Below are 72089 nucleotides of genomic sequence, written 5' to 3' on the forward strand. Positions count from 1 at the left end.
GGTAAAACTGACCGCAGAGCCTGCTGGTTTTGCCTTCTTCAGCGGGGATTGCCCAGGATGAGAGCGTTACAGCAAGAGTCTCTTTCCTCAAGCCAATCCTAAGGCAGGAGCCAAACACTTCCCCCTCCTCCAGCTGCTAAGCACAGAATAAACTTTTAGCCTAGCCCCTCCTTTATTGGAAGGGGAATAGGGTAATATGCTGTAATTGGTTTTCCATGTTTGCCAAGAGTCTGTTTCCTCTTATCATCCACAATATTTAACATAAGTCTTGTAATAGTTCCAAAAATAATAAAATCTGTCCCAAGAATAAAAATGATAGATCCACAACATGCTGCTTTTTTGTCATGGTCTTGGTTTTGTAACATTCTGTTAGTAGTTTTTATTGCCTAATGTTGTGGTTTCTTTCATAGGCAGCAGACCCAGTGAAGACATTTCATCAGCTACTTACACAGCAGCAGCCTGGATTATTTACAAACGGAGATTTCAGTGCTGTATTAAAATAAATCACCACAGCGTACTGCTGAAGTTACGCTGCAGTAATGCGGCTGAAGGAAGCCCAGAGATTTGAGAGGGAGGCAGATTAAGTATATACAAATCATAAGGCTGAGAGCAGGAAACAAATTTATCAAGATATCCAAATTAAACCTGTTAGGCTTCCTCCTTCGCCCCCATCTCCTCCCATACAATAGTGGAAGAGGAATAGGCAAATGATATCCCCCCACACATGCAAATCAGCACATGCGGTGTGTGCAAGGAGAAGCAGAACCCATGCAATACTTCCCTCGGGATTTTACATCACATGGCAAGGCAGCACAGCCTTCTCTCCCCCCTGCCCACCCCTTCTATGCCCAAAGCAAATGTCCCACACCGGGCAGACCCCCCCCCTAAAGGTAGGTGTAACGGGTGTGGAGCTGTGAAGATGGAGAGCAGCACTTTGCTCGCCAGATTCAGGTCGATCAAAGAATGCCAGAACGGGCAAGGCAAAAAGGAGGCAATGCACAAGAGAAACTTCATTTGGGGGGGGAAGCACTCCACCCTAACGCAACAAACCCAAGACAGACAGACGTAGGACGACCAATGGTCCATCAAAAGGATCTGCCACCTCAGGCACAAACCAGTGCTTACAAAAGCAAAACCCCACTGGTAACAACTTTGGGGTGCTCTCATTTAGAATGATTACCTAAAAAAAATCCTTCAATGCAACAAGTTGTCTTCTGGTATTTCTGGGGTTTTTTTAATGCACTTTTTTCCCCACTCAGAATCAGTTTAACTATAACTGTAAGAGCTTTTCCTTTCTTCCCCAGCACAGATTCAGCCCACTAACGCTCCCAGGTAAACTCCTAGGGCAGAAATAAATTCCCCAGCAGAAATGTCTGACATTTAGCCTGAAACTAATCTGTGCCCTTCGAACCCCACTGATACAGCAACACAGCAGCTGAAGGCTCTTCAGGTCACCACCACAGTGAACTACGCAGCACAAGCAGCGTAACTCGGCAGGAGAGAGACGTCTCCGGAGCAGGGAACGGAGCGGAGCGCTCGCTGCCTGCTTAGGGCTCCACACCAGCTTCTCTCTACTTGGGCTTATCAGCGCTTCAGCATTTACCTTAAGTCACTGCTGAGCCTGATCTCACCACAAGACTTCATCAGAATGATTGATGTTAACAGGAAACACAGGTATAAGACTGAGGGGGGTGGGGTGTAATCTTTATCTTAAACACTGCCAAAATTCCCAGAGCTTCTCATTTCGAGTAGGGAGAAGTCTTAAAATCCCGCTCCGAGGATTTGTCACTCCAAACACTCTCTTTTGCAAGTTAACTACCATGTGCTAAGCCACCACCACAGGGAAACTGCACCCCGGTGTGATTTTTCGGTATCGGTAAGGAACGTTACGTTACTTGTAACAGCTGTTCAAGTTGTGAAAATGCAACCAATAAAAGCAGCTGGAATTCACTACGAAAGCTAGGTGAGTTATCAGTCATTCCTGTACAAGTCAGACTGAAACCTGCCAGAGAATAACCTTGTAAAGCACACGCTCTGCAAGTGAGCCCCGCTGCTCGGCTCACCGCTGTACAGCTTTTACATTCTAACAGGATAAAATCGGGCCAGGGGCTGCCCAACAAAGCCACACAGATCTCTGACTGGCAGCAAAAGGATCACAATACGCACAGCACTTGTGACAAACAGCCAGGCAGAGCACGAGGAGACCTCAGTTTTGCTCCAGCTCCTCTTCTGAAGTACCAGGCTCTTAACGCAGGGCACAGTGTACAACTGGTACGTACGCTGGGACCAACCAGGAGGATTAAAAAAAGCAGCCCCAAAATCTCCCGATCAGTACACACAAGAGTGTAAGTCGCAGCACATTTCCCCCTGCCTCTCACCCCCCTAAAAAACCCACTGGTTCCTTTTTGTTGGAGTAGCCCGGAATTCCTGGTCAATTCTATGCTATACATCTCCCCAACTTTCAGAAACTGAGCAGCCATCAGAAACTTCAGCTTTTTTAGGCATTACCACTTGGAACAGCAGGCATTTCTGGTTTTCTTAGTATAAGGTACAACACCTATTCCTCTGCTCCCTTAGCAATGTTTATGGATAAGAGAAATCTACTCCTATTTTTGGCTACCTGAAGCTGCTATAGAAGTTCATCCTTTTTCTCCCATCTCATCTCAAGGAATGGAGCTCTGCAGCACTGCCAGTTCCAAAAAATCCTCAAGCAAGTACTCCTGTTCACTCATTCTCTCCTGCGAGCTCCTAGTTAGGACACATCAGTTTTCCCTCAGCATCAACACAACTCAGTCCATGGGTTTAACTGTCAGGCAGCACAGTTTTCAAACTTCAACTGCAGCAGAAAGTGTGCTTTATAAATATATATTATGTAATAAACAGCAACAACAAGTATGTATGTGGAGTACAAATTTAAATGGTTGAAAATAGTTATAAGCAGTGCAATATAACGAACCTGAATGCATACAGCAGATTTGACACCAATAACTTACATAAATCCTCATCAGTTCTCCCTTCCCCAGACACAAACAAAAAGTTCCACATGATTTTTAAGCTTTATTTAATCTCAGAACGACTGCTGTGTTACACCTGTCAGGCTGAAGTGTGATCACTTCCGATGTTCTGACAGTAAGAACAGATGACATGAGGATCTGTGTCCCCCAGTACTGTGTTGCAGTCAGTGTTGGTCCAGTAAGACAAAAGTTTTGCAGTCACCCCCCCCCTTTTTTTTTTTAATAGATACATGGAGCATGGCCTAGCATTAGTGTTAGCCTTTTCTCTGGCAATTTATATCAATAGGATGAGGTGGAAAATCAGTTGTTTCCTCATTTGTAGAAGTGACATGAATATTCTATACTTTAACAAATGAACACTTAAACACAGGATTTTGTTTTGCACTGTTGCAATCCTTTCACTTGAGGCAAAACCATTTCCCCCCGACCACCACAGTAATAAGTACCAAAGCATCTCTACTTTTGATTTTCATCAAGATTTCCAAACTGGCAGATTTTATTTTCACACCCTCTTCACAATAGACAAGATGCTTACCATATATTTAGGATTACAAGTTGTCACTAAAAGAAAACTTTACACAACCACTGTACATTTAGGTTGAAAAAACTGTCCTTGCATGAAAAATATACCTAGAAATTAAGTGGTAAACAAGAAAAAGAAAGAAAACATTAAGAAGAGATCAATGTTTTTATAATGTGCCATTTGAAATTTTTCAACTCCTCCTCTCCTTTCCATTCATACTCTGTTTTTACCTATAGTACTCGTTAAGGCAAACAGCTAATCCATTTCTGAAGAGGTGCTGTGGAAATTGTGGACAAACAGCAAACATTTGGCATTAAAATAGATAGCACGTATGTAGCCTCTAGTAATATACATTAAGCATTTCTCTTGGACTCCAGGATAATGACAGGGGAGGATGAACATGCTAACAATGTCAAAAAGGCTTAAAATTTAGCGTCCAAGCAGTTTCTATCAATGCTTCTGTAGTTTTCAAGCTCTAAGTAGTATAGAATTTATGCAAATGCATTAAAGAATTCTAGCTTGGCAAGTACACCCAAGCAGGTTATTAAACTATATATACAGAAAGTGATAAATACAGAATTAAAAGAGTCCTTCTGCTTCTCTTTATAGCCTTGAAAATTGACAAAAAACTTGAGGACAGCTCTACAATATTAAACATTAGGTAACCGCAGGAGCTGGGAAACCTAACTACACAAACTGATTAAAATACTCAGATGACTTTGTAGTGTTTAATACAATTCAGTTCGTAGTCAAGGGCACAAGACAACATTTAACAAAAATAATCACATCAATTGACCTAGAAATCAAATGTAAATAGATACGAATACAATCTCCAAAATCTGTCTTTAAGTGAACATTAACCATTTATTCAAAGTTATACAAGAATTTGAAGGATAAAGTCTTCTTCTGCAACAGGAAACCAACTTACAAGTTTCATGTCTCAGTTGAATTGAAGTGGAGGCGAGCGGGGCGGGGGGGGCGGGGGGCAGGGAAGGGTGAACAAACAAGTTAGGAGGCCCCATCCAGGCAGCTAGAAAGTAAAAACAGGCTCAACAGCAGCCTCCTCCAGCTTGTTGTCCTCCCTGATTGCCTGCATGCGTTGCGTTAGAGGCAGCATGTTGAGGGCCAATTTTTATGCCATTTGCCTGAAATGAAGTTTAATACACAGTGTGATTATTTTACAGCACTAATACACTTGAAAAACATTTTTTGTTTGTTTTTCAAACATAAAAATAAGCATATTCTCCTAAAATATGCAATAAATACAGCAAAATTTATATATGCTTTTAACAACATGCCTTTGGCAATTAACTATAACTTAAAGTAAAATGTTTCCCTTATTTAAATTTTTTCTCTACATTAAGCTGTGTCCCTTACACTCCTAACAAAAACACAGAGAGAGAACTGTATTTGAATACTACTCAGCACACGGCTTTAAAAACACACAGCGTTTGCTAGGAACGCATAACCTCTCCCCTCTCACCAAAATCCCCAGTAGTTTAATAGTTTAATATAAAACTTTTCCTCTCTAGACAGCATTTCTTTCTGTGTTGAATCAGCTGTAGAGGCTAAGGGCATACGAGTGTTCTGTGTCATCAATAATTTCTGTGATCCCGAAAGACGTGGCGACTTGCCAAGAACCCACACACAGCGCAACTCTTTCATTCATCAAAATCACACTTATATCTTAACCCTCACTCCCTCAAGTGGATTTTACCTAAAAATACAGCACTTTGAGAAAAGTAATACAGTAGCTTCAGAAATTAAGCTCTTAAGGAAACTTTGCGTCACAGTAAATCTCAGATTTATAGCGCTTGGCAGTTGTTCTGCAACAGTAGTAGCCTTGGGGTTTCTGGCACTAGCTCAGTATTGACAGCAGCTGATGTGGTTTCTTTTCGCTCTTTGACTCCTCTTTAATAAAAAGCATGCCCTATGGCTCATTGGTTTTGCCCCCTCTGGGCTGATAGCAACTTCTTGAGGAATCGAGGAGCCAGACTTGGCATAAAGCCAAATAAATAGCACGGACTGTTGGCTCCTGACAGCATATTGCAATCAAAGCTCCATAAGGCACAGTAAAGCAGTCAGCTACTATATGAAGCCCGACAGATACAACGAGCGTGCTTTCTCACTCACTCTGATTACTGCCCAATTTATGTTGCACTATAATGAGTGTATTTTCTTTGGGAAAAACTTTGAAGAAAAATTTTAAGTTTTTCATCACTAAACTGAACTTAAAAGCGTATCACTGGAATGCCCATACATACACATACATGTATTTTCTAGCCAGAATTCCTGTCTTTGAAGGACTACTGTTCAAGTCTTGTTTAGCTACAAGTTACCCAATGTAAATCCTTCACATACTACCAAAGTTTCTCATTATTTCCTCTCCAGACTCATAGAAGCATTATTTTTAACAGTCTAAATTTTCTCATGTTGAAGTATATTAAGCAGAAAGAGGTGAAACCATTTGAGTCCTGTCAATTCTCTCAGTTCTCTTTAAGCAATTCTGCAAGGACTGTAACGCTGAAGAGAAGCGTCAGACTGACAGTCCCAGACAGAGAACGCACCTCTTCACACAGAACAGAGGGTGGTGGTGCAGATTTTCACATGTGGTTTCACTCAGCAATGATATTCAAGGACATGCAGGATTAAAAACAAACCCAAAACAAAAAACCCCCACAAAACCCACCAACCTCGGGCACCAGAAAGGACCAACCACTTTCCACTGTCAGTTTGGACACTACGTGGTGTGACTTACACAGAGCTTATACAACACCAACATTTCTATGCAAAACTAATATTTCTATTTACTACCACTGAAACCGAAGCTGCTTTTTGTGGCCATGAACCTCTCTCCTCAGTGCTCAAGATTTTCAAGAGCACAATAATTTCAAAATTCAGGAGATGCTATAAATCTTTCTAGGCTCTTGCATTACTGAAGTGCTCCCTGCTCCACTTCCCCTCCAAGCAAGCAGAGAAGTCAGGCCCCGGTAATCTGTAATTTCAGTAATGTGCATAGGCAAAATGGCTAATCTTTTATTCCCTACAGCACCCAGCCACCTAAACCAGCAACATTTCAAAAGTCTTTTATGTAACTCTCAAAGCAATCCCTCCCCTACACTGGACAGCTCATGGAGTGCATCTGGCATATCAACATGGTCCCCCATTTACATAGTGGAAAATTATCTTTGAAAACAGATGACACCATATGGAGAAGTGGATGAAAGTGGATTTTCTTCTCTTTTGGGGATTTATATTATTTTGTGATGCTTCATGGATGGATAGGGTCACTTATTTTAATCCATTTTTATCACAATGGCAGACAATTCTACATCCAAATGGAACAGACAAATATTTTACTGTCCAGGCTTCTAGGGAAGGTGAATTTTGAACATGAACAAAACAACAAAAAAAATTCAGAGTACTAAAAGTTACCTCGTTATTAATGTCAAAAACTCCTTCCTGGATTTTCTCATAGATCTCCTTTGCAGTGTTAATAAATGCCTAAAAGAGAGTGGGGGAGGGGGGAAAGAAAAGAAAAACAAAACACAATGAATGCAATATCCACTGGTGTAAGATGCACTAATGGGGGTCAAAACCCATGTGCAACACTTTTCTTCCTGACCTCAGCAGGAACAGGTATGACAACAGCATCCTAACACCTACACTAAGTCGCAATGGATCACACGCTGTTTACAAAAACAGTGGCATTTTCACAGCATCTGTATTCTACAATCTGTTGTCCTGTAATTACAGGGAAAAAGTGGTTTTTAAGATATATAAATTACTTTTAAATTATTTATTTCTGACCCTTATGGATAGATTGTGTGGCAGATGGTTTCCCCTACCCTTAATATCTTTGTAATAGGCCACTCTAGATTAGAGTGCTTAGCAACATAAAACCACAGGGTACTTACAATGATGATGTAAGGATGCTGGTCTGCTGGATGAAACCTTATGCTATCACTTAATATTCACCTAATTTTAAGAACGCATTCTCTTTAATTAATCTTGCACACGACAGGCAATAGACATCGTAAGAGTAGAAAAGAGAGGCCCCAGGTTCTATTACGATTTCTGATAATCTATTGTTTTAATTCAGAGAAGACTGACATTCTGTTCTGAAAAAGTGAACAATATGGATGTTTTTGAAGTTTACAATCAGTGATTCCATTTTTCATCTCTCATTTAACTTTATAGGTCAAGTAATGCCTAAAATAATGCATAATTTAAGAGGTGATTAACAGCTGCTAATAATCCCAATCAATATCAAACATACAGTCCTTTTTATTTTAAGATACCAACACCATGCAATCATGCAAGATACGCTATCTTCTGCTCAAGCCTATTACAGCAAACACAGATCTAATTCAAATATAAAAAAGTAAACAGGGTTCACGGAGAGGAACAAATCATACCTTTCCTCATTTCTACACTGGAAGCATTTGACTGCTGAACTTGCCACCAGAGCTTTGTTTCCTAATTAACAGGACTGATATGTTTTCACCTTTAAAGGCCTTACAGCTCCCCAGAGTAATCAATCTACTGCAGCTCAATTACTGCACCAAGCACACACCACAGCCAGTGAAGGAGACTTGAACGACTGCGGCAGGAGCGGAAAGATATGAATATGCATAAACTCTAAGTGGGTGATCGAATCATCACAGAGGGTCATGAGAATTTGCAGCAAAATAATGAGAAGAATTAATCATTGCAGATTCACAAGGCACTTAGGAAGTGAGTTCGTTTTTCAAACACGCGTTAGATTTGAGGAGAAAAATTGGCTTTCAGCCAGCCACGAATTGATTCAAATTCTTCACAAATTGAAGTTTTCAACATAAGGAAAAAAAAGTCAAACTTATCTCAGTTTCTGATAACACACTAATTACTATAACAGCCTCATACATGGGCCTATTAAAACTCTAAGTCAAAAACTTTGGAAATCCACACAGCTGGACTCTGTGAGGATACTTGATTCTCTTTCAGCAGGACATTAAACAGAACTTGGAAGTCTTAAAAATGTGTTATGATAACTTCATGTAAACAAGCACTTAACAATTGGCACATCCAACAATTCTAAAAGATGTTGGCTAAGTACTCCTAGGCTCTTAGAATTAAGTTCATGGGAATCACGTTAGATCTATAAAAAATACTTTACACCAAGAAAGCCAGACTTTTAACAGACCACAAACTCCAGCCTAGCAGAACTGAGTACAGAATACTTTCTGGATGCTACACTCAGGAACACATCACCACAGGAATGCATCTATCCTCACAAAAAAACCCCTAAAATGCACTTGAGAGTAGTGTGATTTTAACAACATTCCCCCTGCACACGTATACTGTAATGAAGCAAAAAAGCACACTGAGTTCAGTACAACCTATTTTAATAATTAAACATACTGCCAAAGAAACTGGTGATTTGAAAAATCCAAATACTCCACTGACCTCAGTCCTATCATTTCAGTTGTCCTGAAAAGACATCATCTGATAACCACATTTCAGTCAGTGATTCTCATGCATCACACATTAGTATTAAAACAGTGTGTGCTGTTACTCTACGTGGCAAGATGCCAGGCTGCACTGGGGTCACATATAAATAATTCCTATTTGAAGACAATGGTTTCACAAGAATATAATAAATCTACCTCATGTTTTCTACAGTTGGTATGAATTCTGAAAAATTACTACTAATCAGCCATGAAGAGAGACTTGCATCCCTCGAGACTTCCATTTGTTTCTTGCATCCACATATATTAAGTTAGCTTAAGCTTCAAGGCACAAGTGGAGTCAAAACAGCCAACCAAGAACTTCACTGAAAACAGCAGTCCACTTGCCTTAAGAATATTATATCAGATTTTGGCATCGCATGCTCCTGCCCCAATTAGAAAGGACAAGAAGGTGAACTCAGTATAATTGACTTCTGCTAAAAATCTCTTTTAATACTGCATGTTCTAACTCTTATCTGGAACATGCAGTATACTATAAACTCTCAATTATTTATGGGCAGTTTATCCTATTTGCAGATTAACTGAGCTATGGATGCAGGGAGACAGAGCTGTTTCCCCTCAAATCCAGTTTGGATTTATTAGACCATGTGCAGGGGACTGCAAGAACACAGCTGTAGCACTTCACACGCCAACTTGGATCCAGGTGCAGTTTAGCCACTTCCACACAACACAAGACCTCGACCAGCAAGCCCACATGGACTCGGCTGGCTGGCTACCAAGCCTACTGCAGTTGCACTGTATGTTCCCAAAATGCTGCTGTTAAAGCACTACAGAGATACTCGAGCAACACTAACCCAAGTCAGCTCATGGACAGGTTTGTTTTCACCACCCCAGGAGAGGCAGTACCAGATTCAGTCTGGATTTACACTGAAAGATGGCAAGATCCTAATACACAGTACTTCCATTACTCTTAAAACAGAGACACTTTTGCAAAAATCACATGCCAGATTTTAAAACACAAAAATTCTAGACTTCTTGTCAAAAATTGAAGAAAACAATGTAACTTCAGGAAAATATCTACATTACGTGTTTAGCTCTTGGTTCTAATCTTTCTATATCACACATTACTGATGCTTTTATGTATGAGACTACTGCATGTATCTGTACACAGCATTAAAAAAGGTTGTATACAAGTTATTCTGTGATTTGCTTTAACGCAACATATTTTTCAATTGTGTTCACATTATAACAAGGTTCTCAAATAACAGTAATACCCTGCAAAGGAAAGTTACATTACTGTACAAGCATCATAATAAGTCTTATTTGTCATCTACCTATTTTGTCACCTACTGCAAAGCTAATGAAGGAGGGTTTTAAGTCACAACATACCAGTATAATAACATCGCTTATTTGTGTAAGGAGTTTCCTGGGTCATATTGCTACATGATAATCAAGAATTCAAGTCTTATGCTCACTACAAAAAAAAACCCCACACACCCAAGAAACAAACCACCCCAAAAAAACCCCAAACCACCCAAACGCAAAACCCCAACTGTAATTAAGACAAATTAATCCTAAACCCACTGAACATACAATTAAACTTCAACATCCATTTTACCACACGAGGTAAACAAGCAATATAGATTTACTACCCTTGAGACAAAACGAGGAACAGCGACTTCTGTAAGTGGTAATACCAACGCAAGTAGTAAGGGAGCAAGTTCCCAATACCTCTGCCTTAAGGAAGCTGCAGGCAGGAGCATCAATGAGCTAGGGGCGCCAGAATGCGGGTCACAGCGCACCTGCATTCCATTTCCACTTGGCAGACGTCAGCATCGACACTTCTCTCTCTCAGAACGCTAACGCCACGACAACATTCGCGGCCTTCGCCACGAGCTGATCGGGACAGGAGAGGAACCCTGGCAGGGACTCCCTCGCCGAAGCCCGGCCCTCGCAAGCGGCCTCCGCGTCAGTGGGAGCCGCGCGGCGCTGCGCCGCCAGCTCGCGTCACATGCTGCCCCCTGGTGGCAGCACGCGAGCCGCGACGTCACTATCCCCGGCTGCTGCTCCCAAAAGTCCACAGCGTGACCCTCTCGCCTCTGTGGTCAGCCAGCACCGGGCATTTCCTCCTCCCTCGGGGCAGTAGGAGCCAAGGTAGCTACACCAGGACAGAGGAACGTGTCCGTGCGGAGTAACAACGCGGACACCAACGGGTGGGTTCACCCCGCGAGCACTCCCCATCCATCCCCGTGCCTCCGTGGTGCTGGGAGGTCACTCACTGCAGTGGGATCCCATCGCTCTGAGTGGCTGTTTTACACACAGCACGACAGCACTTTCTGTAACCGAATGATCTTTCACAAAGAAGCCTAGGGCACCGAGGGGCTGCGGAGGGGTTAACTCTATAGCGCTTCCCTGCTGCTCGATCACGAACCTACACCCCAAAAAGCACCCCACGGTTATTTCTGCAGTGAAGGTGCACAGGCATAAGGCAGAAGTTGATACCAATTTCTTTATGTGTACCCATTAAAGTGTAATCTAACAAGTTTATTGGGAAGATGCACATTACTAGAGCCTGAAGCATCTCAAAGTCCTGCAGCTGCTGTTGAACAAGGGACAGAGCACCTGGAGGGGGAAGATCAAAACCCCCAGAACTAAGAACCAGTCTCTCCAGCACAATCCATAGCTCAGGCAGGCAGCCTCTAAGTCAGTTCAGATTGGAAGCTGCTAAGAATCCCATCTTTCCATAAGATTTCCGTATTTACCCTTCAGAATATTACAAAGGCCACCTTCCTTCCCTTATCTGTGATCCAGTAGTTCTACTGTTGAAGCTACAGGGGGAGTTTTGAATATTCATTAACCATTTAAGCAGAAAGCATTGAAGAAGCTGTCTGAAGAGAAAGTCAAGTTACAGTAGAAACAAACCCACTGAGTGACATCCAGCTGTGTGTCGCAGAAGTGCTCCACTGCTCACACAAAACTGTTAGTCTATTCAGATTTAATCCTAAATAATGAATCGATTATTGCATTATTTTCATGTGCAGATAACTTGCAATAGCAAAGACGATACTCTTAAGAGCTTGGCATAGGGCTATATAATCACCTCCATATAGGAAACGACATACTAAAACCAAGTCCCTCACCAGGAGTCAGTGATAGACTAGTACAACTCAAGTGAGATCTGCTTCTGAAAAATAATGGTGTCTGGTACTGGTTTGGCCAGTATCCAGAAGACACTTTAGCTTAAGGTTGATCACATTAATCATTACTAAAACTAGCAGAAGTGCAACAAGAACACACAAAGTTATTCCAGCTTCCCAAATGCAGCTTTACTTCCTGAGAATCAGTGCATGTAAACAAACGGTATTCCAGGGACACAAAGGTAAGTACCATGTGCTGTAGGAGACCACATGGTGACACTGAGTCTGTGCAGGTGTTTCTATTCTGCCTCTGCAAGTGTTAGACACTGCCCAAGCAAGCTCTGAACTGCACGTTTCAGGTAAGGCTACAATCAACAGCCATGTCCTGTTGTTGAACTGCCAACAAAAAACTTAAGTGTTAGTGTGTCTTACAAATGTGAGAAAAAAATTCTTAGGCATTATGTGTAGTTTTAATGCCTGGTCAGAAATCAACTAACGTGCTGATTAAAGCAAATACAAAAGTGTCTGGGCTTTGGACCTCAGCCTTACTGTGCATACAAGTGAAAAGCCTACCCATAGGCATCACAGTATTCTCCTACGAAAATAAAAAAACCCATAAACAACATTGAATTCTGCAAGCAGTACTTCAGAGCCTACATCCTCCATCTACAATTTAAGAAAGCAGAAGAGATACTAAGATAGAAGATTCTAAAAAGTTAACACTAGATTTCTTTCACTGTGAATTAAAAACAAGTTGAAAGTTTCAGGTCAAAGTTTAGCTATGCATTCTACTGGGAGAAAGCCAACGGCCATGCTCAAAGCAAGCACGTTACTGACCATCTCCAAAATGTAATCATGATTATTTTCTGAAGAAAAAAATACACTAATGGTACAGCTTAGAAATCACTGAGAGAGAGAGCACAAACATTCAGTTTGATATCTGGCTACCCTGACAGCTTTAGACAGAGGCTAAAAGGAAATCAACAACAAAACCAACCCTGTTCAAATAAATATATCACTGAGGAGACTAGCATGACTTGCCTTACACTGCAGTCAAATTTTAACTGTGCTTAATGTCCTCCACTCAATTATCCTGTCCTTCCAACAATTCTCACCCTTTCCATATTAAACATCATGATTTAACTCAGTGGCCATGCTGAATTCTTAGAAGCTTCAACTGAAACGATGAAGGAAGAGCCTACATCTACTTCCCACTCCAACTACCAATTACCTATTGTGTGACCAGGGTATCAGTGTCCCCCAACAGCCTCACGTGAGACAGCTAACAGGCTATTCTCCACTGCTGGAGAATATTTTTAAACTGTCTTGATATTCAAACACTGAACAAATCAATGTACTGCTACAGCTAGAGACTAGGGCATTACACAGTGGTGGACATCAAGCTTAAGCAAGGGAAATAGCTGAAATAACATTACAACAGAAACCAATTTGTTCATATAAAGAAACTGCTAAAGGCTCCACCACTAGCTTGCAAACTTCTACAACAGACATTTATGACACAAGAATCAACATCAAACTGATCAAAACAAAGTCTAGAGGCTTGCCTTGCCACTTTTGATGGAGAAATGTATATTTTGAACTAGAGAGATGGAAAAAATCCATTAGGAAAAAGTCTCTGGCTGTTTAACTGTTTGTGATAAAACACAGGAGACACACCCACGTGCTGCTGTGTTTCAGTACCACATCCCCATGAAACGCAAGCAAAGCAGTGAGTACACTGACCAGCACTGACTGGGACCACAAGACTTCTATGGCTGTCTGCTTGTGCTTCACGATGATCTGTCTGTTCACTTCTGTAACACCACCAGCTTGCTAAGCCACGCTGCCCCCTCTGAATTCCCCAGTGACAAGGGCTTAAGGTGTTCAGCATGCAAGAGCCCTACAGTTACTAGCCCTCTTGCTGTAGGGCCAGGTTTTAGTCTGGACACAGACTAAAGTTCAGAGATGTATGCTAGATCTTGAACCAGGTGCTGTAGGAATGCTTGTGATAAGCAGCCTAAGCTTCTCAAGGTAACAGGACAGCCTTCAGAGTCTACACAAGGCAATGTCCCTACCAAAGTAGATGTTCAGAAAATGTGGAATATGGTTAGATAACCCATTGTGTGGGACAGAGCGATACAGTAACCTGTGTAGTTAACAGTGTCTCATTAATTATTAAAATGGATAGAAGGCACTCCGAGAGTTTCTTTACACCTCTAGGACACACGCTGAACAGTGGTTATAGACTTACTGCTGTCAACCAAAAGATATACAAGAATTAATCCATCCTCTATAAACTAGACTTAGAAATGCAGTGGAAGCAGTGCACAAAAAAAAAGAGAGACTGCTATAAAACCTTGGTTTTTTTTATAAAACAGTCATTTAATTCAGAACACTTCTGAAATTAATTTTTTCCATGAAAAACTACATCAGTAGGTTTGGAACTGCCCAAGAATTTTCCCTTAACACTTCAGAAACTACTGATTCAAGTAGCCATGCTAAAAAACTAAAGAAGCTTATTTTATTTTCTATTCTGAAAGCTTTCTTATTCTACTAAAAAAAATGCATTAACGCATTTTTCTTATACTAAATACATAAAATTATGGCAATAGGTATTTTGAGCAGCCATCTATGTTCATAATGAGACAGTGCTTCCACATATTAAGGTAGGCTACAGAGGACTACAGGACTCAAGTGATTTAAGGAAAGGCTTCTGTGAAGAACCCAAGAAGATTATTTGTAAGCCTTTAACAGTCTTCATTCTTCTGTCATGAGTACTTTTGCCTCAGATTCAGAAAGCAAAGTTTGAGAGCCAACTCTAACAAGGAAAAATATTTACTCTACAAAACATGTCTGGATAGGAAAAATTGGTACTCTTCCTAACTGCATTTTGGACAGACACCTCAAAGTTGGATCTATTTCTCCCACCTGAGTGGAAGAACATTTTAGGCCCTGTTAGTGGATACTGTGTAGCTGCTTTGTCACTTTTCCTGGTGACCACACTTATATTACTTCCTACCATAACCCAGCAATACACTTTCATTAACACTTTGTTTTGTATAGCAACCGCTAAGCAACATAACGCTGGCACAAACGCAGCAGGCCAAGGCTTTGTTAGCAGACTACACGATGCCACTATGGTCAACTCCCTCCAACAAGACAGCAGTTGTTATCTCACAATGTTCTAGCCTGTAGTATCAAGGCCAGGCTGCATGGGGCTTTGAGCAACCTGATCTAGTGGGAGGTGTCCATGTCCATAGTAGGGGGGTTGGAACAAGTTGATCTCTAAGGTCCCTTCCAATCCAAACCCTTATGATCTATGCGTTTCTGTATGTTCACGTGTACGCACCTTACAATAATAGCATCTTTCTCCAAAGCACTCTTTTTGAGGAATATTCCTACTGATGGGTAAAAAGGACACAAGACTGATCACAAAACTAATCAATCTTAGATGTTAGGTTTATTATTCTATAAGACTTTGCTAAATGAACAGAAGAGCACAGAGGCCTAATAGCTGCACACAGTTAAATATTTCTGAAGCTGGATTCATGTAAACTTTTGTTTCTTTGCTGCTAGCTCATTAGAATCTGTACGATTTTGCTCTGGAACTATATTCTTCTCTCAAGTAAAGTTACCTGCTCTTTCAACCCTAGTGATGCTGTATCCTGTACAGGCATGTTTGATTTCTACAGGTGTCTTGGCACTGGGTAACTACATAACCCATACATAATATACTATAGTCAGCAGTGATTTATCAGCATGAATTAAAGATGCCACTCAGTACTTAAGGGGCAATTCCTTCCCCCAAAAGTCCCATAAGCTTTTTTCCCCCCCTCTCATCTCCCAGTGACCTACAGACAATTAGAGACCACCCCTTTGACCCCAGTAGTTCTAACTAAAAATTCTAGTACTTTGGAAATGACAAGTGCTTTAAGACTCAAATTAAATGCATAAAAGAAATACTCTGACAGTTTATCTGAAACCCAAGCATAAGAAAGTGTCTGCTTCAAAACTTCTCAAGTAAATGTGTTTGAAACATCTGATATAATAACCCAGATGTAATTTCAGATACTTACAGTGTCCAGCTTTTTAGATCAAATCTATTTCCATCAATGCAAAACACATTCTAAGTCCATACTCCTTCTAGTAAAAGAACTTTACTTCTTAGTCCTCAGTCTCCCTAATAAGTTAGTAAAAACGTTCTTCACTGCTAGGAGGTAGGATAACATTTGTGGATACAGAGCCACAGATTTAATCTCCTTAAAATTTCATCGAAGTTTATCTGAATTACCTCAAACATCACTTTTCCCCATTAGGTTTCAACATCCTCAGGCAGACATAAGACTATCCGATCTTTCCAGGTCTGAAACCAAGTATTGAAGTCTTGCTAGATTTGCCTCCATTTTGCACACTTGTTGACTACTCAAATCACAGAATGTCAGGGTTGTAAGGGACATCGAAAGATCATCTAGTCCAACCCCTCCACCAGAGCAGGATCCCCTAGATTATGTCTTCTTCTAATACACCCCAGGATGCCATTGGCCACGAGGGCACATTGCTGGCTCATTGTCATCCTGCTGTCCACCAGGACCCCAGGTCCCTTTCCCCCATGCTGCTCTTAAATAGATCTGTTCCCAATCTATACTGGTACCTGGGGTTGTTCTTCCCCAGATGCAAGACTTTACACTTGCCCTTGTTTTATTTCATTAAATTTCTCCCTGCTCAACTCTCCAGCCTGTCCAGATCTCACTGGATGGCAGCACAGCCCTCTGGTGTGTCAGCCACTCCTCCCGGCTTTGTCACATCAGCAAACTTGCTGATGGTGCACTCAGTTCCCTTATCCAGGTCACTGATGAATATACTCAGTAGTACTGGCCCCAGTACCAAACCCTGAGGGACTCCACTAGATACGCTCCAGCTGGACTCTGTCTCACCGACCACAGCTTTCTGACTTCTTTCCTTCAGCCAGAATCCACCTCACTACTTGACCTTCCAGACCACATTTCCTCAGTTTAGCCATGAGGATGCTGTGGGAGGCAGTGTTGAATGCTTTACTGAAATCAAGGTAAACCACATCCACTGACCCATCATCATCTATCCAACTGGTTACGTCCTCATAAAAGGCTATTAGGTTGGTGTTGCCCATTCCCACAATTTATTTTCTTGTTCCCTTCTACTGTTTTGATACTGCACAGTCCAGAATCAGCATTAAAACAAAAAATGCACTCGCTTGTCCACAAAGCGCTATCTTTTACCTGCTACTTCTTTTTACTGACTCAAAGACTAACATTTTTGTCCTTCAGCAGGAACTATTCTAGATCATGCCACCTCTCTTAGAATTGACTGAGACTACCATTTAAGGAAAGGATTCATCACTAAAATCACTTAGGAACAGCACTGTTTTAACACTGTGTCACTGTAGGGGTACTGAATGCACCCTCAGCAAGTTGGCTGCTAACACCAGGCTGTGTGGTGCCAGCAATGCCAGAGGAAAGGGATGCCATCCAGAGAGACCTTGACAGGCTTGAGAAATGGAAACATGTGAACCTCGGGAGGTTTGGCAAAGCCAAGTGCAAAGTCCTGCACATGGGCACATTGTGCAATCCCAAGCACAGCTACAGGCTGGGCAGAGAATGGATTGAGAACAGCCCTGAGCAGAAGGACTTAGAAGTTTTGATTGCAGTAAAGCTCAAGATGAGCTGGCAATGTGTGCCTGTGGTCTAGAAAGCCAACCAGATTCTGGGCTGCTTCAAAAACCGTGATCAGCAGGCTGAGGGAGGTGATTCTCTCCCTCTACTTCTGAGACCCCATCTGGAGTACTGCATCCAGCTCTGGGCTCCCCAGTACAATAAAGACGTGGACCTACTGGAGTGAGTCCAGAAGAGGGACACAGAGATGATCAGAGGGCCGGAGCACCTCTCCTATGAAGACAGACAGAGTTTGCCTTGTTCAGCCTGGAGAAGAGAAGGCTCTGGGGAGGCCTTATAGTGGCTTGTCAGTACCTGAGGGTACCTACAGAAAGATGGAGGGGCTGTTTACAAAGGCATGTACAGACAGTATAAGTGGGAATAGTTTTAAGTTGAAAGAGGGTAGATTCAGACTAGATGTAAGAGGAAAAATTATTCGCTCTGAGGGTGGTGAGGCCCTGGCACAGGCTGCCCAGAGACCCTGTGGCTGACCCCTCCCTGGCAGTGTTCAAGGCCACATTAGATGGGGCTTTGGGCAACATGGTCTAATGGGGGGTGTCCCTGCCCATGGCAGGGGGGTTGGAACTAGATGGTTTTTAAGGCCCCTTCCAATCCAAACCAGACTGGGGTTCTACCAGAAAGGATTATGTCCTAGAGCTTTTCCACTAGAACCAGAAAGTTAGTACAGGCATGTAATCACTCACTTGTATCATCAGGAAATGAGAATTCTATTTGAACTTTTTTGGCAGATAACTTTATGATTATTTTCCTCCTGATAATGTTGGGTACCAGACAACTCATTCATTAGCACAATTTTGATAGAGAGAGATGCTCATGTTAGAATTAGGTAGTAACAAACCAGAATAAAGTCAGTGAAAGCTGTTTGTTACTCTATAAACATGTTAAAATATACTAAATGTTTCAAAACTAGAAGGCTTTACCACTAAGAGAATATTTTATGCCTTCATCAGCTGTCCACCATTTTGCATTTAGGACAGTTTTGGAAAAGAGTAAGGGCAGGTTATGCAGTATGAGAAGCCAGCCTATCTCATGCCATTATAACGAAGGTTACCAAGAGGATGTATGAGCTGAGTCTGGACCTGAAAGACCCATGAAGCAATCTTTCTGCTTCCCACAGCACTTATCTCAGCTGAAGCTCTATGTCCACCACTGTACTGTGTTTGGCTGGCTAGGATAGAGTTAGTTTTCTTTACAGCAGCAGATATGATGCTGTGTTTTGGATCTAGGACTAAACCAGCATTGATAACATGCCAATGTTTTGGCTGCTGCTACTGTCAAGGTTTTCAGTTTGTTGCTCTGCCTCCTGCAGTGATTAGTCTTGCAGTATGCAAAAACTGGGTGGGGTGGTGACAGAGCCCGAACACCTGACCAGAACTGGTTTAAGGGGTTATTTCATACTATATGACAAGTTCAACAACAAAAACCAAAGGGTGCTCTTTCCAAAGTAGCTGTTGCTCAGAGACTGGCTAGGAATCAATACCATTAGTGGGAAGTTGTGAGTGACTGCCTTTCCACCACCCTTCTCCACAACTCTTTCCTTCATTTATTGAACTCTTTACCTCAACCCTTGTGTTTTTCTTGCTTTGGCTCCTCTTGTTCTCTCCCCCATCCCACTGGACAGGGGGAGCAAGCAAGCAACTGGATGGGCATTTAGTTGCTGGCTGAGTTCAAACTACCACAGTGATTCTTCAAGAAAGGTGTACAGTAAAAATCAAGCTGAGTTATGGAGAACTCACAGATATTCACAAAGACAAAATACAAGCAAAACTTCAAAAGACCTACATTCTCTAAAGTAGCAAACACTGAAAAACTTCATCACAGAATCATAGGGGTTGGAAGGGACCTCCAGAGATCATCAAGTCTCACCCCCCTGCCAGAGCAGCTCCCTAGCTCATTTTGCACAGATAGGCATCCAGACAGGTCTTGAATATCTCCAGAGATGGAGACTTCACAACCTCCCTGGCCAGCCTGTCCCAGGGCTCTGTCACCCTCACTGTGAAAAAGTTCTTCCCCATGTTGGTGTGGAACTTCCTGTGCTCCAACTTGCAGCCATTGCCCCTTGTTCTGTCCCCACAGACCACTGAAAAGGGGCTGGCCCTTTCCCCGTGTCCAACACTTCAGATATTTATAAACAGTAACAAGATCCTCTCTGAGTCTTCTCAAGGCTGAATGGCCTCAGTTCTTTTCAGCCTATTCTCATAGGGAAACCCACAGCAGACTACAGCAACCAAGATAATGACCTCATTCAACAGCTCTGTAGAGGACAGAAAAAGAAACTACGCATGAAGTGTAGGAAAGAAGATTCCTGCTGGGTAGTGGAGAGCAAAGATGATGACAATGCAAATACCTAAAAAGATTTTTCTGAAAGGTTTGTGAAATATCAAAATATTAGAGGTCTTCAGAACAGGTTAAACTGACATCTGCCAAGGATACCAATAGCTTTGGCTTGCTTTGGAGTAGTAAATCTATTCTAGCCTTACTTTTTAAATTTCAGTGCAGACAGAAGCGTCCATTTCTCTGATCAAATGTTTGAAAAAACAACCCATACAACAAGTATATTTATTCCTAGAGTTTCAACAATATAATTAGTGCTATTCAATCAGATACAAAGTAGACATTGTCTTACTTATAAATTAAACAGTAATTAAATTTAAGGAATCCAAAACCTGTAAGAACAGCATCTGCTCAAAGAACAAAGTATATTTCAGAGCAACTCTTTTAGTAAAATATCAATGTTCAAAGTTACCTCCTCCACATTGGAAGCTGTTTTGGCAGATGTCTCCATAAAGATAAGTCCGTGCTCTCGTGCAAATGCTTCACCTTCCTCTTTCTTGACTTCTCGTCTAGATTCTAAATCACTAGGGTGGAAAAACACAGTTAGTTACATGGTGTTACCTGTCCATGTAAAACTTAGTCTTCAGAGATATGCTTTTAAGCCAAGAGCCCCCATCAGAACTTATGTACATAGGAAAATCTATTAAAGACTTCGCATAATGTAGAATTATTTATGGAAGAAGAATATACTGCATCTACAGTGTATGAAGTAGCCACAGATACCACACTTGCTTGAACTACGGATGCTGGCTGACACAGACACCTCATGAGATGCATTTCAACAGGTTATGTATATATTTATCTAGCTATTCCCCGCAAGCTAGCTTTAGATATTGCCACTTTATGTAAATATCACTCTTTTCTAGTTTAATGCTATCTACCAGTCCTCATCGTAAAGCCAAACTGGTAAGTTTTATAAACATCTTCCTACTAATATAAAAAACTACTTTTCATTTTTATTCTATTCAGTAACAAGACATCATATAGTCAATTTCTGTTCTGATGAAAAGACTTAAAAGCAGAAATAAATTATTTTGACCTATATTATCTGTTCTTTCCCAACAAGCTAGTATTTCAGTTTTGAAACTCCAAGCAACGGCCCTCTAACAGCAGAAGAATTTGAAGTGATTGTTACACAGTTTGTTTCCTGCTTCCCAGGTAGTTTAGATCGAAGTTAAATATTATACAAAAGAACAGAAAATTTATAAGTAATGCAGATATTTATAAGTAATGCAGATATTTTAAGTATTTCACTCTTAGTTTTAAAGTTTCTTTATGAACAAGAAGCACACAGTTTCTGTCCTTTCTTGCATGTGCATCTTGAAAAGTAACAATGCCACATTTAAAGAAAATGTCATTTAAGTTGTGTATGTAAAAATATCTTCTCAAACACATTTCTTAAACTAAAGAGCATGCAAATACAGGTTTAATTTGCAGCCAGAATACCAGCAAAAAGTATTATACTGGGCTTCAGCATTGCCACCCTTGTAACCATACATATATTAAAAACAAAACTGTACTGTGGCATCTATTTCGCATCAAAGCGGGTAACTCAGATGAGTTATGGAGTCAAAACAATCCAGCACATCATTTAAACACGGAGAATTTAAGATAAGCATACAAGAAACATCTTCTCAAAACAATTTTAAAGCTGATGTTCATTATATGTAAGCACTACCAGTATCTCTGTCTCAGGCTTAAGGTATCTTAGCAATGTCTTCACCCTCATGGCCCTGAAGTAGCTATCTGACATTGTATTTCTGAACTTGAGCAATGTTTATATTTGCTACTAGCACGCTACTCTCCGGTATCTTGATTCATTACAATGTTGCTTCTATGACAGAACAGAAATAAGTAACTCTTTCTGACTTGAAGTAGTGCAGCTGTATTGAAAACTACAGCCACAACACAGTCAAAACTCACTGCTGACATCTAAACATATTCTTAAAGGGCTTTAACTACTTCTACTAACCACAGTTGTCTTCCTCTCTCTATTCCAACAATTCGAAGCATTTGGTCTTACTACACCAATATAGCTATGTTCTGTTCTGGAAAGAAGATTAAGTACAGTATGTGTCATGTTTTAGTGCTAGCATTTGTAATGTTTTTAAAAAAATCAGCTATTATATTTCAGATTAAATTCTCAGTTTTCAAATCCAGCAGTAAGTCAGTACTACAAATGTAGATCAAGTGCACTTTTGGACTTAAGAACAATATTTATTCCTTGAAAAAAAAATTACACTAGTACACATGTTCTTCCTTCCATCCATCCTCAGCAGTATGCCCCACCATAAGAACTCCTGTAACACACTTTCAGGATAACGAAGTCTAATTGAAAGAGTTTTCTTCTGTCCTCCTCTTTGAGGGTTAAAAATAATCCCCTTTAAAAAAGCTTCTTAAAGAACTTTTACTTTATGTGGCACCTTAATCTGTAACTAAAGATACATAAGTATATTTACTGTTTGAATAAAACCTAGTTGTTACTGGGAATTACTGTGCTGGGTGCAAGTAGCTACAATCACGTGATATAGTCTGCATCAGCAGAATGCAAGATGCAAAAGTATAGTTTAACAGCTAAGAGTAATCAGGAGTCGTTACAGATGTCAGCTAAGTATGCAAACTTATGTAATACTTATCTCAAGTAAACAGTATGCTTTACTGTTTCTCTCAGTGCCGTATTTTTTTACTCACATAAGCATACAAACAGTTGGTCAGGGACATCATAGGCTTACCAAAGCTTCATTTATTACGGGAGATTACATTTTTATATTAATTTGCAAGGACTATGCTTATCACATTCTTCAATTAAAGAAAATGCTAGCAGTTTTCCAGATTAGGGATAAAAATGTGGACAAGCTTCACAATTACTTAATCCTTAATGTATTTTTTTTCAGGGTGAGGGGAAGGTGGGAGGGAGGGAAAAAAAAATTTCACTTTTTTTTTTAAAGAGGACAGAGCCACGAAAACAGAACTTTACTACTGAGAAACCAACCTTATGGTGTCTAAGAAATTACCACAAGGGTGTCCGTTAAACATAAGTGTACACATAATTTGACCTGGCATCTTTCCCTTCAAGAATTGCTGAGGCATACAGACAAGTTAAGTGAAAAGCCCATAACTAATGGGTTACTAAACTCTGAGATGATACTTTTGATATTTGGAAGAACCCCTACTCAAATGAAGTATCTAGACAGGATGCTACAAGTCCCCTGGATCAAGAACTGGAAAAATTACAGATAAATTGAACATACTCACTGATGCGCTTAATATAAAGACCTTCAATACACATGAAGGTCTCAGCATCAAGGAGGAACCATTTTGGAGCTTTGGACAATCTAGCTGATGAGAAGACCATGTAAATAAGCCTTTAAAAACTGGATAAAACCCTTCCAAAACTTTTAGTTGTATTTTTAATCACCCAGTGTCTAAAAGCAGCCTGAATTCATCAAGAAATGGTGAAAAAGCATTCTCTGCCCCCAATACTAGCTAAGACATAGAGAATATGAAACATAATCATTGAGGTACACACATTTATATTTGAGAAAAGTTCTTGAAGTATGTAGTACAGGCTTTTTCAAGTGACATCTCTGCTGCAATTCTTAGTCAAAAAACTAAAGCATTTTAGAACACTTAGAATTAGGAGTCACATTCGCTTTAGAAGGGAAAGATCTAGGTGCTTCTAAATGGTAACTCCTGATGTAAAAAAACAGTAACAAGGCAATTCACACAACCCATGGCTTCATGCATTCACTGTCAATCCTTTTAAAACAGATTTACTTTAAAAAAGTACTCAGAACATAAGGTAGCTGGACCCATATGTGATACACACTTTACTAGGTAATCAGAAAAACTAGTATTTTAGATTCAGTTGCTGGACATGGTTCCACGGTGAAAGTAATTTAAAGTTAATATACTGCCTACAAATAAGACAACACAAAAGCTGAAATTCCAGAGAAGTCATAAATCTTTACCACTTACAAAATCCTAACAGGTTAAATTTTACCTTTTATTTCCAATAAGCATTATAACCATGTTGGAGTTGGAATGCTGACGAGCATCTTCTAACCAAGTTGTCAAGTGGTTGAAAGTGTCCCTCCTAAGTATGCAAAAGAATGAAAATTAAAAGCATTATTTCAAGAAATCTTTCTCTTCTGTTTGTCAGCTTCTCTACTTGAGTAACTGACTCATTTATTAGTACACAAGCTCCAGGGATAAAAGCTAGTAATCCCTTTGTGAGAGGGAGAATAGGCAAACAAAAATTTAGTAAACAAGGAGCATTAATGAACTCTGCCTAAAACCTAATTGGAAACATGTCTGATAAAGAGTGAAGAGGATTCTTGTACTGGCAAGAATCTGTAGTTTTATATACAATAAAAGTCCGTTCAGTAGACTAAAGTCCCTAACAGCCTCAACAAACACCACCACAAATGATTACATACTCACACAGTAATATCTGTTCTACTGATGGCAGCAACTGGTTGAAAAATTTTGGTGAGTTTATAAACTGAATAATGAATTTAGCCAAGCCTTTTTAAACTAAGGTACACAAGCATGGCAGATTTTACAGAATGTGTGCACTAACTATGAAATCACACGCTTATAAAGCGTGTTTGAGATTTCACAAGTGTAAACCCACCTATTTGTGAATCAAATTTGCTGGAAATCCAATGGAAAGAGCAAATTGCTTCCTGGTATTTTAAAATAAAAAGGGCTCAAAAGGAAAAAATGTCTAGAAAGTCTCTAGTAAATATTACTGCTGAATACAACAACAAGATCCAAGATCCATAAACGGAGCCACACGTCCTAGTAGATTTTGTAGCCTCAACACTTTCATAATCCAGCCACAGCACCCAAAGTTTTGCAGGTAAGTTGTATAAGGATTTTATTCCATACAGCACAAAAACCTTACTCACTCCTTAGTACCCACTTAAAAAAAAAAAAAAAAAAAAAAAATCACACCAAGACCTGTATTTTCCCAACCTTATCAACACAGCAATGGTGGAAATTTCCCTGTGTTTTTATATAACTGAACTTTGCTGTGTTACTATTTCACTCTTTTGCAGAATGAAAGTTCAGTAAAAGTCTGCTATAATTAAAGAAAAAAAAATAGCTCATGGTAATAAACACACTAGAAATAAACTGAAATATTTTAAGGTCTCTCAAAAGAAAGGTAACCTAGAAATTCATGACCACATAGTTTAAAAAAAATATTTTGCTTTATTCTTCCTGAGACTCTATGTATACTTATTCCTCAACTATATAAAGTTGGAAGTATATGTGTTGATCTTGATTCTGTGCACTTAAGGAAAGCAGGCAAAACATCAGATTACAAATAACTATACAAAAAGCCAAACTAAAGTAGACATTTTAACACAACTATACACCATAGTACAATTCTACAAAGACATATAATTTTAATCCAGTTATACCTCCTTGGTATTCTCACCTTGTAATGTCATACACTAGTAAAGCCCCTGCTGCCCCTCTGTAGTATGACCTTGTAATGGAACGGAAGGACTCCTGTCCTGCCTGTAGAAGACAAAGTTTCGTTATTTCCTCTCTCAAATTTATTTTTTGGTGCTGAAAACCAGACTTAGAAACACAGAATTCTACTTTTGAGAGGATGGGGAAAAGGAAGAGTACGGAGGGGAAATCTGACAGGGGACAATTAGGGACAAAGTCTCTAACACATATAAGGAGAAGACACCAACTACAGCACAGTGCTGTTTAAAAAAATCGGAACAAGACCTCTAAACCTTTTTTGGCAATCCCTGACAACCCAATTTACTGAATGGCTTCACAATACATGAATCATTATTAGAGCACAGAATGGACTCCTAGCAACTAAGCTCTGAAGACAAATTTGAAAGGAAGCAAATAACCCAGAGCTTCACATTTGAATTCAATAACCCGCTCCCTGGGGCAGCTGTTGACACTAGAATAAATAAAGCCCATTGTAAATAAATGATGAATGACATCTTTACGCCCACCATCTGCTGGTGTAAAGGTTGTTGGAAGGCCAAGGATGCAGATTTTATCCGTTATATCATAAACTGCAGCCAGCTTTCAACAGTCTTCAGATGGAATTCTTTCAGTAATCATTTTATGATGAAAAAAACAGAAAATGGTTCTGAATTCAATTTTATACAATTCTGCTCCACAGTTAATCAATTTCCTCTGCACTTGATAAATAATGCTTGTCAAACAGCTACAGGATGCAAGAGTCATCTTCATATGCACTGGTGAAAAACTTCAGAGATCCTACATAAATTAGTTAGTTCCCACAGAAAAGTATTCTGTAAAAATCTCATCACTTAAAGGAACATGCTCAGAGGAACACAGGCCTGAAAAATAAATATTAATAGATGCAGACCTTGAACACTACTGAAAAACATGAGCATGGAGGGCTATCTAGCACCTGACAGTTGTTAGAAGAAACACTTAGAATATTTAGTAATAACAGAAGCTGTAGCATAATTAAAACACAGACCACAATTAATTAATGCTGAAACCCCCCTGTATGCATTAAGATAGTTATCTGCAAAACTAAAGGAAATTACCCTGATTTAAAACCATGAAAAGCAAGAATGAAATTTTATCAAAATACAAGCCACCCTTCAGTCCTATTTACAAAACTAGTGTACAGAGAACTTTTTCTTCTCACAGTTTCTGTATTTTCTTAATAAAAAAGTCCTGAATTCAAGACGCTGATCTAGATTCTGCTTTTGAACACCACCAGTGGCACAAGTTTCGACATGTTCAGCTTTCAGAAAGTGTCCTTATCTGCCCAAATAATCCGTTACTTCAGTTTAAGAAACCCCTTTATCTTAGCTGTTCCAGTGGAAAAGACCACACATCTAATAGTTTCAACATGATCTGAATACACTAGCATGTGCACTTGGCTCAGAGTCCAAGTGCATCTTTATGTAAACTAAGGTAACAGAATACAGACAATCTGCTAGAATGCACCAAAGAATAGTAAAACCCCCCAAGTTTTAAGATCTACAGCTTTTCCTCGGTGTGGTGACTAGCTCAAGGGTACCTGCAGAAAACATTTTCCTTCTATCTAGACAACAGACAAGTTATTGTTAACAGTGTACTCAATGCATTGCCTAGAAATCATACATGAAGTAGACTTAGCCTAACACATTAAGATTGCTTGCTTCACCTTCCTAAATTCACCTTGTCCAACCCCTCAGCTCAAGCAGGGCCACCCAGAGCAAGTTGTTCAGGTCTGCATCCAGTAGACATTTAAACATCTCCAAGGATGAGACTACACAAGCCCCTGGGCAACCTGTGACAGCAGCCACTAAATGAATGTTACACAGGGCCGTATTACATCCCAAGACCATGCTACAGCTGGCACAGGCAACACAAACCTTTGCTCCAAGGCAACCCTTTGCTATACCCACTTTCAGAGTTCTACTGCAATGGAAATGGGAAGCTGGAAGATCTTTTTTTGGTAACACATAGACCACGACAGCTATTTCACACATAGAAATGCTAACACAGACAAGGCTGCCTACAGGAACCAATAAATACACACTGAAGGTGCATCCTTTCTCTTCAGAGATAAAGGTCCAACACGGTAGTTTACTAATCATGGAAAAATGTGGGTGTCTGATAAACAAGTGGTATTTTAACTGCTAAGTAACATTCTTTTGGGCTTTAAACTTTTACAATTCCTATGATACTGCTTAACAAAAACAAATTTTCTGACATGAGACACATCATCATAGTTCTAGGAGTTACAAGTCTTCAAGATAGTACAAAAATCTTCACCCCCAAATGAACTGTAGAACTGCATGAACATATACCCCACACGCCTCTCTAAATACATCTCAGTACAGAGACCAAAACACAATTTCAAAACAATGATGTAAGAAGAACATGCAACATTATCAATCACCTTAAGTCACAGAGATAGACAGAGATTTAGGGCCTTCACTCAAGTTTTCAGGAACATTTAAGCTATGGTGTGACCACTGACAGCGTCTGGCATGTTTGAGAAAAAAAGGCTCCAAGTGTTACTATTCCTACAAGAAATTTCCATGTCATTTCCAAATGTGTGGTGCAGTCATGTAAGTGTCAGCCACAAAACGCGCTGGAAAGTCTCTGCTATCAAAAAGGGTTCACTGCAAGCTCTTTAAAGGCCCATTTTTTTCAACTATAAACTAAGGAAGAGGAAAAAACCCCACCGTGATGCAGTACAGAAAGTAGTTAGGCAATGAAATAGGATCCACAACAGCCCATCTCCCTAGAAAACAATCCATTAATTTTACTGAATTCTCCTTCCTTAATGTTGCAGAATTTGGAAAGTTTCAAGGACAAAGTTAACTCAAGTATATCTCAGCAGGCCTTCAATGTCCAAGCTAGCCAACAGTTTTTATTAGGAGGAAACCTGACTTACACATCTACATAAACTACATGCACCATAGCTAGTAGCTCGACTCCTTCACTTTAAAAAGGTGCATACAAATGTGGTATATTCAAACCCAGTGACAGAACACTGCATTCACATTGGGAATTATTACTCATTTAAGCTTGCTTACATTTTAGTAAGCTGTATAGAAAACTAAGGTGACATCTAACAACCAACCAACTCACACAAGTGTCACACTACCTACGACAACTGCCAGTTGGGAACTACTCCACAAAGTTGATCCCTGGAACTAAGTGTTCCAGAGAGGGGAGCACTACATACATACCTTTGAATACAGTTTTGGAAGTTATAAATAAATTAACAACCTTTTAGTCACAGGGTAACTTGTTTATATGAATGCATTAATCTTTCTTGCAACCATGTGTCTACTCCAGAATAAAAAGAATTTTGAGTTCATGTACTAGCATGCAGTACAATGAAGAGACACAGAAGTAGTATAAAAAGAAAAATTTAAAAAAATTAAAACCTGTTGCCTTCCAGTAAAGACTTTGCTGAATAAGAACAGAACTAAAGATGCCTATGCAGAAAAATCTGTAACAATTTTAAAAAGTGCCAGAATTTAAGTGGAGGATTCAGCCAAGTTACACGTTGCTTCAGAATAACCCTGCCAACATCCTAATAAGACCTGAAATGGCAAAAGGACTAGAGATCCCCCAGGGTGAAACTGTACATATGCCTAAATACAGATCATCTGTACACATGGCTTCTGATGTTGTTGACTGCATGCAATTTCGACGATCAAAGCAATTCCCACCACAGAGAAACAGAAGGCTTTACCCCTCCATCATTAGTAGCACGCTTATGTCTTATTTCAGTTCATAAATACATTTGAAACCTTTAGGTTTTAAGTAACTATGCTCATTAAAATGGGAGTTCCACTATGGACAAAAGAAAATGATTCACCCTCCATTCCTCTAAGGCCTTATCCTAAGCAAAAGTGTGCTCTATTACTGTAGAAAGCCACAAAAACTGGCATAAAATAATCTATAATCAGCAGGAAAATAAGATAATAGTAAAGATAAACACATTTCAGCACAGCAGTTTGTGAACACTAAGCTAGGTGTACCAAGTTACCTTCACTTCCCAAAGTGCCATCACAGGTCTGAACAATAAATAGCTACCAGAACTGAATGATGGTCCTATTACACAAACCACAACAGGATTAACTATTAAATGGACAGATTTTCCCCCTCCAGCCCCCAATCAATGAATCCAGAGATAAGGTAATGATCCAAAACAGCAGCAGTCACAGCTGATGATTAAACTAGTTTCAGGAACCAAAATATATCCTCTGCAAGTTCTTTTACTTTGTAATAGTGAAAGAAAGGGCCATGGGCACCAAGTCATCATGACTTGAGCCATCATGACTTGAGCTCACCAACTGCCCATGAACATAAAAATATGCTCTGACTACCAAAGCAAATGGAAAACATCATGAAGTAGACAATTAGTAAAGAGCTCCTGGGTGTGAGGGCTACATCTTAGAGATTCTCAATATCACTAAGATGAAATGAACGTTCACTTAATGAATTAAGGGAACTTTATTTCGGTCTACAAGATCCAAAGCATTTGCAAATACATGAAAAATAACTGAATTTCCAAGTAGGATTAGTATATTAAGAATATTTGAAAGTGGATAGAGAAGTCACACCATGGTTATAGGGAAAATCATTATGGCTTTCAACAATTACAGCTTTCATCTTGCACAAATGTGCTTCTTGTTTCAAGTTCTAATAGAAAACACTGTCAATTTAATTTAAAAGGTCACTTGTATTGAGACCAAGGAATTGTTATTTGAAACTAACTTACAAAAACCCCAAATTATTTCAGAAATTTAGGATTAGTCTAAGACTAATCTAGGGAAGACTATAATGATTTTAGAAATATAAGTATGAAAATAAACTTTCTTAATCACATATGTCCATGAAATGAAGCAGAAATAGTTAATATTATATTTAAATAATTTGTATCAATTGAATTTAGAGAACATAAGCAGTACTACTTAGTATCATCACTGATGTCTCCCCCTGAAGTGTCTAAGAGACCTTAAAATTCCCTCTTACAACTATAGCTTATTTTTGTTCATCAACAAAGCCTTGTTAGTAACAGTCAATACAATACACAACATTCCACCCCCCCCAGCCACAAAATGAAGGCTACTGACTCAGCTGGTAACAAGCCAAGTATCTCTCCATAACAATGAAATTTTTCTTAGAAGCAATTATAATACTTTTCAAGTGTTACATGCCCACAAGACAACGTTCTCCACATGTCTTGTTTAAGCTCACGAAGTTTGATACCTCGCACAAAAATCATTTTGATTCTTACCAGCTTCTGTAGTCCACTTCTAGTTCCCTAAAAGTTATTTTTGCAACCAACACTAGCTCACAGAGATCACACTTCCAGAAAAAAAAAAAAAGAGTAGCTTCACTTCTAAAGAAGGCAATCACCAACTAACTGGTTTTAACAAAAACAATTCTCGGTCTAACTACTGAAAACCATTACTAAGATTAAAGACCAAGGAAAGGAAATAATCTAAAGACAGACAAAGCAAACGAAGAATCTGGCAGATACCTGCACTCCCCCTGACTGACCTAAATACATCAGGAAAGGGAAAGTGAAACCCAAGGACTCACAACCTAAAAACCTGGGCATGCTACAGCACACAGAATGTTAGGGGTAGGAATGGACCTTGAATTATAGAATCTTTAAGGCTGGAAAAAACTGACCACATCATCCAATCCAGCCATTTGTCCCACACCACCACATCATTTGAACAGTCCTGAGTGCCACATCTACATGTGTTTTGAACACCTCCAGGGATGGTGACTCCACCACCTCTGTGGGCTACCTGTTCTAATGCCTGACCACTCTTTCAGTGAAGATTTTTTTCCTAATATCCAATATAGAATCATTAAGCAGCAAGCTTAAACAAGCAAACAGAGCAACAAGCTTGTGGAGCCCAGCCCCACAGTGGGGAGATCAGGAGCAGCCTGTAGCCAGGAGAGAACAGGACACACTTATTTGCTGGTGTAGACATACAATCAGAAGTAGAACCGACAGCAACACTTAATAATAAGCATGCAAGAACCACACTGAGTATCTTTCATGGAATGTGGGGTTTGGTTTTTTTTGTTGTTTTTTTTTTTAGGGGTTCTTTTTGTGTATGTTTAAGCAGTCTGGGGTTTTTTGTTTTGGTTGTTTTTTCTTATTCCACTCAGCCTGGTTTTACTAGACTACCAGCTTACAGGAGCAAATACTGGGCTACAATTTCTAAAGGGCATATTTGCATTCCTTGAGCATCTTTCAGTTTGGCCTCATCCAAAAGGAATTCAGTTTGCCTACTCCCACATGAAAACCAGGCTGCAGTAAGCAAAGCTAACTTCTGTAACACACTTCCAATACAAACTATGGTGCTGACAAAAAAATTGTTTTTCTTGAGTTAAGATACAAGAAAAGCACACAAATGGACCTCTCAGACACGCAACAATGTCAGCTCCAGCTGGCCCTGTAATCTCCTGCAGTCACATGCTACATCTTGCATACATTCCTGTTAAGATGTATCTTCCCTGGGCAGTGAGCGGCAGAAGACAACACAAACTGAGCACCCCTGCACTGAAATACCTAGTCAGAAAAATTTGAATTAAAGTGTGATTCTCTTAAAGCAAGTCCTTTTTCATTGTTAACCAGTCAAAACAAATTTTATCAAGTTCCCCGCTTCCTACATCCCTGCTCAGTGATGGACTACAAGCAGGTATCTAAGGCTAGCACTAAATCAAGGGAGTGCCAGTGCTGTAAGTCGGTACACACCAACTAAGCCATTAACTTTTCACCTGTTTCCTTTACACCAAGGGCAAAACAAACTTTCTCTTATCAAATAGAAGTTGTTACAGCTTAATAAATATGGAGATAGCAGAACTTACTGGTTGTTACTGATGGTAACAGAAAAGAAATTCAGGAAGTTCTCAGTCCAGCTACACAATACAGACATGGTAACCTTGGTCATTATGTGACCTTATCTTTGTGTACCTTAACACTCCTAAGTAAAACATCACAACAATTACATCATCATATTTCTTATCTTGCTATTCCTTCATCACCTTCGCACCCAAGATCAGAATGGAGACAGAGGAATTTAGATACACTTACAAGCCAAGACTAGATTGAACATATACAGGAATAACCTGTGTTTTAAAAAATCAGATTTAAGATTTAAAAAATTTAACTACAGCAAATATACTAAGTCATTCATTGCTCAACTTACAAATTATTAATTACAACACTAAAATTTTAGTGCATGAGAACTTTCAACCAATATTTTAAATTTATGTAAGAAATACTTGCCAGAGAAAATCCCTGCCCAAAAAGGGTTCCTAAATTTTAACTAAAATATAATCAAAAGCAAATCCGTTTATCAGATACTTTGCAAGCATCCAAGAGAGGAAACAGATTGCAAAGAGCCACTGAGTCAGATGCAGTAAGAACAAAGCAATCTACACAAAAAATCATTGCAGTTTACTTAGATTCAAGCATCAGATAATGGCACATTAACAAAATCAATTCAGAAGCCAAAGACAGACAGTGGCTGCATTGGTAGTAAAATCTGTAATTTTGTCCCAATTTTAAGAAACAAGGACCAACGTTCTCATGTAGTCACACTACATACTAAAAGCCTGCTTCTGAAGCTGTTCATACGGAGATTTGCTTGTCAACCGAACTTAAAAATCATTAGCCACCTTGGCAATCGGCAATCCACAGTTATTACAGTAAAAATCACCCAGGCCAGGAAAAGCCCAAAGCACAATCTGAACACATTCTTCCACACCTTTCCTCCACAGAGAACTTAAAGGAAGAACAGGTGTTAGATGCCATTTCAAGTGATGAATCTGTAAAATGACTATGGTACTCAGACCTTAGGAATTTCCCTAAAATACTGCATTTGTTTACGTTGTATGTAGGCATTCATGTATGAATATACCTGCCTTCATTGATCTGCTGTATGAAACACAGCACATACATGAGGCTATGTCTCACCTGTCAGTTCCTAAAGGTATCCTAAAATGCTATTGGAAAAGGAAATAGACACCCCTGGCTTAGGGAACACTTAAGCACATGTGAAAGACACAGCTATTAGTACAAGCATCTTAAGGCTATTGCATCACAAGTGCAGGCATTGAGGCTGACTGCTCTATGCTAAAGTAACTAACAAAAACCCCCAGCTGAATTCGCTAACGTATGTTCTTAACCTGAACCTGCCCGAAAAAGTCAGTGTCTTTTTTGGTAGGCTATTACAACTCCCTTTCCGATTACTGAACTTCAGTTCTTAAGATTTCTTCTGTGAAACAGTGAGCCATCTCTTTTACATTGGAAGTGTACACATTTCCTCTAGGAAATTCTTGATTAACAAGTTAGTAGACACATGACAGTTTCCAAACCGGCTGTTACATTAGCCAGACCCTGCATGACACGAAGAAAGATTAGCATAACCTAGAGTTCTCAGTAATATAGAAAACTTTCACCAAAAAGTGAGACAGCACAAATTCCAGTCTTACAAATCTAACAACCCAACACTTGAAGTTACAGTGCAAAGAGCAGAAAATTACACTGTTTTAAGAAAATTTCCTCTTATGATGGAATGTATTATTAAAATGCTAATCTTAAGAGGAACCAAAGAGCTGCAAGACAAAGTCTGACATGGGTATTGCTGATAGAGAGCTTAATCAGAATAAAGGGAAAGCCAGTGGAGACAGATGTTTAAATAATGTCTATGATTTATTACTTACCGTATCCCATATCTGAAGTTTTATCTGTTTCCCATCAATAGTTATCATTCGAGCCCCGAATTCTACACCTGAATAGATTTTACAAAAGATTACGTTATTAGCAGAGATCAGAAATAAGAACGTCAAGTACTGTGCGAGCAAAAGCCTAAGTTTAAAGTTAACTCAACATTGCATTTGTAAGAAAACCTCTTTCACAGTCTGCTTTTGCTTAATTTTCCAGATGCTGGAAAGATCTGGAAAGTTTTCTAGAAGAAAGGAAACTTACTTTCCAAGAACTTTTAAAATGCACTAATTAGAGCAAGTGTCAAGGAGGTATTTCCCACAAAGATTTCCAAACGATTTAGTATCTCTAGATCAGAGGGAGAAAAACGTGTCCATTTGAATGCAAACAGGAAATGGAAGAGTCACAGTTATTTCAACACTCTACTAACAGTAGACAGTTTAGAAGAAGTTAAACCTACAACTTCTTAATCAATAAAATTTTCTATTAAGCAAACATACAGATGTCATCTTCAACAAGATAAATTTTATTATTATATTCATTAACACTCATCCGCCCTCATAAAAAAGTCTTTCCAAAATTCTAGCTAGACATCAAATTTCGTAACTGAGGGGAAAAAAATTAATGCTTCAAATAAAGGGATTTTTTTCAACTGGAAAATGTAGCCTTTTTACCATCATTTAAAGCTATTTTTATATCATTAACAGAAAATTAAGCCTCAATTTATGCTATTAGTACAGTAATTAAATTCTGACAAATGCCTAGAAGACAGTGGGCATATTTAAAGGCTATCAAGTTTCCATTAATCTATGCTTCACATGTCAATTATTTCAGAAAAGAATTAATCTCACAGCTAAACTTGGTCGCTGTCTAGATTTAGGCTGAAGTCTTCCAATTAAGCAGACATGAATTGAAGTCTTCCAAACGTCTTCTAAAGCTTGTAGTTTTGGGGAACAGCACTGCTTTCAACAGAACTACTTCTGGAGAAGGGGGCAGGGAGGAACCATTCCCACCACCACCCTCCCTCCCCAGGATATCGCAGCCAAGTAAAAGCCGTGGGCCTTAGAACACTGTATTCTCTTTAGCATCCAAATAGCTGGCAATAACTGTATGGAAACAAGGAAGCTGATGAATGACAAAACGCCCTCTGAAGCTGACTGCAAAGCCAGGGAAAGGTCTTTGGACTACAAGTGTCAACAATGTAGGTACTACTTGATCTCAAAACGCAGATATAAAGCTGCTGATTTAAATCCAACAATCATTTGAATGATTACTTCATACACACAAACCCCGGGGAAGAATTAGAGGAGTATTTAAACTGTTCCATCAAAACATCCACCCAGAGAAGATTCTGAATTTGAAACAACACACAGAGTTTGCTGGTGAATTTGTTTCCTTAACGAAGGAACAGAAGGTGTTCGGGTTTACAGTAAGGGCATGTCCCAGGGGCAATGGGTAAACCAAACAGAATGTTTACAGCTGCTTTTGTTAACCATATCTACTTACAAACCTTCTGGGGCTGAGTTTTTTGTCTGGCTTATTTTGGGGGAAGGATTTTGTGTGTGTTTTTTTGCTGCTGAGTTTGTGGGTTTTTTAATCTCAACTGCATCTGCAGCTTCTCCCTCACCCCTTAATTTCTTCTAATGTCAGACACCTAAATTCCAAATGAAAAATAAATTGAGATAGATGTTGCATTGTAAGTTCTTTTAGAATACAATTATGCACAATTCTGAATGTAGCTCAGAATCAGAAAAATACCTGTTTCTAGCCCCCAATATTGTTTTAATCTCAAATTTCTTATTTTTTAGAGATAACATTTTAGGCCAGCGATACCAAAATTTGGGGCTGAATTTTGCACAGCTCTAGACCAAATGTCTTTCTTCCTCATGTCCAATTTCAGCCTCCCTTCTGTCTCCTGAGATGCTCACAGCAGGAATAGAATCTGCAGTCCCATAGGCTAAAATCATTGTATTATATTGAAAAAAGTTTGGCTACAAACACAAGCCTTTCTATTCAACCTTCAGGTTCTCAGTTTTATCACTATCAGTTGAAAGTGCATTAGATAACATCATCCTATCCCATCTCACCCTGCACAGGCACAATTTTGACCCCATGTTCTTTATGTATTTCTCTGTTTCAGTACCAGGGAGAAACATCTTCTCCTGGTCAAAGGGGACACACGCCCCCTGTTAGTTAAAAGGAAGGATGCCAGTTCCAGCCTATGTCCCTTCTTCCCTTTCCAAGCACCTGCCCATGCTCCATTCCCACATCCCTCATAGTGCTACTGTCTAGGTTCACATCCTCATCCCACTAGCTTCAGTTTCTACTCCCAGATTTCAGCTAGCTGTATGCCAGACAAAGAACTGGCACTACAACCACCCTGCTGTGGTAAAGCTGCTTCCCACAGCCTATCAGTGTGCTGATGTGACAGGGCTGCCAAAGGCATAAGTGATATATAAGGTGTCAAATATCTGGCAGGCCTAAAGAAGAAAAGATGACAATAACTCATGCCTCCCTGAAGAACTCAGTCTCTTTATTCAGCCAGCCTACCTGCTGCCAAGAACTCAGAAATATTTGAAAACTGATGTTACCATAAGAATTTGAATTATATTAGACAGCCACACAGTGGGAAGACTGTCAAAACAGAAAGGGAAGCCATAACCAAACCACCTGAAACATTTTGTTAGATAAAAAATATTTATTTATGGTTTCAAGCATCTATTTCAGCACTCCCAAACACAGGAAGTCTATCTATTCCAGGGCACAAACTAAAAATAGAGACTATGGACACATTTTATGCAAGGCTCATCATGATTAGAACTGATAGGTTCCTTGAAATAACACCAAGAAGTTCAAAGGTTTGGCAACCTTATCAGAGGCCAGCATCTGTAACCCTTAAGGTTGAAACTGATCTTAAGAAGATGCTTGCCTACAGGAGAATTTATTCCCACACTATTGCTCATATTTTGTGAGGAAAGATAAGCAACAGTTTGTGTTGTTTCTTGTAGTTAGATAAGAGGCAATGCATTCTGTCAACATGCATTCATTTCCCCTAGCATCAATATCAAATCATACCCAACACAAACGGTCCAGATTAAATTGAGGGGTCAGGAAGAAAAATCCTTGTCCCTTTAAACAGTGAATACCTTCACACTTCAATCCTTTTCTATCCAGAAGTTAGGGTAATATTCTGTTCCTTAACAAAAAATCTGCCATTTGCAGCACCACCAACGCATGTCAAGCTTGGCCAATTCTGCTTCCATGCCCAGCTTTTAGCTTTTCTGAAGAGACAGTCGACATACTATAGCTATGTTTTGGTTTTAGTTCAGAAATAAGGAAAAAAAAAAAAAAGGCATCTTTACTTAACAGGTATTCACCAGCTAAAGACTCACTACTACTTTAATACAACTCAAATCCTTCATTATTGCAGCACAACAAATTCATAAATGCATGCTGAGGTATCCTAGTTACTTAACCATTACTGCTGTGGGGGACAAAACAGGACCTACCAATAGTGAGATCGTGGACTGGTTGAAACCGCTTGTCTGTAAACTGTAACAATAAACATGATTTCCCAACACCTGAAAAAAAAAAAAAAAGAAGTTTTAAGAAAATTAAAATATATCTGGTAAGAATCAATATAAGTTAAGGGAATATCATACACTGTTTAAAATTAATTCCTAGAACTTAAGATACATTTCACCTACATTCAAGTGTACACAACTTTTTTGTATCATAACAGCTTTCAAAGTTCCAGAAACATAAGTCAAAGCAGTTATTTTAAACAATTGAACCAAAATTCTTCTTTTGAAAAAGGAGCTCTGACTTTACTTTGACTTTAAAATTAAATAGAAAAGTAATTCCTAACAGACCTTCAAAGTATCATTTCGCATCCTCTCTCCACAGTTCCTTGCAGGTCTTGCTGCTCTTCACACCCCTATGTCTGCTTCCCACTGACATAAGGTTGTGTCCCCACGGCTCTCTCACCTACCTCCTAACTTACCAGCTGAGGTAACACAAGTACCTATATGGCTGCTTACAACCACTACATGCTACTGCACAGTGGTTCCTGGTAGACCAAAAACCAGTCAAAGCAAAACTGATAACAACTAAGCTCAACTTACAGCAATCAGACACACAAACATTGTCCCCCTCAGATATCCTGATTTCTGACCCAAATCCATTAACTACATCACATTACATGCACACTGGTCAGCAAATGGACAATTTCTTCCGTATGTGAAAGCACAGGAAAGTACAAGTTAAAGTTAACAGTAGTCAAACTATGAAGGTTTGTAAACATGCTTTTTACAGTTAATTTTTCCTTGTTCTTTTACTTGAAGGGGGTCTTGTTCTGCTCCAATTTCTTATTTAAAGCCTTTTAAAACTTGACAGTCATGCATTTGGTTTACATACATTTAAACTCTGAACTGTATCACGTAACAGACAGTACTGTAACATCCAAGTTCCTGATGTACTTTGCCTTATCTGTACAGCAAGATAAGGCTGTTTCAGCCACCTGCTAGAGGTCAGCAACAGCTGATCGTAAGTGACATAACTGGTAAAGAAAGACAGCAAACAGAGGGATAAGGAAAAGAACCATACTGTAAGTCACAGAAGTTTGCATATACTGGCATTCTTTCCCCTACTAAATTCAGCGTTTAATATGTTTTCATGAGGAAACCAAGCCTAAACAATTGTAATCACTGTCCACCTGTCATTTTGGTCTTACAAAGCTAAAACGAATGTCCAGTTTCAATCAAATCAAAGATTAATAGAAGAGCTGCATTTACTTTTGTCACAATTCTTTTTGTGACAAATTGACGACACACTGAGAGTAACATCAAAAGCGATGTAGCAATTCCAGCAGCCTATGCCAATGTTGGTGCTGCTATCCCTACTCCCCTTCCCTACAGACCGTTCATGCCCTTTTCTCCACATTGCTCCAGAACTCATTTAAGCCATTTCAGTTGTCTGCTGGGTAAGCACGCTAACCTGACAAGACAAGTGACAAAGCAAAGAGAAAGGGCTTAATGCAGGGTCCAAGAATCATGAGAGTTAGTTCAAATGAGGGGAGAAATGCAGCAGCCAGCAGATCAACAGCTTAGAGTGGCACGAATCTACAGCCCAAGGCAAAGTTTGCAGCATTGACCTTAACAGAGCTGTTTCTGTAGCTCTTCCAGCTTATGATAGCAAGCTGTCAGAACACAAGCAGCTTGGAAGCAGGTATGGATTTTATCCAACAAATAGCTCTGGAATCCTGAAGCTGTAGGGACAGAGAACACAAATCTCTACGGAATGTTAGAATGTCAAAAATTCTTCTACTCGCAGAATGCTGTTTGCTTACAGAGGTAACTTTTATACCACCAATGAAACACAGGTACCCCATCACAGAACATAATCACTATCCCACTTACAAAAACCAACCTATAAATCACACCAGAAATAGAACAGCTTTTTCCATTAACCTTATGAAGATATTTTAATATCATTTGATAAAATAGAACCACAAAACTATCCAATATTTCTGCAGGAATCTTCTTAAAAATAAAAATCAAAGCAACACTTGATTAGGTGTCCCAGCACTAAGTCTTAAGTGGCAACATGATATTTTTTTCTTGCATGGCTGGTGACCAACTTGTTGGTTCAAAACATACAAACACAAGCATCAGGACAGCAAACATGACAGACAAGCACAGCCCTTGTGATGCAAGCAGTCTCAAACTGGCACATGGTGACTGCAGCTCTAGTTACTCATACGTAGAGGCCTTTCAGGAGCAGATCGATGGGTTCACACACAGAAGAAATACCTAATTTCTGTGAAGTGTTATCCCTGCTACTTCACATCCTTCTGAGAAGAAAAAAAAAAAAAAAAAGTCTAGAAGTTCCTAAGTTTCGTGTTGCTGATGGAACAAGAGGTTCAAAAATTCACAAATAAAGCTGTATTGCCTGTTAAGTTTAGGTTATCATCTGGTGGCCCATTCTCTTCCAGAGCCTAAGCAGACTGTGCTGCTACTCAGAGACACAGCCAAGAACCTGTATCAGGACCAGGAGGTGTACATGAACTTCCAAGCAGTTCACCACCCTGTAACAAATAGATGATGCAAAGATCAGTTAACAGTTAAATGGCAGCTAATTCCATGGCATACAAACGGCTTTGAATAACTACACATGTTAATTCTAAGAGTAAATTGGCTGTTTACCACCTATCTTGTTCGCTGCACATCTTACAACTGAAGCAGACACTTTGGGAAAAGTAGTTGAATGTCTTATGATAGTCAATTGCAGAACACAGAAGGGACAGATTCAGTTATTTATTAACTCATTCTCCATTTTACTGCCACAATTACTTTAATATAACTTCAAATAAACCACCCCCAGAGGAAAAATCTTAGTATCTTAAAACAAGAAATGAGCAGAGCTTGGATACACTTCAACATACACAGTAAACAAAAGCTCTTGCTTCGGAACAAATTAAAACAATGGATTATGTGCTCAGAGGGGAGCAACATGCTTCTTTGCAAGTGCCTGTTCCAGGATCCCTTCATCACTCCTTAGTACCCAAACAGTACTACAGTGGTTGTATCTTCTGGCTCTGAATTCCACACTATCGGCCTAAGCTGGTTCTTGAAATTCCTCTACCTCCCTTAAGAGTGTCCCCTTCATCTAGGTGCTACTCTGCAGTCAATTTCCGTTGGCAAAGGGTTCCCAGAACTTTGCTATTGTCTACCTCAGCACAGCCATGCTCCAACACCTCCCATATTAACAAGACTGGTGTTCATTTCACTGCTCAGCAAGCCAGAACAGCTAAATGGTAAAGCTAACCTGTCCCTTCTCACTCATGAGGTTATGCAGTGGGCTAATCAAGGAACAGATCCAGCATAAAACCAGTCACCCAAAACACTAGTACGTGCATGAGACTAGGGCTACCCCATACATAAGCAGTGGAAAGGGTTCTTTTCAGCACCGGCTACACTCACGGCAATTAAAAAAAGCAGCTATGAAACCACAGCACAGGTACAGATACAGTTGAGCCAGTTAAATGGCTTTTGGAAAGACAGCTGACTTGTTTCTTTCTCCCATTCCAGCTCCTATGTCTCCCTGTGAATAGCATGTATTGGGTCTGGGTGAGGTGGAGTTAGTTTTCCCTGTAGCAGCCCTCACAGTGCTGTGCTGTGCACTGGTAGCTAGCAAGGTGTTCATAACAGACCATTGTTTTGGCTGGGCACATACTAAGGCTGTTTCTCCAACATTCCCCCTCATCGGTAGACTGGGGGTGGGCAAGATCTTGGGAGTGGACACAACCAGAATAGCTGACCCCAGCTGACCACAGGGACATCCCATACCATATGGTCTGCTCGGCAATAAAATCTAAGAGAAAGGAGGAGGAAAGGGGGACATTCATTATTTACAACACTCCCCAGGAAGTGGCCGGACATCACCTGCTGATGGGAAGTAGACAATAAATATTTTGGTTTTCCTTTACTTTCATGCACGGCCTTTTGCTTTTATCTTGACCCACAACGAGGTTCAGTTGGGTGGGGATTTTTTCTACCCCCATCTTATTTTTCTCCCTTCCCTGTCCTACTGAAGAGGGGCATGATAGAGCAGATTGGTGGGCACCTGGCATCCAGCCAAGGTTAAACCACAATATAGGGCAAGGAAAGCTCAGCTGCCAAGTCAGAGGTGCACTACTGTCAACCTGAGGAGAACTTCCAGGCTATTCTTACCACTAAACAAAAGTCATCTGTCAGATTAAAGACAGAAGTATCCACAACAACTTAAACTAGCCTAACCAACTGCTGCACTGCTGTTCCTTCCAATGATGTCTGTCTTACGAAGCTGATCTGGTTCAAAACGAAAAATACCTCAAAAGAAGAGGAGGGTGGTAAAGAACTTCCTCGCTTATTCACATAAGCATTACTATAGCCCAAGTAAGGTGACAGAAGAAAAACTGTAGTAGTCATCATCCCAACCTGGGTATCAAAACTGACTCCTGAAGACAAATGCCTTCAGTTAACCTGCTAGCTGACTCTGATGCGTACTTACTCCTCGCATACGGTTCTACCTCCTTACTCAAAATGACTTTTCTGTCCTGATAATTGTTTAGTCTTGAAAATCATCTTTGTGCTGAAACAGCTCTTTGAAGGATCAGACAAGCACTGATGCCAACAGCTATGAACTTGATGGCTGAGACAAGCAGCAGTAACCAAGTCCACCCATTTTGGCAGCAGATAAACATTGGATTAACTCAGCCATCTCGCAGAACTAGATTTTTCTTGTTTTTTCACAAGGCAAGGTGATACATCAGCTCAGCACCCACAGAAATGAAGACCTACCCCGCTTTGACATCCTCTTACAATCCTCTTACAGTCCTGTTAACTCCCTTGAAAGTACTCCAGACCTTGGAAACCATTTCCCTAGACTATTTCAGTAGATTCAGCCACTAAGTAAGGAGTTAACCCAAAAAGTAGCTATTTTTCTACTGTTTGATTAAGCTCATAGTAAAATACTTAAGTTGCCACAAGGTAAGGGGAGCAAGACTTCCTCCTTTCATATGTAATCAACTATGTCAGCTTGGGTGCCCATGAAACCAAAGCATCCATACAAACTGAGCTGAAAAAAGCTTCCTGCTTCACTTATCTCCCTTTAGAAAACAAAAATAAAACTTTAAATAGGCTAAGGACAGCCTCAAACAATGGAAAAATCTCAAATAACATAGACTTTAAAAACCAACTCAGATTTAAAGCAGGTAATGAAATGGTACAAGTGTCACAAGATATGTGCCTCTAACATGGCTTACAAGCTACTTCTTATTTTTTTTCCCCCTCTGGCAGTCTGCACAGCTTCCAGATGTTCCATAAACCCATTTCTTATCACAGGCCACAGCTCATTCCCACTGTTGTTTCCTTTCCAACCACCTCATCTTTATGCAAGTCAGCATCACCCTTTCACAGGCCTAATCACAATGAGACATTAACCTGAAGATTTTTCTTAACCTCTTTTCAGACACATTAGTCAAAACTCTGTCATCAAATGGGAAAATCTTATTTAGATAGGACAAACTACAAAATTCCCAACTACCAGTTATGGAGCAAATGGACTTTACATGCCAATTATAGCATAGACAAGAGAAGAAAAACAACCTCCCAAATCCTTCATCATGGCCACATAAGTCTGGGAAAAACAATGTCATAAAAATGGACTTTTCATAGAATCATAGAATGGACTGGGTTGGAAGGGACCCCAAGGATCATAGAGTTCCAACCTCCTGCCACAGGCAGGGCCAACAACCTCCAGGCCTGGATCTACACAAGGCTGACCAGGGCCACATCCAACCTGGCCTTGAATACTTCCAGGGATGGGGCATCCACCACCTCTCTGGGCAGCCTGTTCCAGCACCTCACCACTCTCGCTGTAAAAAACTTCCCCCCAATATCTAATCTAAACCTTCCCTCCTTTAGCTTTAATCCATTCCCCCTTGTCCTGCCATTGTCTATCCTTTTAAAAAGTTGATTCCCCTCCTGTTTGTATGCTCTCTTCAGGTACTGGAAGGCTGCAGTGAGGTCCCCCCGCAGCCTTCTCTTCTCCAGGCTGAAGAAGCGCAGCTCCCTCAGCCTCTCTTCGTAGGGCAGGTGCTCCAGCCCTCTGATCATCTTTGTGGCCTCCTCTGAACCCTCTCCAACAGTTCCACGTCTGTCTTGTATTGAGGGCCCCAGATTTAACTGTTATAAAGTTGATTCAGTTTCAATGCTTAAATAAACTTTGCTGCAAATTATTTATAACAGCAAATCTGAAGCCAAAGATTCAAGTTTTACTTTCTGTATAAAAATTGCAGACCTAAAAGCTGAACAGCTCCGTTCAGTTTAATCACATTTCATTAGTGTGGTACTATCCAACTGCTAAATCTGTAAGTTCTAAAAAAATTTTTAAACTTCCAAACAAAATTAAACTACATGAGACTGTAGAAAACCTTTTCATGACCCAGATCATCACAGAAGACTTAAAAAACCTGCCATCCAACCATAAATAAATGGTTTTAGTCAAGACTGGGTATGTGCTGGGGTATTTTTGTGGGTTTTTTTTTGGGGGGGGGGGGGGGGTGGGGGGGTGGGTATCTTGTAAGTGGCTAATTAAAGGTTAGAATTAGTACAAGAGCACATAATCAATCTCATGAAACTATTTGCATAGGCATCTACTTACAGTTTGTTTTTTCTAATGAACTACTCCAAAGAGGTTAAGGTGTAAAAACACCTAATATATGCTTATAAGGGATCAAAGTATCACCAAAAGGGTCTCAAAGCAGGATGTAAGTATTACAGATCAGTACTCTGATTTTCAGCATGAACAAGTTCTCGAGCTATGATGGGGTGTTACAACCAGCTCTAGTGGGATGAAGACATGTTAAGAATATTGTTATATACTTGCAGAAAATAAGTGCAAGAGGCTCTGATCATGCACATGAACAGCTGCTGTTCCAGAACAAAGTGCACTGACACTAGAAACATTTCACAAGCAAGACTGAAAAATAAAGCCAATTCAGTTGCTTAATTTCAACATTTGAGAATGTCCTAGACAAGTGAAATGGTTGATTAGACATCTTCCGAGAGTAAGGAGAACTGGATCATCAAGCAATTAATACTTTTATCACCTTACCCTAATAAATTTGAGAAATCATTGGCTTATAACCAGCAACTACCTGCTGAAAGTGAAAGGCAAGTGGAAGTTTATCATGCAAGAAATTCCAAGGGCTGCTGAACTAAAACATTCAAGAGAAGCAGAAGACAGATCTGCTCATGGAAGATGCACCAACTGATCATAAAGAGACATTCAGAGGGGATACAACTGACAAGTTACGTGGGCAGCATAGCAAAACTGGTATTTTGGATATAATGAAGTTCAGTAGCATTCTCTGGTGGAATCCAGTAAAGATACCTTGATAAAATAAAAACTTGTTTAATGCATATTAAATAGTCTGGAAAAAAAAAAATCCATCTCTAGTCTTCACAGAAATCTCATGTGCCATTCCTAGCCTATTACCATGTGGTACATTGCTGATAATGAAAACATTCCAATCAAAAAGATTTCACCATCATACAGGAAAAAATGTTAAAAGATAAAAAGGGATTTTCATTCACCAACTGCAGAAACAGGCCAACACTTGTGTGCTAAGAGTGTTCATCCTGGTTCAGATCAAAGTTCATCTTGACCGGTAGCCAAAAGCAGACGTGTAGGGAAGAGTGGATGAGCACACAGATTCCTACTGGCACTTAAAACGCAACAGACACCATCAACTCACCAAGGAAAATGTCTCAGAGCCCTAAGCAGAATCATAGAATTGTAAAGGTTGGAAGGGACCTCGAGAGATCATCGGGTCTAATCCCCCTACCAAAGCACCTATGCATCTAAAACTACATGTAAACTCCTATAATGTTTTGGAAATACCCAAATCAAAAGATTTTTTTCCTGATTAACTCTCACAGCAGTCAGTACTGCATGAAATTCCACAGCAACTGATACAACATAAAAACCATGCACATTTTTAACAAGGTTGTTTGAATACCTGAAAGACAACCATGACATTTCAGGTTTCTCCCACAACAGAAAGCTAAGTAAGCTACACAGAAAATATCTGCTATGTTTACTTTTTTGAAGTTTAACAACCAGAATAGAATCAATCCCATATTCATAAAGTCACTATGCTGGGAGTATCAGTAAAAGTCACTGGATGTCAGTGACCAATGAAGCAAGGAATGCAAGGGGACAAGAGCTGTTGAGCAAAAAGCAGTCTTCCACAGTAAGTTTCTGTGGCCTTCATTTTAAGAGACTGAGATCATACTGAATTCCTGTCTTTGAGTAGATGAGAGATGTGTAATCACAATTCAGAGAAGACACATGCAGGTGTCTTGTATAACTGCAGGGCTTTTTCGTTTGTTTGAGGCTTGCATAACCAGCTTTGTTTTGCACTGCTGGAAAGGAAGACAAACTAAATGTTAACATCTGTCCTCAGTTGATGCCATCTTACTTTTCTTCTACAGTTTGTTTACAACTAATTGCTGAGTCACCAGACAGCTGATTCATTTCCAAAGACTCTGTATCATGTCCCAGAAATTAATTTCTTGATCACTATGAAAATTACATGGCCTGCAAGGCCACTGGTACATCCTCACTCATTGGAATGTTGTGGCAGACCAACACTGGAACTGGACAGGGCAGTCCTGATTCACTCTTAACTCCAGTCAGCAAAGCTGTGAGTTCAGCTGCCTTCATCTGTGGAAGAGTAGTAACACCTCAACCATCACAGTCATTTTGGCAACAAATGCCTGTGCACAACATAAATTGGCTCTTCAGTACTAGATATATTACGATATTTAAAAGGCTCAAAGATCTAAATAAAAGCAAAACCAGCTTACCACTACTGGCATATTTAACTAATTTCAAGAATGACTGTTGCAGTAGTTTTAATTAGTTTCCTGTAGATACTATGAATAAAAGCCATGGGGATTAAATAAAAAACCAGACTCAAAAATCCCAACACAACTTGTGAGCTGTTTTCTTCTCTGTGTTTCTCTCTCTCACTGTTCCCATATTTGGGTCTTAAGTGGCTGAAACAACTTCAGAAGCAACACACATCCATTCTGTGTTTCACATTTCTGAAATGCGAAAGCACAGCACAGACTATTCCACTGAAGATATTTCACTGTAAAAATTTAATCAGCATACAACCAATGTACCAAACTAATTGTTTGCTGCCATCTCTACCACTTTAACAATTAGTATTTAGAGATGTACCAGAATTGGCCACCTTTTCTGAAGCACTTTCATTCTGAATTCTGCCCATTTTTGCATCACCCTGGCCAGACAAACCTCCTCTTACTTCCCCCTCAAGTCTGCTCAGAGAATCGTCTGTGCTCTGGTTTGATGAGCTGTCACTCACCTACATGCTGAAGAAAACAGAATTTTCATTTTTAATCTACAGCCTAATGCTTCCAACACAGCCATTAAGGCTGTGATGCATTCCTTAAGATTTATTTGTACTACAGCTGCTACTGCAGTAGTCTAAAAACAGTTTCAGAGTTTAAATGTAGGCTTGGAAAAAAAAAAAGAAAGGTAAAATCATATAGTAGTTGCAACCAGTATTTAACAACCTTGCATATAATGCATCTGTAGTGTATAATTACAGTCTAGCAACAGATAAATTGGTTCATAGGTATGAAGTATAATTATGCGAGTACCCCAGAAATAGCCTGTAAAGTGACAGGTATGTCATCAACCTTATTAAGGAAGGCATTTATTCAGGTATGTGAAAAACAGCAAGAAAAATGCACAATACACAGGCACAATAGTTAACTATGTTTTACCTTGTCCTGACAATAGTTTGATGAAAGTATGCTACTTATATCCACACTATGCTGAGGAAAAACAGAATATACTGGCAAAGGGGTTTTCCTATCAGTATATCGTTATGTCTGCAGTATTTGTGATCATTATTATTTGTTCCACAGCAGGCAATAACAAATAGAATAAGGCAAGCTTTTTCAAAAAAGTGGCAAGCAAATGGGTGAGGAAGCAAAGAGACCACAGAAGGAACCTGAAGGACCTGGGAAAGCAGCAGTCAAAAAAAAAATAATCCCATAAATTAGAAGGGGAGATGTAGCTCTTTTTATTTTCCTTTGACAGCATGTATGAAGGCTTTAACAGTTTGCTACAGTACCAGCTGGGGCTGGAAACGCCATCCTTGTGAGCTAAGCTTAAGGTACCTCACAGCAGCAGCCTGGGCCTCACCACAGAACTGCGGGATGGCATGTAGCACCTCCCAGGCCTCACTGTTCCGGCGACGTAAAATTAGGGGCACTACCCTGCACAAGTTCTACGGTGACAGCGCCTTCTTACTCCTCTCCACCCCCCTCCCGGCTCAGATGCCGCAGCCCGGGGCGTGACACAGCCCGACCTGCCCCGCGGCCTGTCAGCCAAGCCGGAGGCGGCTGTCAGGTTTCCAGGCCTGGTGCGGGGCCCAAGGCTGCCGGGCGCGGAGCTGCCGAGAGGCAGGCCGAGGCCCCGGGCGGGGCCCAGCGCAGAGGCGGGGGGGGAAAGGGGGGGGGAGCCGCCTCTTCGCGCAGAGCCACCACGTCGACGACGCCAGCACTGCGGAAATGGGAGCTGGGAGTGGGGAGCCGGGCCTCGCTCCCCGCTCCGCCCGCCCCCCCGCTCCCGCAGCGGCCCTGCCTCGCCTCTCCTCCCCTCCCCGCCCCCCACCGCTTACCTGTGTCCCCGATGATGATGTACTTGAAGAGATACGCGTAGGCCATGGCCGCCCGGCTCCCGGCTCTCCGGCTCCCGCTCGCTCCTGCGTGACGCGCGCGCGCTCTCTCCCCCCGCCCCCGCTGTCAGGGCTCGCGCTGCGGAGAGGTGGAAACGGTTAACGGCCCCCGGGCAGCGGCCCGCTCCCGCCGGGCGCCTCCGCGGACACCGCTCGCTCGCTCCCTCCTACCTCCGCCCCCTGCGCCGGCGGGCTCGCTCGGTGGCTGCTGCCCTCCCGCCGCTCCCCGAGGCGCCGGGTAAGGCAGACGCGGCGGCGGGAAGAGCGAGCGGCGAGAACAATAACAGGCACCGAGCGGCCCCGGACCCCTCCGGCAACGTCACGCACCCACCTCCTCTCTCCGCCCCGCCCCCGACCCGGAAGTGCTGAGCTAGCCGCTGGCCCCGCGCGCGCGGAGGCGCGCGGCCGCCTCCCGCCGGCGTGGGGGGCGGGGCTCCGCCTTCGGCCCCGCCCCGTCGCTCCGCAGGGCCGAGCGGAGGCCGCGGTGGGACGGGACGGGGCTGTGGGGGTGTTTCCTGAACCGGGTTCGGGTTGTGCGGGCTGGTCTCTCGCTCTCGCTTGTTCTAACGGGTGCTGGGTCCTGGGGGTAGCTCTTTTCCCTTCGCTTTGGTGAGAGGGATAAGTAGGAAGGTGCTCCCGTTCCGGCAGGCCGGGGTCTCGCCGGAGGGGTGCGGCGGCGGCTCCGCGGTGAGGGGGAGGAACGCGGTGAGGGGGAGGAACGTTGCCGTGCAAGTAGAGGCTGGGAAAAGGAGAGCGGAGGCAGACGGGCCTTCTTTAGGCGTTGCTCAGCTCCTGGTTTGCACCAGGATATGTGGTACTGAAGTGTGAAGTACGAGGATGGGACAAACCCCCCCGATTCAACCTGTTGAAGCATTTCTGGCTAGGATGGCCCTGGGGAAAAAGCTGGATTAAAGGCTAGCAAAGCCAGCTCTGAGCTGGAGAAGCCTTTAGACATCAGCACTAGTGAGGAATTACGTGCAAGCTTATTTTCATTGCTTACCAACCTTGAGTTGTGGCTTGGAAACGACATTTTCCTTTCTGTTTCAGTCTTGCCTCACTGAACTGGAAACAAGGCTGGAAGGCCACCCAGGTTCACTGCTGCTGCTCAAGACTTAGTACTTAAAAGTTCACATGAGACTGGTGAGTTGGAAGAAGCTTGTGTCTTCCTTAGTCTAAGCTGCATCATAACGTGTCTCATGTACCCAGACCTTTGGCCCTGGAGCAGTTACAGGTAGCTTGGCTCATGGGTTGGTTCCACACCAAAGCTACATCAGCTGGCGATGGTAACATGTTGGGACACTCCAGTCGGGTGCTAAGGCTGATGATGCTTGGTGTGTCCTTCAGCTCAGCTGTTTATTGTCTGAACTGGTGGCGCCGTTGAAGATCCATTGGCATTTTATTTATATGAACTCATAGGTCTAGCATTCTGGTTCCTCCAGTCTGGTAGCTTAACATCATAAAGGTTTTTATTTGTGGTACATCAGGTCAACAACCTGGGCAGCATCAACATACACCACTTCTAACAGGTGTGCATCTAACTTGTGAAAACCTTCAGTAGAGCTGATTGTGCCAAATCCTGTTTCCAAATTTCATAACATGAAACACAAAATTTTGTTTTGTTTTTAAATTCTTCCCTGTGGACATGCAAAAAACATTGCTATAGAGACAAGCTCCTTAAATATAATAAATACTTTATTTACCTTTGTCACCTGAAAAATTCAAGTTTATCATGATCTATTATCACATTTCTCCTTTTTTTTTCCTCCTCTGTGCTTCTCCCAGATTCTCAACATTTTTCATGCTTCTGTAACAGCAGCCTCATCACCTCAAAACAGTTATACAAGTATCTCCAGTCTTGCTCCTCTCAGTGATTTTCTTTTCTTCTTTTTTTTTCCTCAACAGCATCTAAATTTTATTTTTCATCCTAGATCCCTATTCTAGACAGTCACTACCCAAACACATCTCCTTACTAAGCATCATTTGTCTTTTTGCTAAACTTCAGTAGTTTTGATCAGGGTTGCTCAGCTTGTCAAACGTACCATTTTTTCCCTTCTCATTCCATCTCAGCCATTTTGTTACCCAGGTTGTTCATGAAAAAACAGAATAGGTCTTGCCTGGGCAGGGCAGAGCTCTGGAAAGCAGCATGGGAAGTTTTCTCCTAGTTTAAAAATCCTTTATGTGTGGAACAAAGCCACTTCTTGGTTATTTTCTGTACAAGAAGTGAAGTTTCAGTATAAACTTTGTTAACTAACTATTCATATGAATGAGTTTTCTCAGAAAAACAGGGTTTTTTCTTGTTTCCTATGAAAGTTAGGCTTCTGTTTTCCCATATCTGTGTGTGTAGGGGTCTGCTTTCATGTTCCCCACCGTAATAAGCATCATGAAAACTGCCATCTGGATGGAGAGGAGTACCTTGGCTGAAGGACACCCTGCAGTTGGGGTCAGCTGTTAAACCCAATGAAGAATTCATTCTAAAACAAGGCTTTCTAATTGCTCTCTCTGCAGGTATGCTCTTCAGCTGGCGTTCACGCTGCTCACATGGGTTTGTGTGACCTCAACCACAGGAAATAAACTGCAGGAAACCAGGTAGTAAGCAGATAGGATCTCACCCAATATAAGCAAAGATTGCTGCTAATAGAGATGAGGCAACTCTGCCCCCACTAACCTGCTCTTGGACCCTCCCTTGTTCTGGTGCTGTCAGTCATCTGCTGAATCAGGGAACAGGAGTGGCTATGCTTTCATTTTTCTATATTAGTGTTCAGGCAAATTCAGTCTGGGTCCCACAGCCTCAATAACTATGATGTTTTTGACAGCCTCTGCCCAGCAGTCCTCACTCCTCAAAGAGGGTCCTGTGGCTGTGGAGGCTAAAGGCCATTCTGTAAGACCAGTCATGCAGACAGGTATTGACTCTCAGGATGAGCCTTCTCCTCCAGGCACCTCTCCCGTGGCTGGCAGGATGTAGGAGAACTGTGTGGACTTCTGTGGTCTTCACCTTCTCCTCCAGAGCCTTGCCCCCACTCATGACGTGCTCCAAGTCTCCAGTTGGTATTATTGGGAATTCCTACTTAGTTGAGCCCAGGGTATCTCAGGGTAAGAAGTTTCAAGTGTACTTAACCTTGCTGATGGGATTTGGTCTCTTAGTTTCCAAATTATGTGATCTTCTAGACTTGAGGTTCGACACAAGCAAAATTGGCCTAATGTGATAGAATGAAATCTGGTCAGAAAAAGGAATTTCCATTTTATAAAAGGGCAGGTTGATGATGGGGAGAACATTGCAGAATCTCCAGTGAAACAGAAGGTTTCTAACAGCCTGCTGATGTGAGTGACGGTTCAGAGGGAAGGCAGCCCTACCTGTTTCGGTTCTGGCAGCTGGTAAGACGGGGTAACCAGCTTGCAGTCAACCCATGTGGCAGGACTATGCCCTGCTGCCTGGCTTGGCAGCTCCTTGGTTTGGGTCGGGAACATCCTGATGAAGACCTAGATTGCCAGAGCTCTACTGGTTTGCCAGACAACTGGCTGGGCTTGGGAAGTTTGATGTGTATGGCTGTGGAGTATTTCAGTTCCTTGTGCTGCTGCTGTTGGGATATTTACAGAATCTGCTAGAGGTTTGCAAGGACAACATGCAAGAATTTGTTGCTTACACTATCCCGTGGTAAATGCAAGGTAATTTGCTGCTAGATAAGAAAACATATGCCTGAGTTATCGAGTCTTATCAGCAGTTCTGAAATTGCAGATGCCTCCAACTGCAGATTAATGCAAAATTGCTTTTCCTTCAGGTTGTGTTTAACATACTGTATTGGGTTCGCATGACAAGGTTTTGGTGGCTAGGGGGAGTTACTGGGGTGGCTTCTTCAAGAAGGTTGTATATGCTTCCCCCATGTCTGACAGAGCAAGTGCCAACTGGCTTGAAGACAGGCCTGCCACTAGTCAAGGACGAGCCCATAAGTGACCATGGTAGTGCCTCTGGGATAACGTAGTAAAGTGAGGAAATAAAACCCCCATCACTGAACAAACCTCCCCCCAAAAAACCCAACCAGGATCAGTTTTGCAGCCAAAGAGAGGCAGGACCTGGGGCCCCATGGAGAGGGGAGCCCAGGCTGGAGCAGGTTTGCTGGGGGGACTTCTGACCCTGTGGGGGACCCACGCTAGAACAGTCTAGTCCTGAAGGTCTGGACCCTGTTGGGGGCCCATGCAGGAGCAGTTCATGAAGAACTGCAGTCTGTGGGAGGGAATCACATTGGAGAAGTTGGCAAAGGACTGTCTCCTGTGGGAGGGACCCTATGCTGGAGCAGGGGAAGAGTGTGAGGAGTCCTCCCCATGAGGAGGGAGGAGCAGCAGAGCCAACATGTGATGAACTGTGACCCCCATTCCCCACCCCCCTGTGCAGCTTGGGGGAGAGAGGGAGACAAATTAGCAATGAGTTGAGCCCAGAAAGAAGAGGGGTGGAGAGAGGTGTTTTCAGATTTGTTTTTTTTCCTCATTATCATACTCTGATTTGATTGGTAATAAATTGTTTTTCCCAAGTTGGGTCTGCTTTGCCCATGACAGTAATTGCAGAGTGATCTCCTTGTCCTTACCTTGACCCACCAACCTTTTGCTGTATTTTCTGTGCCCTGCCCAGCTGAGGATGGACAGTGACAGAGTGGCTTTGGGGGGCACCTGGTCTCCAACAAGGGTCAGAACCACACCTGCATTTGTTTAAATGCTTTTAAGAGTCATGTAAGTAAATAGGTATTGTATTTTTTTAAAATTTTTCTCTTTCACCTGTCTAAATTTCTGTTTTTCAGACATACAGATACCTTCTTTTGTTAAGCATTTATACTTCAATGGGATGTGCCATGGACCCAGTCTCACATAAAAAGAAAAATTAGCCAGAAGATATAAAAGAAGCAGCAGTTACTCAATATTGAGTCTTAATGCTTGCAGAGGGTTCCTTAGCTTTTGGTTTTTTGTTAATGTTCTCTTGAATAATATATGTTATCTGTTAGTGATTTTATATAGCATGCTCTTTAAAAATATGATGAAATATTGCACTAAGGTGACAGTATTGGGATTATATTCTGGCAAATTTGGTATACTTAAGAAGAACAGAATTTCCTCTTTTTTCTGTATCACTTAGTTTTCCCCAAAATTTCTCTCCTTTAGCACTGTGCAAAATCACTTGGGGTTTACAGCAAAGCCTTAGGGTTTGCAGGATCCTTGCCACTAATAGTACAATTTAGGATGGAGCCATGAAGGCATCCAAAGCTAGACAGGATTTTTTTAATGGAAACTTAAGACACAAAAGCAGAACCCTAGCACAACATTTGAATACAACCACATCTTAATTAGAATTTGCACAGTGCTATCATTTGACTGTTAGAAGTCTATCTCTACCAGACCTTCAGTTTAGCTTACCATTTTTAAGTCCTTCATTTGTGTTGTTAAATTATTTATAGAGATGCTGAATAGGAAATGTTATTTTCTAGTGTCTGGCATAAAACGTGTCTGTATGTGCTTTTTCTGAACATTAATTATATGCTATAATTTGCCTTATTTGTGAATTTTATGTATTTAACAAGGCAATACATAACATGTTTTATTTATTATAAATTTTGAGAATGGGACTTCACCTCATGTGAAAATTCACAGATCAGACCCTGCAGGAAAAGAGCCAAATGTACATAAATCCCCCTTAAATTCTGCCTTCGGGAAGAGAATTTCAAACGCAAAAAGTGAACAGCCCCTCGTCAGCCATCCTAAATTTTCCTTCAATTATAGAAGATCTAGGATCTTTTGAGATCTTATAAATTCCACCATAGATACCTTGTAGATGTTATTAAGGTTAGGGACTATAGGGACAGTCCTGCCTATTGATAAATCCTTTGAAATTACCATAAAATGATCATCATGTTAATGGCATAGAGGGAGATTTGTCAACTGATCAACTGATTTGTCATCCTCCCCCTTCTAATCTAGGATTTTAAGTCTAGTACTTTGGGTTTAGGTCCATAACACTTACTTGTCCCTCACTCGTAAACTGAAGTAATCGTAGAAGCCCATGTAATGTGCAGCATCAAACAAACAGTGGTATTTACCGACTTTTTATGTTCTCTGTGGTGAAATTATGGATATTTTACTTTCATTGTGGATTACCACAACCCACACTGGATTTTGTAATTTATTTTTAAAATTTAATATGAGTTAGATGGCTGTTTGGGGTTTGGGTTTTTTTTTTTTTTAGTGTTTTAGTGTTTGTTTGCAAAATTGTCACATCATGTGTTGGGTCTGTTAATGTAAGCATTTTGTATGCTCGGGTATGTCCTTGAGATACAGGAACAGTCCTCTCTTGCAGCTCAGAGAGCTGCTGAAGTTGCTCATTGTTATGTTTTTGTCTTTAATGTTGAAATTCGCTGATGCAACCTTTCAAAAAAAAATTTGGAAATTCCCTTTTGGTTTCTGACCCACTTGTTGCTGACTGGGTCTTATATGAAGTGCTCCAGCCCACGCCCTGGACTTTATAGCTGAGTCCACTGATGAAATTCCATTTTTCTTTCAGTTGCAGCACTTGGGATACTTGATTTTGGCCATGCAAGGTTCTTATTTATTGTTTATGTTTGATTTAATTTTGTGGCAGGGGCTTTTGGAAGCATCAGGAAGGGCTCAGATGCATTTGGTCTGTTTACCTCCTGCAGGTAAAAGATCTGTGTTCCAGTCCTCAGGTCAATCTGACAGATTGTTGTCTGTCTTGAATGGGAAGTTTCATGTGGGTTTCTTATTTGCCCAGAAAGAATGAAGCAAATTAGTCTTTTAATTCCCAGGCCTCCATCTCTTAGGCTTCATAATAGGACTCTCGCTTGTTGAGCTGGAATACAGGGTTGTCTTCCACTGCTTTTTTAATCTTTGCATTCAAGCAAGTAAATAGGGCTTAACATTTGAACGATGCAAACTTTTACCCTCTGCCTGGTTTTTATTTATGTAATACATGACATAGCAATCGTATTAGAACCTCTATTATTCTTTATGTCATTTTGGCCCAGGGTGTGGGAAGCAGCAGAGGCTGAGTATGTGGAGAACAACAGGAGGAGGAGGGGCAGAGCAGCAGGTATCTGCTGGACTCTGGGACGTGTGGTCTGGAGCAAAGAAATGAAAATGCTTAGATGTTCCCTCTCAGGTCTGGGTTCAGAGAAGTTGGGGATTGAAATAAGAAAGGATTTGGGACAATATGAGAAGAAATACCTCCAGTGGAACGTTGGATAAGAGACCAGTGTGGGGAGTTAGGGGCAAAGGTTGAGAAAGTCAAAATTTTTGAGTGGGGAAGTGGAAAACGAACCTGGGGTTCTGAGCAGAGTACTTAGAAATGTGTGCCTGTGAGGGTGTTGTAGTTTTGCATGGCTGGGTTCTGCTGGAGAAGGTGGGGGGCTACAGGGGTGGTTTCTGCAAAAAGTAAGAAGCGGCTAGAAACTCTCAGCAGGCCCTGGAGACTAAACACCAGCTGATTCAAGGCCAGAGTCCCTGTTGACCAGGGTCAAACCACCACAGAAGGACAGCCAACTTGGGCTCTGAGGGTCCTAGTGCAGGCAGCTTTGGCTAGTGCTTCAGCTGAACCCAGAGCAGAACCTGTTTCCTCACAATTTCTGGCTTTCAGAAACACAGCAATTCATATATTGTAAAAAGACCTAAGTTTTGTTGTTGCTTTTGATCTGGTCAAAAAGAGTTTGGAAATGGGTTTCTTTTTTAAAACTTCAGGATAGTGCAGTATTTAACTAACAGCCTTAGTTAAATGTTCTTAGCTAAAAAGTGATGCATTCTGAAAGACCGTGTATTTCTCCAGTCACTAGAGTTATTTAATGTTTTATTCCAGGTCATGTAGATTGACAAATAATTTGGGGCGAATTAAAAAAATCAGTTACAATAGCGTTTTTTGTTTTCAGAGTAGAATCTTGAGACTACATTTTTAAGCAAAAAGTACAGTTCTTTAGTTTCCCTGATGCATTCATACATTTTACATCTGTGGAAATATGTACAAAGTCTCTGCTACACCCCTGTTTATTAACAGCCTTTGCTGCTGTTATCATTGCACCCTGTTTTTCCTTGCGAATAACCTTGTTTCTCACTGCATCAAAATAAACAGTTTGATACAACAGCAGGTTTTGTTTTTCCCATAAAAAGTGGGAAAACAAAAGGATCCTTGAAATAATCTTTAAGTGGCTAATGAAGTAATTGAAAAGAGGGTGGGGATATTCTTAGAAGCACTATAAAGTGTGTGCGTGTGTCAAAAGAATCATAAGAGCATAGAGTAGTGCTGCTATGCAGACAATGTCAGAGATCAATATAGAAGTCTACTTAAACTGGCATCAAGCAAATATTTTATATATATATATATATATTTTTACTTTAGAGACAGAATTTTCCTTACTTTTCTTCAGATCACTCTTAACAGTTGTTTTGAGATAAATCATTTTGATAAAGAGAAAGTGGAAGGTAAAGAGTTACTGCATAGGCTCACAGGAAGTGAAAAGCATGAAAACTTCCTGTTTACTCATAGCAAGGAGTCAGACAACTTTAAGGGAGTTGGTTTGCTTAGAAGACAATAGGAGCAGGCAAGCCTGGTCACATTTTTTTCAAATTGAAAATATTTTGGTCTGAAAGGGTTAAAAAGAAGCTCTTTTTAAAGGAAAAAATAAAAAGTCTTTTTCTTTTCCATTAGTAATGATTTTTATTGTTTTTTTCAGACACCTCCACTGGTGTCTTTCAGTGGCTGTAGAAAGTAAGGAACTGTCTAAGCTTCTGGAAGTCAGCAGAATTGCTAAAGGATTTGAATTGAGAAAATTTTAGGGTCAGCGTTGCACAGATTACTTTTTTCCACCAAGATATTAGCAGATAACCTACCTTACAATTCTGTCTGAAAGGTATAATAGCCATGTCTGCTAACAGTAACTGAAATGCTTGCAGCTAAACCACAGCTAAAATGATGCAAAACTGATACTTTAAGTTCCTATTGAAATTATTTAAATGTTAACAAACCAAACCAGCGTGAAATCAGAGGCTTATTTCTCTTTTAAATACTTATTTGTTGTGCATTCCACTGAATAGGCTTCAGCTTAACCATTTTAAAGTAGATGTCTTACTTTAAGGAACACATCTGGACGTTGCTTTTGTGTTCAGCCATTATTGATGCACATGGTCCTGCATGTATTCTCCTTCATTTGATTGAGTCTGTTTCAGAACTTGAGCCTTAAGGTTACTTCAGCACAGTTTCCCTCACTTCTGACTGTAAATGTTACACCAAAGCTATTATTGCCCACAGAAACCATGCCATCGTAGCCTTACATCATAAACTGAGTTGTCCTTAATACCACATGTCTCAAGGTGGGCAAGATTAATTTTTTTTCTCTTTAAGGTTTCCATATCATTGCCTGTCAGCTGTTCGTACACTGGCTGTGAAGGGTAAGTGATGCATCCTAGAAAAGCGAAAATCCCAAGAGAATGAATTTTAATATGGCAGCACCCCCCAGCCCAACAACTTACATTCAATTCAGAAGGCAGATTATTAGGTGTTCAATTTCTGTATGTTCATTGAGAATATCTTGTTGCTCTGATCATGAGGTGTCAAGTAGTACAGAACTTTGGATGTCGAGGATTCTGTCTTATGTTTCATGGCAATAACTGTAGGAGGAACGTAGTTCTCTTGTCTCCAAGGTCCAGTTTATTTTTCATCAGATTTCTCTTTGATGGAGAGTCTCTTCCCTTAGAGCTGTATAGTTTGCTACTATACCATGTAAAAAAAGGGATTTTTCAATCCTTTTTTTCAGAGTCCACAAATAGAAAGAAGGTTTGTATCAGTCTTGACTTAAGGAAGCTCTTCTCTGGTAAGACTTAAATTCAGATGCTATCACTAGCCACTGTAATGCCTCTCATTTTGACAATGAAGCTTGTTTAGTTGTCACAACCTTCATATCATTATAATTAGCATTGCAGTTTATGGCAGTGCCAAGCCCGCATCACCGTAAGGCACGCCCTATGCTATGTTGACAGTCCTCTTCTCCAAACTCTGCTCCTATTCAGTACCTTTTTTCCTGCTATATTTCTTAATCCTAAATTCTGAAGTTAGGGATGCCCCCTCCCTGGCAGTGCTCAGCGCCAGGTTGGATGGATCCTTGGCCAGCCTGGTCTACGGGAGGGGTGTCCCTGCTCATGGCAGGGGGGTTGGAACTAGGTAATCTTTGAGGTCCCTTTCAACCCAAACCATTCTATAGCTGTGTGATTCTATATAACATCAGTGTGTTAGCAATGTTATTGTCATACTAAATGAAAAGCACAGCACTACACCAGCTGCTAGGAAGAAAATTAACTCTATCCCAGCCAAAACTAGGACAAGAGGTCTAACTGATGCTTAGTAATGCATGCGATCTAAATGATTTTTAGAGAAAAGTGAACTGGAACTGAACAGCCAACTGTCCTGGTTTGGGCAGGGATAGAGTTAGTTTTCTCCCTAGCTGCTGGTGCAGTCCTGTGTTTGGGAGTTGGGATGAGAATCGTGTTGATAACACACTGATGTTTTCAATTGTTTCCAAGCTGTCAGGGGCTTCAGCTTCTCACACTGGCCTGCCATTGAGAAGGTGGGGGGCACCCAGCAAGCTGGGAGGGGACATTGCCTGGACAGGTGACCCAAACTGGTCAAAGGGATATTCCATCCCAGACAACATCATGTTCTGTTTATAACTGGGAGAGGGTTTTCAGCTGGGGGCCTGGTGTGGCAACGCGGGGACTTGTGTGGCATTGACTTTGGGGTAATGGCATTTACCTTCCTAAGTAATGCTTACATGTGATGGAGCCCTGCTGTCCTGGGGATGGCTGAACGACTGCCCACCCATGGGAAGTGGTGAATGAATTCCTTGTTTTGCTTTGCCTGCACATGTGGGCTAAGAGGCTGGGCAGTTTTTTTTTGGGGGGGTCTTGTGTAGCATCAGCTTTGGGTGGAGAGAAATTGTGTTATCACTTGTTTTGTATGTATATTATTGTTGTTGTTGTTATTATCTTATTTTGTGTGTGTCCTATTAAACTTTTCTTGTCTCAACCCATGAGTTCTCTCACTTTCACTCTCCTGCTTTCTCCTCCATCCTTTTGGAGGGGAGTGAGCGAGCACCTGTGTGGTGCTTAGTTGGTGGCCGGTGCTAAACCATGACACCAACCAGTAAGAAATAGTACAAAGCTAGACACAAAGATGTACTTGGCATTGGTGAGGCTGCACCTTGAGTACTGTGTCCAGTTCTGGGCTCCTCACCATAAGAAGGGCATTGAGATCCTTGAGTGAGTCCAGAGAAGGGCAGCCAGGCTGGTGAAGGGGCTGGAGGGCAAATCCTATGAGGAGCGGCTGAGGGAGCTGGGGATGTTTAGCTTGGAGAAGAGGATGCTGAAGGGAGACCTTATCACCACCTACAACTACCTGAGGGGAGGCTGTAGAGAGGTGGGTGATTGTCTCTTCAGCCAGGTGACAGAAGATAGGACAAGGGGAAATGGCACAAAGCTGTGCCAGGGCAGGGTCAGATTAGATGTTAGAAAAAAATTTTTCACTGAAAGAGTTGTCAGGGCCTGGAACAGGCTGCCCAGGGAGGGGGTTGAGTCACCATCCCTGGATGTGTTCAGAAAAAGGGTAGATGAGGTACTTAGGGATATGGTTTAGCATAGGATGGGAATGGTTGGACTTGATGATCTTAAAGGTCTTTTCCAACCTTGTGATTCTGTGTGATTCTTGAAAAATCTCTTCTTGATGTTAAACAGTCCCAGCTCTCAGATGGTGATTCTGTGATTCTGTAATACTCATCATTCTTCAAACCTACTTCAAATTACTTGCACGAATCAGTAGATTTTATTGTTAAAACAGCAACCATACTTTCCAATAAATAAATACAGCTGGCTGCAGTAAAGGATCCCTGACATAATTTTGTGATGTGTATTATTTTCTTTACTTACAAGAAAATCTTTTCCTTATCCTCCTCTTTTGAAACTACCCAGTTAACTGTGTCTGATACTTCTTTGTACCCTGTCTCTGATTTTCAACACTAGTTAAGCACAAGCATTTTCACTATTACACTAACACTTCTTACAAACTGCTGCCTCTTCATGGAGGAAATAGTAGGTGATTCAATAAAAAGAAACTTAACATCACAGAGAATACATTACAGACAAGAAGAAGTACATTTATAGGTGAAAAGCCTTAAAAAAATGCCAAGGAGCATCAGCCTGAGGACTTCAGATTTCAGTTACAGCTGATGTAATTGGCTCAGAGTGTAGTTAGCATGTTTTGAACTTAGACTACAGAGTTAGAATCTGAATGTGTTAGAGTAAATCAGGTGAGCCCCTGGCAAATTTCCCCAGATACCCAAACAAGACCAGATTTTAGATGTGAGTTGAACGGTTTGAATTCTTTGTCAAGCAATAATGATCTTTGCATCTGACAATGACTGGGGAACCATTGCTGGAAGGAAAGCAGTACAAGGGCAAACAATCCCTCATGGGAGAAGGTTACCTTGAGGAAGCGTTGTGGAGAAGGGGAAATGAACACTCCAGAGCCCTCTTCCAATGATGGGACAAGGTCAGCAAGAGTTTCTTGGTTCTTTTTCCTCAGGAGAGAGTTGTGGAAACACAGTGTAAGAATGAAGAGCATAAGAAATTGCAAAACTAAGAAGAAGCCTTTGTTTTTCTGGAGAGTTGCTAGTAACCACAGAAAAGAGGAGCTACTGGAATCAGATTGTGATGATCCATTCTAGCAGATTCTTCCTCTAAGTAGGAGGCTTTGCCAAGATTTGAAGTATAGGAAACATGCTTCCCTGAATAATTCAGCTCCTTTAGCTGCAAGGATTGTGGTGGCTTGCAAACATTTCCTAGAGCTGCAGCTACTCCAGTAAGGTTAAGAATGGACTGTGGAGTAGTTTACAAGACAGTAGCCTCCATTGAGAAACAAAGGAAAGAAACCACTTAAAATTTTCCAATAGTTTCTTTTTTATCTGACTGAATTCACCCTCAAATACTCATGGATCTTGAGGGTTTAAATGTCACCTGTAATCTAATGGCAGAACCGTAGATTCTTATGTTGGAACAGTCAGTAGTTCAGAGCAGCATAGCATCTCCATGAAGATGCAGTTTGGCTCATGTACTTTTCCTGGCATGAGAAGTCATGTTGGGTATCTAAAAGAGGAATTATTGAGAGTTGAAATGGCAAGAAACCTATCTGTCAACATCAAGGGAAGAAACCCAGCCTTGACTTTGCATATACTAACCAGTAAAGTCTGTCTCACAGCTAACAGCCTGTTCTAGGTATTGTTTTTTTTTCAATTTGCAGTTTTCAGTTAAAGCATTAACAAAAACTGTGTGTATGGAAGCACACACATATACTCTCCCAGGAATCTGAATTAAAAGAGATGAGAAATAGACAGTTTAGATTTATATAATTAACTAAGGGCTAAGCAGTGCAAATCCAACTTGCTTGATGAAGCCTGAATGCTTGAGATGATTGTATGTATGAATAATAGCTACATAAAATCTCTCCAGGCTTTGCTTCTGTAAATGGCAACTATAGTAACCCCTGTAGTTTATAGTCTTCAGTGGAGCTTATTCCTGCTTTACTGTAATTATTTTACTAGCAATGAAAGTGATCTGAATAACATGAATGGCTTTTAAAATCTAAATGCACTCCAGTTGTTTCCTATATGCTACCACTTCACTTTTGGGACACTCTTACTAACTGTGGAAAGAAATCAAGATAACCATTAAAAACCTCCACCACCTGACTGCAGTTAAATAACTATGTGGTACTTCAGAACACAGAGCTTCTTTCCCTAAGCCATGATTTACAGTTAACCATTGTATCCAACATTGTCAGTGCCTCAGATATTAAATCTTAAAACTGAAACTATTGATGTTTCATTTAACACAATATTAGCTTTTCATTGTTTCCACAGGCCAACACTGTGACTCCTGATGCTGATTTTTAGGAGCCATATGTTTGTGTCCTCCTCCCCAAATCCACAGAAATTATCAAGGTTATCTTGGTGCAGCTCCCTCAATAAATACAAAGATTGATATGCATTTCAGAACAACGACATTTAGTCCTGGGTTCGGGTTAATTTAATTTAGTCATCCATGTTGACAGCTATTCTGAAATAGACTGTTCTGACATTGTGTTTCTTCTAGGTACTTGGAGAGTTTGCTTTGACTCGTTTGGAAGAAACCTTGACGAAGGTCAGCAGTCAGGGCTGAAACATCACTTTCTTGAGTGACTGTCAAAATAAACAATTTAGGCTAGCATAGGTTATTGAAGTCAGTGTTTCTTTTGCAACATACTATGTTAATTGAGAGGTCTACATTACAAAATTTACTTTTATTATACACAAAGAAGTTTCAAGGTCACTTTTACGATCCTCCCAGTCACATCTTCCTGGTTAAATAATGTCGAAACAGCAAAGCAGCTTGTTACTACCAGCTTCTTTTGTTGCAAAATTTCACTTAAAAGTGGAAGTAGGTTATTTCTAGGATGGAGGGTTTAAATTTACTATGATCATATCATGGAAAGTTGGCTTAAGAACTGGGACATCAGCTAGTGACTTAAATTTACTGCTCTAGCATGGTTGTGCTGTTGCCTTGGTAAAAATTCTGTTGAGCACTTTCTTGCATTACACAAGTATTACCAGGATGAAGAAAGACTGAAGAGTTCAGATATCACAGTAACTGGGGCAATGCAAGCATATTAGAGATGTAGTCAACTGAAACTATATAACTCAGTAGAAATAGTGTACTTCCTAATGTGATTTTGATAGTGTATATCCTTTGTCTCCCTTTCTCCCTTTAGTGTTTTTTTGCACATACTAGTACTTGAAAAATTTCCAAATATGCTCCTGAAACCAGATGAGGCAGTTTAACAGCTTGGACCAATACTATGCCAATGAACCTTAAAACCCTTACAGGAGAATGAATTTCAGCCCCTTTTAATCAAGCAAAGAGGTTCCTTTTTGATGTTCTTACAATAGCTGCAGCATTTTTCTCACACTCACCACATAGTTTTCAGTGGTGATAGGACAACACTCAGGCTATTCCACATTTGGAATACGTATCTCACCTTGATGTTATGTATAGTGTTTTTATCCACTGTTACAAGCTTCATGTGTACTTGCTCAACAAAACAGGACTTTTGTGCCTACAGAAGGCTGTGCTTTTTTCAGCTGTTAACCCTTAGTGGTAGGCTTTTTCTTGCTCAAGGAGCGATTAGCAAGATTTACTTGCTGAAAGGCCTGGGCTTGAGAGGTCTGTCCTGTAACAGTATGTTTTTTCTCCAGTTTCTTGGAGCCTGAGTTTGATATACTTTACCATTCCTTTTTGTTTTCCTTGGTAATTTGGTATATTAGCAAAGACATTAGTATGTGTTCTCTACAGGTTACCAGTCATATTTCTTAGTATATAAATGCAGACAAGGAATCCAGTCTAATCCTTCAAAGATGCTCAAATGCTCTTCTTTGAGTACTTCGTAAGCTATTTTCCTGTACATCTCTGATAAGTGGCTTACTGCTGATTCAAAGCAGCTATTCTCTCTGTTGGCTAATCCAACATACAGATTCTTTCTTTTTTCCAGATAGATTCCACCTATGCATGCTGAGTGTCCATTGCAATTTCCTCTCTGAAAGTTTACCAGCAGTCTTGCCTTTTTAAAATAACACCAGTGCAATTCTTTGAAGTACTTAGGTTAGTATGTTTTGCTTTCTCTTCTTCAGACCATTGTCCTCCAAAATACTGCTGTTAAATTTCCAATATCCAAGTTCACGAGTCTAACATGCCACATTAGGGACTTTCTCTGGGGAGGCAATTCTTTTTCTTTCCATTTCAGTCTGTCTAAATTACAGGAATGTAAAGATGTCCACAAATGCCAGCCTGATGAAGAACATGTTCCTCACTCTTAGTGAGGTCAGTTTTGATACCGCACTAGTGAGCTGCAGCCGTATTGCTCACTATACTGTACTGCAACACCTTTACAGTATCAGGAATATTGTAGCTATTGATCAAGTGCCCAGTCCAGTTGGGGACAATTAGTGACTAACTCAGTAGCCTTTGTGCTTAATTAAAATAAGATTGCCCTCTATGCTTTCTAATATATTTATGTCTGCTGACAGTTGGACACACTGTTTCCTTACTCTCTAAACTTTCTAGGGCATATCCATGGAAAATCATCTGCCTATGGGCTCCAGTGTCCCCCAAAACCTCATCTTTTAGTCCTCCCTTCACAACTGAAATAGTAACTCTAATTTATTCACAGTATTTTAGGTACCAGTGTTTTCTGCTTTGTTTCTGTTGACTAGTTATTCTTCTTGGATGATATTATACTGTAACCTGTATCTCAGCCACTGGCCCCAGATACTACCTTTCACAGAATCAACACTCCCTTTTTTCCCATTATCCAGGATAGCCTGGTCAAAACCCACTTTCATTGTGATAAACCAAATTTGTTAAAGCTGGCTTATCTGTCTGTTCACAGGGAGTGATGATTTTAAGCTATTTTGTTTAATTGTTCTGGGTTTGGTTTTTGATGGTTAGCAGATTTTCCACTGGCACATAGTTTCCTTTCTGTTTTCTTGGAATGGTAAGTCAATTTTAGTTTCTCCTTTTAGTGTTTCTGAATTTTCCCTTCTTTTTTTTTTCTTCCCCTTGTTGAAGTTAATTTCCATTTTTCTAGCTCTTCTTTAAGTAATTTAATATTTGATTCTGTGAGAATGGATTTTTGCTGTAATTCTGTGCCATTTCCCCTCAAATAATACTCAAAAGACTTCTCTGAAATATTATTTCTTTAGCTGATTCGAGAGTCCTCCTATTCCAATGCAAAAAAATCTTTCAACTATTCATTAGATTATACTTGTGAGTAACTAAACCTGCCACAGTAACTTCTAGAGCAATGTGCATCAGGTAAACAAGAGTCTTAACCCCTCAGCTTCTCCTGCTGGGCTAGTTTAATGTTACAAGAGGCCATTTTAAAACTAGAGACCTATTAACTTGAGGAATGTAAAAATCCCTCTTAGCACAGCTTGCATGGGTACATGTTGAGTTTCCAAAAACCCAACAAAACGTGACTGCTACAATCCTGTGATTCGTCCCTTTTATCTCTTTGAGTTCTAGTCCTGAAAAAATGACAACATTTGTAATTTGGCTTCCCCTTAGAAGTCCTGTAGGTATCCCACTAACCACTTACAACACAGAACTTCTAAAATACATAACTGAATATCCATCGATCTTTCAGAAACCTTTGTTCTGCACCAGTCAGCACTTCACTTTGAGACCACTGGCTGAGAAACGTGTTCCAAAGCCAAAGATCTAGAGGGACTTAACCCCAAAGGGCCAAATGAAGGACTAATAGCTTGCTGAAACTGTAGTTCAGACACTGAAAATATAAATTAATTAGAAATTACTCTCCACATGGCATCCTCCTTTTCCTGCCTACTGTAATTCCATGTACTATAAAGGCTGTGTTTAAAAGGGAAGGACTGAATCAGTCTTTGTGCTAGTTTCTGGAAAGATATCCAAGATTGCCTGAGTTTTGTGGGGCAAAGTGACAGCAACAGTGACATCTGCAGAGCTAGTACTGTCACTATCAGCAGCACAAATGTGTTCTTGCATCTTTTATGAGTTTAATTCAGCAGAGGATAGAATGGATCTTTTGACAAATTCTGTGCTACAATTACAAGTCTGTTGCTCAAAGAAAAGGCTGTTTCTCAACTGAGAAATCGGAGACTTTGGTCATCTGTAGGCTGAACTGCTACAGTAATTTAACACAGAAGCAAGGAACATATAATCCAATTATGGGGAGTAATATCTAAATCACTCATTCCTTTTTTAATGGTTTGCTTTGGAATCCATTAGGACAAAAGGATCTTTATGTATGTAAAATATTAATAAAGTGAAAAATGGAAGTGATCATACTTAGTTGTGAGTGAACAAAGTGCATTCATTTATGTTCCCTGTAAGTCTTGTCATTCTTGCCCAGGGTATGTTGTCATGGTACCCAATATGGCTATCTCAAAGAAAAAGTGGCAATAACGAAGGAGGGTGGTTAGGGATAAGCAACAGATTAGGTTTCCGGTTTGGTACTTAGTGTGAGGTCATGGAGGCAAAGACACAAGTGTCTGTTTCAGATGAAGAGGTAACAATATTCAAGGGTGAAGATGGTGAGAGTATTCTGAAGCTAAACTCTGGAAAAGTGGGACCTAACAATCCTGAAAATACACAAAGTTGAAAAAACGTTTGAGGGGATTTGGAGTGGTGGGTTTGTTCTGGGATTTTGGGTTGGGGTTTTTTTTTGTTGGTTTTTTGGGGGTTGGTTGTTTGGGTTTTTTTGAGAGGTGAATAGGCTTTAACTTATTAAAAAAAGCTTGAATCTCAACTCCTATAAACCAGGTTAACATCTTTGAATTAATAACAGTTATGCCGCCAGATATTTTGAGCCCTTTTCAAATAAGAAGACTTTCAGAAAAGACCTTGATTGTGTTTGATTTCAAAAAACCCCTTTGCAGCCTGTGGGCAGAAACAGGCTGCTGCCCCAAGTTTGCCAACATGCAAAAGTATACTGATTTAATTCAAATGTTAGATCAAATTGGGTTTGCTAAGACTGTGATAAAGGAAATGTTTATCAGAGCCTCCCAGTCTTTTCCTGGCCAGAGTCTCAAGACCAAATATTCTGGCCAATATTAAGGGTGTAGAATTACTTTCATGTGAATGACATGAATGGAGAGATTAGTTGTCTTGAAAGAATTATTTTTCTGTCCCAGACCTTTAGAAACGTTTTCCAGGGTGCTGGGAAATCAGTGGCTGGTCCAAAAGCAAGACAAAGGAACAGTTATAAATATCCCTCTCCTTCCAAATCCCGCAGAAAAGATGGCAAGATTAACATATATGTGGCTGCATAATTTTTTTCTGCTGTCAGTCACCCTTAATCTCTTCCTATCTTAGGGAGTCAGGAAAACACAAGGATTTGAAGGGCCAATTCAAAGGGCAGAATGACAATCCATTTTACTTAACTGTAAGACTGCAACTGTGAATGGAAAGAACATTCCAAAAAATCTGCATATCGCAACCTTAATGTCGTGGCAATAGCAACCACCCTGTTGCCAGCTAAGATGTCCATTGCTGTTTCCATAAGACAGATGATCTCAGCCTTGCAAACAGAAATGTTTAGCTGTTGTTGCCCCAATAACAAGCTCAGAGCTTAATTTAGTTACTTCCTCGAGGCTATCCCAATTTACATCAAAATCTTCCCCAAAACATCTACCTTTTTTCCTGCCTAGGTTTAGCCATCAGCCCTGCTAAGTTCCCTCTCTAGTTAATGGAAAAAGACAGATCTTCAGAAAGCAATTCAGAAGCTCCTTCAGATAGTAGTTTGACCTGCCTTGCTCCATGAACTATATACAGAGCCAGGATTTTTACTTTGGGCAGTATGAAATCAACCCCTTTGTCTTCTGGGCTTTATTTTTGCAGGAAACGAGCAAGTGATGAATCTGTGGAACGATCCAATAAAAGCTGAAAGTTTCAATTTTCTAAAATGTCTCGTGTAAATCCTCAGTCAGGGTTTGTGGTACCAATGAGAGGAAAGAACCAAGTCATATACACACAAATAGACTACATGTCTCCCACGATGTCCACAATCGTAACTGAATATAATCCCTGCCAACAGACAGTGTCTGACTGTGAAAGGCGTTTTAGAATTTCTGAAGTACTTAATAAATTGTCAGTTCACGAAAGAACAAAGTGACAGCTTTTGCCCATGTACTCAAGAAAGGAACAGCAGCAGCTTAAAATGTTTTATCATCTTTAGGGGAAAAAAAAATAATTTGGAATCACTGTCTGGTCCCAAGGGATACATATTCTGTGTCCAGTGTGACCCTAATTATAATGATAATATAATGAAGAAGTGTTCCCTCTCTTCCTTTAGCTGCACAGTGGCAACATGCAGAAAACTGCCTTCGGCTGTAGATACATGAATATACTTCTTCTAACAGTGAGGTGTGTTTTTGTAGCAGCAGGAGTTTTTAAGGGATCCTCTCATGAACTGCAATTAAGAAAGGAGAATCTGCTGTGCTCTTAAGAAAGTAACAAGTAGCCCAAAGTCTACACCAGATACAGCTTAATTTAATAGAATGAAAAAACACCCCAATGAAAAAGGGCACTGGCACTGATAATAGTGTGAATTATAAATGGTGGCGACCTTATTCCAAAGTAAAGTACACAGCAAGGTTGCATGCTCTGGTGTAGTACCTGCACGTCTGATATAACACTGTTGGTTAGTATTTCCATGTCTTCATGACTTCTAGAAACTTGTATTTGCCTCAGTTACATTTTCTGATTAATAGATTTTTTTTCTTTCCACAGATTGCACAGAAAATATAACTTTTTTTTTTATAATGAAAAGTAGGAAATATTTCTTCCCATAATAATTTATTTTACAATTCTAGTACCAAAGCAGTAGGTGGTAAGCAGGGTGAAATTTGGCAGGGTAAGAGCTCTGAATGGTGATCCCAAACTTCATTTTGGTTCACTCGGGTTCCATTGCTGGCATACTGAAAACATCACGCCATTCCATAAGGAAATTAAAAAAAACCCAACAAACAAACCCCCCTGAGATGTGCACTTGCATTATTAGTTCTTACTCTTGAAGCAGTGCCTTGTAGCTACATCCTTATAGATGGCCAGCTGCTCAGCATGAAGAGATTTCTCAGCAAGCAGTGCCTGAAAAAGTACAAAACCCAAGGCATGCTGCTCAATTACGGGTATTTTTTCAAATGTCTGAGGATATCTTCTTCCCCTTACAGTTATTTGCATTTTAGCAAGGAGCATAAGGTCACTTTTCATTCAGATAACAAAGAAATTACAGTCAGACTGCAACAGTTTAGGATGTAATTGAATCTAAACGTGTAGCACATGAACTCCCTGCTTTGCGGACAGCAGGGTGGAAGAATATTGCAGAGGTTTTCTAGCTCGTTACCAGAAACCTTGTTGTTGCAATCTCAGTGGAAGGAACCTGGCAAGCAGGGAATGTCATTACCCAGCCTGTCTTCCTGCCTTTGAAGGACAGTCATATTTATTGATTCTTGGGAAGAAATAAAAGGAACTTAAAAGCAGGAGGGGCAGATGAAATCAGGAGACTACTGGCGCTGAAGAAGAAAAGCTGGGAAGCGGTGTGTTGGCAAGAGGCCAGCATAACTACAACTGAAGAGCCAAAGGCATGTTTCTAGGCAGGAGAATGGTGAAGAGAGGTCATGAATTTTGCCCCCCTGCATCAACTATCTTGCTCATACCATCTGGCTTAGTTACTACTAACTCTGATCTCTCCTTGTCATCGTGCTTGGTGTAGTTGCACCTTACTATTTGGCAGCCCTTGTTAAGCGATACTCTTTTATCTCAACAATGTGAATGACTACTGGAACATGCCAAGGGCTGGGAGGCAGGCTTTGGACACACATGCTGGCTGACCATGCCATCAGCTACTCCCTAAGTAGCCCTCTCCAGTAAGAGGAGTCACAAAATTTACTCCATGTACACTGAAAACGAAGTGAAAGGTTTGCAGCAAAGGTTGTTGATGAGGTGAGGACCTTTCTAAGCACAGCCTTTTGGGATCTGTTATCTCTACCCCTAACCTTTGGGACCTGTTATCTCCACCCCTAACCTTTGCTATGCACTTGTATTCTTTGCAGGCTCCAGTTGGGGACGTGATAGTGGGCAGTTCTCCAATTTAACCCTGTTATTCCCACTCAGGAGTTGCTGGGCTTTTAAAGCCTGCACTCTGATCTGCAGCAAGGAGAAAGAGGGATTTACTTTTAGTGATGCATCATGAACTAGAATCACAGTAAAGAGTGTACTGGAGTTGTTTCTAGGTGGTTAAAATTTGGTGGAAGCTCAGAGAGATCAGTAACTTTAAAAAAAAATTAAAAAGACGTTAAAAATCTGCACAACTCCACTGGCTTCCTAGCCTAGTTTTTCCCTAAGAGTAACTACAACAAAATTATTGTGCTAAAGTTTGTGCCCCAGTTGAAACTCAGGCACTGTGATCTTGCAGAGGGGTTGGACTTGATGACCTTTTGAGGTCCCTTCCAACCCCTAACATTCTGTGACTCTGTGACGCATGTGTGCCATGATCACAAGGAAACTCTCCTGTCTTTCTTGCCTGGCATCATACCCTGCAGGACATGGTGTTTATGTTGCCTAGTGTAGCACTAAGAAACCTCTTGTGCTGGATTAGGTACTATCTTCATGCATAGGAGGACAACACACTGCTTTTGAAGGCTATGCGTTATTAGCATACCGGAAAAGATTTCAGTTAAGTCCCTTCCCTTCACTGCAGCTTGTTTGTGATCCCTTCGGATAAGCCTTAGCCTCCTGCTGTCTCAGTTTCCCCTCCCGTGCCGCAGGGATGCCTGCCTGCTGCTGCTGCCGTGCAAGCAGCGCAGTGTGCGCGTGAGATGGTGCGCTGGCTGGCGGCGAGGTTGCCCCAGGAAGTCTACCTGCACCTGCAAGGCTTGGTGCCGTGGCGGAGTCAGTCGGCACGGTGAGAAATACTACACTGGAAGTTCACCAGCTTGAGGGAATATGATCTCCAGCACTGGCAAATTGAGTTCTGGTAAGTGCACTGAACGAGTCAAGGCACCTTTCTAATGCTCGTGTTAGATGAGATCAAGTTTATAATGTTGATCCGTATCGAGTCGGGACGTGTGACCTCTTTTGTCTGATGTGGGCTCTCTGCTATAATCTATACCTTCATTATCTCAAGTGCAGGATAACAGTAACCCACTCTTGCTGTCAAGTCACCACTAAAAACTGCTGTGAACTGAAGGTGACTTGAAATGCAGCCATGCAATTATTAAGTAATGTGTCATGCAAGGAGCACAGTGCATTACACCAATTGCTTTGGGAGTGCACTCGTCGCCAGCAAGGATGGAGGTGAAATTCATATCCTCTGTCTTGACCTTTGTCTCCTGAAGGGGCTCAGGACCAACCTGTCTGAAGGGATGAGTATTTCTCTGTGGTCTGTGCTACGGTTGTGATTACAGATACCAGAGCTGGGGGCAGCTTGAATTTTAATAGGTCTGAGATGCAAACTGCGTGCTTTGTATGAGCACTTCTCACCTTTGGATTTTTACTCCATGAAGCAGCTCTTCGATTGATGTCTTCAAGCAGGGTGGACGATTATGTTCATCTGGTTTGACTTCCAGCATGGCAATGCTCCTTCTGCTGTCCCCTGGAATTCCTGTCTCATGTATGTGTGTACATATGTATGTGTTCAGACCAGAATACATATTTTACAGTTCCATCCACCCAGCCTCAAAGAAAGAACTTTGAGGCGATCTGGAATTTACCATGTCCCAGGAG

General features: G+C 40.7%; 1 protein-coding gene across 2 annotated transcripts; it reads right to left on the bottom strand.

Moving 5' to 3' along the window:
* Positions 1–3044: 3044 nt before the first annotated feature.
* On the bottom strand, positions 3045–49021 carry RAB2A (RAB2A, member RAS oncogene family). Of its 2 annotated transcripts, XM_084279937.1 has the most exons (9): positions 48885–49021; positions 48657–48792; positions 37903–37974; positions 34393–34460; positions 25613–25695; positions 24170–24262; positions 20579–20690; positions 6973–7041; positions 3045–4682 (listed from the first exon to the last, which is right to left on the bottom strand). In XM_084279937.1, exons 2-9 carry the CDS (start codon positions 48700–48702, stop codon positions 4587–4589), a joined length of 639 nt encoding a protein of 212 aa, XP_084136063.1. In that variant the 5' UTR covers positions 48703–48792; positions 48885–49021; the 3' UTR covers positions 3045–4586. The 2 variants fall into 2 exon arrangements, with proteins under 2 accessions (XP_084136063.1, XP_084136062.1); XM_084279936.1 differs by having other exon boundaries at positions 48657–49016.
* Positions 49022–72089: the final 23068 nt, after the last annotated feature.

This window comes from Gallinula chloropus, assembly GCF_964237585.1.
Source record: "Gallinula chloropus genome assembly, chromosome: 2".
In the NCBI taxonomy this organism is placed as follows: Eukaryota; Metazoa; Chordata; class Aves; order Gruiformes; family Rallidae; genus Gallinula; species Gallinula chloropus.

What these genes read in the sequence shown, in the direction of transcription:
- RAB2A (XM_084279937.1), bottom strand. Translation starts at nt 48,702, where the DNA reads ATGGCCTACGCGTATCTCTTCAAGTACATCATCATCGGGGACACAG. An exon ending in AGTCCACGATCTCACTATTG is followed by an intron (nt 34,461 to 37,902) that starts GTAGGTCCTGTT and finishes AAATCTATTCAG; the next exon opens with GTGTAGAATTCGGGGCTCGA. An exon ending in CAGCTTCCAATGTGGAGGAG is followed by an intron (nt 7,042 to 20,578) that starts GTAACTTTGAAC and finishes ACTCTCTTTTAG; the next exon opens with GCATTTATTAACACTGCAAA.